The 53,035-nt window shown below is 37.7% G+C and overlaps 4 protein-coding genes across 5 annotated transcripts in view; 3 read left to right on the forward strand and 1 right to left on the reverse strand.

Moving 5' to 3' along the window:
- LOC139961108 (cytochrome P450 2U1-like) overlaps positions 1 to 787 on the forward strand; it is an 11,166-nt gene extending 10,379 nt beyond the window's left edge. The window contains exon 5 of the mRNA XM_071960004.1: positions 12 to 787. Within this exon, the coding sequence (XP_071816105.1) occupies positions 12 to 193 (182 nt within the window). The 3' untranslated portion in view covers positions 194 to 787. The remainder of the gene's footprint in view (positions 1 to 11) is intronic.
- A 2,818-nt stretch (positions 788 to 3,605) lies between these two features.
- Positions 3,606 to 32,906, forward strand: LOC139961103 (copine-8-like). 2 transcript variants are annotated; one of them, XM_071959996.1, is made up of 18 exons: positions 3,606 to 3,771; positions 10,313 to 10,430; positions 13,021 to 13,061; positions 13,886 to 13,932; positions 14,951 to 15,054; positions 16,375 to 16,414; positions 17,097 to 17,173; positions 18,228 to 18,282; positions 18,605 to 18,708; positions 18,912 to 19,058; positions 20,044 to 20,113; positions 23,252 to 23,414; positions 24,444 to 24,625; positions 25,709 to 25,836; positions 26,196 to 26,298; positions 27,135 to 27,192; positions 27,679 to 27,752; positions 29,176 to 32,906. In XM_071959996.1, exons 2-18 carry the CDS (start codon positions 10,345 to 10,347, stop codon positions 29,377 to 29,379), a joined length of 1,683 nt encoding a protein of 560 aa, XP_071816097.1. In that variant the 5' UTR covers positions 3,606 to 3,771; positions 10,313 to 10,344; the 3' UTR covers positions 29,380 to 32,906. The 2 variants fall into 2 exon arrangements, with proteins under 2 accessions (XP_071816097.1, XP_071816098.1); XM_071959997.1 differs by having other exon boundaries at positions 20,047 to 20,113.
- LOC139961107 (dol-P-Glc:Glc(2)Man(9)GlcNAc(2)-PP-Dol alpha-1,2-glucosyltransferase-like) lies at positions 31,285 to 38,756 on the reverse strand. Its single transcript, XM_071960003.1, has 3 exons — positions 38,336 to 38,756; positions 36,608 to 36,805; positions 31,285 to 35,843 (listed from the first exon to the last, which is right to left on the reverse strand). Exons 1-3 carry the CDS (start codon positions 38,609 to 38,611, stop codon positions 34,812 to 34,814), a joined length of 1,506 nt encoding a protein of 501 aa, XP_071816104.1. The 5' UTR covers positions 38,612 to 38,756; the 3' UTR covers positions 31,285 to 34,811.
- Positions 38,757 to 41,724: 2,968 nt separating this feature from the next.
- On the forward strand, positions 41,725 to 49,174 carry LOC139961760 (uncharacterized). Its single transcript, XM_071961240.1, has 2 exons — positions 41,725 to 41,992; positions 45,108 to 49,174. The coding sequence occupies exons 1-2, from the start codon at positions 41,878 to 41,880 to the stop codon at positions 46,808 to 46,810; spliced, it is 1,818 nt and encodes a 605-aa protein (XP_071817341.1). The 5' UTR covers positions 41,725 to 41,877; the 3' UTR covers positions 46,811 to 49,174.
- Positions 49,175 to 53,035: the final 3,861 nt, after the last annotated feature.

Genomic DNA, 53,035 nt, shown 5'->3' on the forward strand with positions numbered 1-53,035 from the left:
TTTTTTCTCAGGTCGCCGGGTTTGCCTGGGTGAGACTTTAGCAAAGACGGAAATATTCCTCTTCCTGACCGGTTTAGTCCAAAGGTTCCGTTTCCGGGTTCCAGATGGTGACCCACTACCTTCCTTAGATGGTAATCATGGCGTTTTACTGAGTATCCGTCCCTATGAGATATGCGCCGAAATGAGGGCGTAGATGTATGAAGTCGCGATAAACATTGATGGTCTAATTGGAAAACGTATAGATGAAAACGTATTGATATAGTCAGTACGGTAGCGTCTAACGGATAGTATGAAGGTATTAAGTCTTTATGGGTTGTGTTATTATACAGGGATTCAGCGTCATGCAATCGCAAACAGTAGGGCTATTTGTAAAGGTAACGTTATTGCATGACAATAGTATTGTACCGTATCGCTTGAATTTCATAGTTTATTTAAATCTTCAGCTTTGTCTCTGAGACCTCGCTCGATGTTGATCAAATGTACTTTGAAATGTTCCCTCTTGTTAAAGTGTCATGCCTTCTAAAGACAAAGAGAAAACAATATGTGGGCAAGTTGATGGAATTGGTTTGTTGCACATTTTGAGGGGCAAATTATATACAACTTTATAAAAGTTAACAACTACAAAAAATCGCAGACCGAGGGCGTGAAAAATTCTTTGCTTGATCATCTAATGGAATGACGTTATGGGGTAACCAATTCTAACTTTACACATTTATAATCACTATACCACTATTTCCACCATATAAATGTAATATTGCCTAATGAAATAAATATTAATGTAATATTACCTTACTTCTTAGGCTTTTATATGTACTCCACTTCGAGTTGAGCTAATAACATTAAATTGATCATAGTGTTTGAGATATTACTCTCATGGCATAATACATTTCCTTGGTGTTTATTGTCATATCAAGTTCAAACTAAGAAACCAAAAGTGATGAAATTCCAGACTCCCTCTTAACATTTGATGACCTATATAGAATCAATTATTAATTTGTTAATGAAGTTAAAAATGTATTTGATGAATGAATGTTTCTTGAAAGTAACTGGAAGCTCAGGCCACCAAATTGTATTTTTAAGATTTACTAACACGTTCAGTATGTGTGAATGTATGTATGTATGTATGTGTATATATATATATATATATATAAAAATATCGATATAGCCTTTATATTACACCATAGCGGAGTGTATAGCCTAGTGGTTAACGCCGGCGTCTCCCAGTCATGAGATCCCCGGTTCGATTCCCCGCCGACAGCAATGTGTGTCGTCTGGCAAGGATGTTGTTCAATAACAACTTCCCGACATGGACGTTAAATGGATGTGTGCCGAGAGATTGGCTTCGGTCAGCTTGCGAGTCTATAAGCCTCCATGGCTTCTTTCGCGAGTTCCTGCTTGCGGGAAGATCACATATACATACATACATACATACATACATACATATTAATATAGCCTATATAGTATATGTAACAGGGTGCTCAGGATCCTATACTCCTGTAAAGTAGGAGAGAGCGATAACGTTGAGATTTGTCTTAAGACCTTATACAGCAACAGATTTATTATTTTAACTCATTCTTATCTCGGTGTCCATTTCGCATATAATCACAGTGGAAAGAAATAATAGAAAACAATGGTAAAACTTCTTAAAAAAATTACACTTTTCACTTAAATTAATCCGTTAATAAAAATGAGCCCAATACAAACTAATAATACAACTGTTCAGACAGTCCCTGAATGAAATTCCTAAGTAGACAATAATAGGTGGTTCCCCTAGTTAATACCGACTGCGCATGCGCAAAACAATGTATAGCAACCGGGCTCAACCGTACGTCCATGTTCATCCACAACTTTTGAATTGACTTTAAGAGTGGTTGCATTACTTGTGGTTAAACACGTAATTTTGTATCCAGGTAAAACACACATGTCTTAACTTAACCTCGAAACACCCGAGCACTGGATTATCATAAGAATAACTCATGAAAAGGCTGAATGAATGATGCAATATAACAAATAATACGTTTAGTGGCTACAAGTGCAGGCGATCGTCGCCTCCTGTACTATACTAACATGCACACTTATAACATTAGGTATGCTAATGTCGTCGATTTATTTTCATCGTGATATTTACTACAGTTGAGAGTCATTGACTCTGATTTACCATTATTAGGATAGTAACATGTTTTACATTTAATGATTAGTTTATTGTTTGTTAAATGAACATAAATATTCATCAACTTACCTGTAAAGTAGGACTCGAGGAGAGAGCGATAACGTCCAGATTTGTCTTTAGGCGTTATACAGCAACAAATCTACTGTTTATCCCTCCACTCCACTGTTTGTCCCTCCACTGTTTATCTCCTACCTCTCCTCTTCCCCTGTTGGTTTCTTTCATCTCTCCATCCATTGTCTACTAATCCCTTACATTTATCTCTCTTTGTGTTCACCATGCTCATTAACCTGTCTGTATTCTGTGCGTGTTTTTGTCCCTTTTGTTACTGTTACCTTAGCCTTTGAAGAAGATCCTGCTAGGCTAGGATAACGAAACGTCAGGCCAACTTACTTTTACAAGTATTTTAATCTAGCACACCGAGACCATCGATATCCGGTCACATGTGTGATGGGGTGTGCCTTTCGCGGCTAGAAAACAGTCTGGGTCTCTCATGTAGACGTCACCAAACAGATCGCACACCGCTCTGTACAAATCAAATGGTGCAGCAATCCAATGACAAACTGAGCGGGACCATTTAAAAAAATTAAGCAACATTTCAGCACATTTACGCTATACCTGCAAATGAGGACTTTTAAATGATATGAGGTAATATAGGTCCTTTATCTTAAATTAAGTGTCTGAACAACTTAATCTGCGGCAATAGTAGGATGAGGTGGCGACGGATCACTTATAGCTGTGACATCATTTCATTTGTCACCACGTAGCATTCTACTAATGTGTTGAAAGGAGCAGTGCTAGAAGCAATTATATGGGCAAACATAAGAAAGACTAGAACTTTATTTATTTTGCCAGTGCGCTGCTATGACCAGTTCTTTCCATTCCAGTGACCTGCCATTTAGTACTGGGCGAGTTGGATGTTAGTACCTAAAGTTATGGTCTTGCCCTGTCATTTAGCCTGAAGTAACCTCCCCCCCCCCCCCCCCGTATTCCTTCTTGGCTCTAGTATATTTAAACTTCCAAACCCCTGGACATTAGCTTTAATTGTATCAAGGCTGAAAAACGAGTAGGTCGTTCAGTACATGACATTCCAGGCTTGTAAGTGTGCATACCTTGCAGTACTCGAGTCCCAAACTCTAGGCTGATCAAGATGCCACATGGGCAAGTTGACACAATATTATACAGAGAGTCTTATGAAAAGCTTTTAACTATATTTTTCGTTTTTGTGATGTACATGGAAGAGGATTCCAACATAAATCTGGCTCTTGTAACGATTGCTAACTGACTAATGCAATGAGTAACCCGAACTTGCGATGCTACCGTACGCAATGATTGCCGGGCAAATGATTCGGAGTCGCCACCGGATGGGGCGTTGACACGAAATGCTTACGATTTAGCAAAGACTTGTATCAAACAGCCGTACATACGGATACCACGCACTAAGTAAAAATAGAGATGATAATAGCAAGAATAGTACACAATTTGACAATAGAGCCTAAGCAAAACGCAAGGCTTAGTGCTAGTAATTAAAGGCGTACGGCTGAACTGCAGCTGGCTGGTATACTAACACGAAGACAAGAGTGCCCAATACCTCAAGAAACCAGGTTGAACTTCATTCCGTTATCTTTTAGCATGTATTCAACGTAATGATTATTTAGTCAAACTTCACTTTCTGTATTAGCATCGACGAGTGTCGGTTGTAACTTTTGCATGTTCATTATTTTGTAGCCTACTTAGCCTGGACTAACTTAAGCCATGGGCTTAGGCCTCGTAAAACGTTAGACTTACGTTAAAGTCTATCTTAGCCTTGAAAGTTAGGTCAAACGTTAAGGCTATATTCTCCTAACTTAATTTAGTTAGAATGCCCTACAGTTATGTTAAAGCCCCATGGCATTCCATTATAAATACGAACTAACCAATCCGTATCTAGTATAACTTAGACATTTTCTTTGCTTTTGGTACTATTGTACAGTACTGATTTCGCTTAACTCCCGTTGAAAAAAAATCAACGATCGATAAAAAACGTTGAAAATCGATAAAAAAAGTTGAAAATCGGTTAAAAACGAATAATTTCGTTGACAAGATTTAGACTACTGCGGGCACGGGTTGTCAACGAAGTTTCAACGAAAATTCCACGAAAGTTATCGCGATCAAAAACCGCAAAGGCTATTCTAGACATATCAAGGTTGTGACTTGCGTTGAATCCTTAGTTTAACTACAGCCGTTTTCAGACTCTACCAGAAGTTGTAGAGGAATATTACAAATGTTACAAAAGTTTGATTGTAGATAGAGTAAGTTCTTTACTAGGTGTTTGAAAAATGATTTGGCTAGGATAATAAAAACTAGTCTTGATCGATCGTAATAAGCACATTCTACGACTCTTAAGTTATAGGCTAGTATTAAACTAAGATAAGTTTAGGTTAGCTCACCAAGGAACGCAGCGTCAGAAAAACTAGAAATAAAAAAAATATCCACAATGAAACAGTCGTAGCTGGATATCAAAGAGATCTTTATTTCCAATAAATTCCTGTGTTACTTGACGTACTACAGTACCGTTTACTACAGAACATCACTCACTAAACAAACTTTTCTGAGAGCGCATTCCGTACAAAAAATCTCCCCCAACTTCAATGCACGCAAAAATAAAAAAAACATCCTGTTATTTTCCCCCTAACCCGTTACTGTAAGTTGCCCGCGAATGCAGATGGACTGCCCTGGTATTTAGGTCGCAGCCTGGGTCTGGGCCACCTGCAGTTTGCTGCTAACATGTGTATTCCCTACCCTGGATATCCCCACCACCAAACTTTTTTTGAGAGGCTTAGTCCAATCATAAACCTGGCTTTGTCAAATTCACGCCTACCATCTGTTAATTAGCATAGTATTTATCTGAACCTTTGGCTGGCTGCCTCTAGAAGCAAACATTATTTTACCCCTACTGTTCGTAATGGAATGGATGTTACCTGAAAACCAAATATTCATTCATATTATAAGTAGAACAATCCAGCAGGGATAGAAAGTTTATCTTGAATGAACCAATCAGAAGTCGTGCTATTAATAAAACTTGAAACACCTGGCCAGCAAGAGAGTTGCAAACAATTGTATCCATGACTACTAAGAAAATAAAGCAGTGACTTGGGGCCCACGTTGGGTAGAAATCTGTGGAAAATGAATATATTTTCATTGCTTATTTGAGTATTGTATATTGGGAAGAGCTGATCAAACATTAGTAGGGAGGGCTTTCAACTGGCCTGACGGCTTTCAACTGGCCTGACGGCATGTACATTTCATTTAATAAGAAGGGGGAGTTTTTATGAGTCTCCCGGTATGCGTCACATGAGAAGTAAATGTTTTTGTTTTTCGGTTTTATCATCGTTTTTCAAGTGGAACAGCTCATAAAATCATATCAAATGAAAATAATACATATTTGAATATCCTTCCTTAGTTTTACTAATCAGGAATGTTTAATAAAGCATGCAATGCATCGTTCGAAAAAGGTAATTTTAAAGTAGAATTGAAAATGAACGACATAAAACATTTTCTGTGAAGCGTGTGGAGCACAACTTTGAATATTCGTTGTGAAAGAAAACATAGCGAACGATGCTTATTGCGTACAGTAAATAAATTTCGCGGAACTGGTATAGAGAAATTACGTACTGCAGCTTACGTCAGAGAAGCTCATAAATGACACAGGTGGATAGAGCGCATCAAAATTCGGTTTAGGAAATCCCTATACAGCCGACAAAAGTCGATATCTCCTTCCGTTTTCGAGTTATATGCGATTTTGTGTTTTTGAGATATGGTTTTTAGTATATTTTCATTCAATAAGGTCGTTTTTGTGTGTGTTTAAGTAAGGGTGTGACCCAACAGATATTTCGCTAACCGTTTCACCGTATCGCCTGCCGGTCGGTTTAACGTTTAAACGCCGTTTCCCGATCGCGGTTTTTTTTCGACGCACGGTTACTCGACTTTTAATGAAAATAGGACATAATGAGTACAATAATTAAGGTTTTTTCCCCAGCAGGTAGCAATTCAGGCAACAAGACACTCGATCAATGTATGTTAATTACTAATTAGGCCCAATAATATTGCGAACCTTTCGTGTAATAATTGCTGAAAAGAATAACACACATGATCAGTATTCGTGGTGTTCAGAAGTTCAGATCACTGAATTTATATCACTCGGCCTTCGGCAACATCGTAACTTTTGAAGAAAAAAACAATATATTTGTCTATCTATCACAAGATTTTTAACAAAAACTCGCCTAAATTAGTAAACTTACCCACCTTTCCTGCTTACTTATTAAAAGTCATGTTAAGAAAACAAATTACGCACGCACGTGTTGTGCGATGGGTTGTAAAAATCAAGTTGAAACTGGTTTGATCAGCCTCCGATTTCATTTTCTTTCTCTTGTGTCACATACATGATACAGTACCTTACATTAGATACAAAAGTTAATTCAACAACAGCCAAAATTTGTGTCGCAATAGGTTAAGTTTTAATCGCGCTGCGCAGTACCATTCATAATTTGCATATAACATCAAAATTTACACTCGGCGTCCAGATGGCGGGAGATGTTACATCATGTTCAATCTGTTGTGTTGTTCCCATGGTGCGATGAACTTGGGCAAAGTTCAATGACCTACTTATATTCTGTGACCAATGTCAGTGGGAATTATGTGTGTAAAATCTCGGGTTTTTCCATGTGTTATATATATAGAAGTTTTACGTAAGCGGAGCGAATTTTAAGGCGGCTCGTTGATTGTGAGGAAGCACTTATCTAAGCATCAATATTTGTGAAAAATATCGTAAGTTTTTCATTTTCATTCATGTTCTTTTATGTTTGCCGCAATCCCGCCCGCAATGCATGCACAGCATAATACCATGTGTGAAAAAAATGGCTGTACACGTGCAGACCTGAGAGAGCAAACTGGCCTTGTGTTGTTAATGTTATGACGGTACTTTCTAGAACGACCATTTGCGTCTTTTGGGGTCAACATATTTTCACACGGGATTTCAACATGCCATTGATCGATGTACACGGGTGACATATGTCACAAATATTAACTGGGAAAACGAATTGACGACACTATCATGAGCTTATGACTATTGGCCTACTACTTGAGTTATATTGAACACATTATTCATGCCTAAAACATCGTTTTTCTGTTTTTTTATAGATAGTTTGCAGTACATTACTAAGTTCTTCACATATTTTTAAATAATTTTCATGTTTAAAATGTAAACAAAATAGAAAAAATAAAAAGAGAAAACGCCTTTTTGAAAAATGGAAGCGTCCTCGCAGAATGGGCGGGGCATCTTTATTTTGCTTCAAGTAACATGTTTTCGCTCGGAAACAAAGTTTCATACTTCAACTCTCATAAAAAAACAAATTTACATCTCTTAGAAATAACTATTTTTCGTATTCTGCAAGTAAACCAAGTTTATATGTCCATTCACTGTTATTTAAATGGTTAAACAGAACTTCAACTTATTTGGAAGGGTGCCTCGTGGTACATAGCTTTGACTGCAACCCCTCTAGAAGCCTGGCGAAGTTAAGACTTATGTCACTGTGTTTGGGGTTCACAGTCAGAAAACGTCCCCCGTCAGTTTAATTACACGTTTCTTTGAGTGTTACTACTCATATAAGCATGAGAATGCTTTCGAAAATATTCCCTCTTTCAAACGACTGAACTAAAGTCTAACTGATATTAATAAACGAAGTTACGCGTTTTCCGACGTTTCGTGTAACCACAAATTGACCTTCTATTTCGTTTAAAAAAGAATTTCAACGTACCGTTGAAAATTCCACGAAGGAAATGACTGAGATAACCAATCGATAAAATTCGATAAAAAACGATAAAAATCGATAAAAATCGCCGAATTTCGATGAAAAACGAAGAATTTCGGTTATTTTTCTTTCAACGAATTTTAACGGGAGTTAAGCGAAATCAGTACTGTAAGGCTTATTTTAGGTAGTTCGGGAACAGTAAGCCGGGCCTTACACTGATAACGTCTAACCGAGCGTGAAACAGGAAATAATCAGGAAAAGCGGGTACTTGATAATATATATCTTCTTTTATTGATTCTGAATAAAACTGTAACTTTAGATAATTAAAATGTAAAGAGCCCGAAGACTACAGACGTAAATATAAATTACGGAGCCTACTGTTCTACGTCGATAGACTTTGGATGATAAACTTCAACTCCTCGATATGTCTTTATGAAACACTTAAACCCCTGATTCCAAAATAACAAAGTAAGACGCGTTGCACAGGGCACATGCTCTGCCCTTGAACCCGATTGGTCTAAACTTATAACTCACCCCTCACCAAACTCTTGATTGGTTGAGTGCCAACCTGATATGCAGATGAGCATATGCAAATGGGCACTCAACCAATTTGAACCAGTTTGGTGTCTTTCAACCCCGAATCATTTAAACAAAAGATACGCTTCTAATAGCGCGTGATTTATATCCCGCCACACCACAGCGCAAACCACCAATGCGCCAGCCATGGGTGACGTCATAATAACAATAACTAGAATACACTTCACAATAACAATAACTAGAATACGCTTCACACAATTTCACACAGGGTGGTAATTAAAGGCTGTGCTTCTTCTTGGCAGGACGTTACTAGTGGGGTTCCACAAGGGTCTGTTTTGGGTCCCTTGTTGTTTGTTGCCTACAGTATATATAAATGACATTAACAGAGATATTTTGTGTACAGCTAAGAAGTTTGCTGATGACACCAAACTGTTTCTGAAGTCTCTTCCAAAAGCAATTCTGAGAGATTTCAAATGGATTTGGATAAGGTTTTTTCCTTGTCTCAGGGATGGCAAATGCTTTTTAATATTGATAAATGCAAGGTGATGCATATTGCTAGTAGTAACCAAAAGTACCAACAAATTACAATCTTAATGGTGTGGAGTCACAGGAGGTCTTTGTTGAAAGAGACCTAGGTATCTACATTGACTCATCTCTGCAACCTTCTAAACATTGTCTTGAAGCTGCTTAAAGAGGTTACAGGGTTTTAGGTATGATAAAGAGGAACTTCAGGTTGCTAAAAGAGGACATAGTAGTTAGGCTTTATAAGCAGTTGGTTAGGCCTCATCTGGAGTATGCTGTGCAGGCTTGGAACCCATATTTTGCTACGGATAAGGAAGTACTCGAAAAGGTCCAGAGGAGGGCTACTAGGATGATTAGTTCCTTAAAGAGTGTTCCTTATTATAGGCGGTTACAACTGTTGAATCTCACCACACTGGAGCTTAGGAGGTTACCTGGTGACTTGATTCAGGTTTTCAAGATTGTGTATGGTTTTGACAATTTATCCTTCACTGACGTTTTCATGTACTGTAACTTGCTAGTTGTTGTACCAGAGGTCATTGTCTTAAACGCCAAAAGTCCAATACCATCTTCAGTTGTAAGTTGCACAGAGTGTAGCGAAAATTGTTCACTGTGTATAGGGCTCCATCCACATGGAGACGTCAAGACATTTGCACGCATATGCGTCTGGTTAATGGTTTGGTGTACATACAGGACTATCTGTTTGAATTGTTCACTCGCTCGATATTGCAATTGGCAATTCTTAAATATTTTTCAACTTTTTTGTTTGATCAATTAAGGAGGCATGTTTTTATAAACAGACCTTATGGAAAGTCTGATAACCTCGGTTGGTTTCCATAATGTACCCCAGTTGTACCAGGGAGCACCCTATGTGGCAGCTCCCTGGTTGTAACAAGTTATGTTCTGAAACTTTAAATGAATACCTCTAAGGCTTATGAAGCAATCTAAAGTCAACATGTATTAAATATCATAGCTCTTTGAGTATATACAGTATGGTTGATTTGTACTGTATATGGGGAGAAAGGTATTCTCACAGTTTTGTTTGTAGTTTGTTAATAATTCCAAACATTGTCAGGAAGGAGCTGATTGGTGGCAGGACATAACTTATATGTATGAATTACTCATTCATTTTGGGGAGGGTCTTTGATTGCAGTATGGGTTTAGTGCTGTACCTTGTGATATAAACTGTATAATGAGATGCTCAACTTCATGCACATCCAGTTTAACCATTTAACCTATGAATGTATTGACATATATTTTTTGTCTCTCCTTTTCCATTTCATGTGAATGCTAATTGTAGACTACTGTACGTGAAGATCCAAGTTGCTAATAATGGCTAGTTTCTTACCTCCTGGTGTCTTTCAACCAGGCACTGCTGCTGTCCCAGCAACTAAGGTAGAAATCACTGTATCATGCAGGTATGTACAGTACTATGAAACCACAATGTTAATACTTGTTTACAATATTACTGTTTACACTGTAGATGTTTATATTTAAAGGATTGGTTCAGGTGTTTGACATGTTTATTTTGTATGAAAGAGCACAAAAAGACAAAAAGAACAGTGAAGAAACTACCATGATAGCATGCTCTGTTAAGGAGATATGACACTTTGAAGATATCAAAATTTCTTTGAAAACGACTGGTGTAGAAAGACTTACTGTGAGGGTGTGACGTCACATCCTCACTTCCTTAACATTTGTGAATATATTTCTTTAAAAATTATTTACATTTTTTAACACACTTGAAAATAATATAATCAAAAATTCTTCAGATGTTTAATCTCAAATACTTCCTTTGACAAATATGAGATCTCCTGACATATCTTTTGGTTGAAAATCATGAAATCTCACAAAATATTTAGAGAAAAAAACAAAGACTTTTCAGGAATGTGAGGATGTGACATCACAGCTAGTCAGATTTCAGCAGTTTCTACACAATCTGATAAAACTTTACACTTGAATATCTCTTTAACCGAAAAAGATATTTGAACAGTTGTTTCATCATTGTGTTTCTTTTATTGTCCTCTTCCATACAACATAAACATGTATGACAACTGAACCAATCCTTTAAGTGAACGATAAATGATGCATGGTGTTGATGCGAGACTACTGTATGCACAGTACGTCTGTGTGTGTTACTGCTGCTGAGGTGTAAGATCATCTCGCTTTCATTTTAAGGAGACACAAACCCTACCATCATCAACAGTCTATATTGCAGAGGGAAAATGTCATGAACAACTGTCCCTAACAGCTCCAAAAAATAATCTTATTCTGTTGGGAGATATCACAGATTTAATGTTCTTTCCCATTCCAGTGCACAAAAGGCTTGATCAAGTCTAAAGATGACATCATTGAGCCTCATGTGCTTCATTTTTTCTCAAAATCACAAATCACAAAATGTTTATTTTCTGTAATGGAGATGGGTTTTGCAAATGCTGAATAGATCAAAAACATTGAAGCTCTTAACAAAGTGATTGCAGGGGTTTTCAGTGTCAACACTATTAACATTGACTTTGAAAATATTAAAAGAGAAAGTAAAAGGTTCCAGATCCTAGTGACACTAAGACATCATAAAGTTACAAAGTCACAGCTGCCAGACACAACTTTCAAAGTAGGATATGATAATATCTCTGAAACAGAACAAGTTTATTTTTAAATTTTTTTGAGGGCAGTTATTCTTCACAAAGAACTCTGTCTTACTAGCCAAAGATGATGGTTGCAAGTTTGTGTCCAATTAAAAATTATAACAAGCAGAAAATGGCTTAATGTTTTTGGAAGTTCCTTGACCTTTGACCTATGTTGTCATCAATCATGCAGGCTTGAGTTTACATGGTCAGGCACCGACCCACCAAGTTTGAACTTGATCGGAATTACCGTCTAAAGAAGAGTCGGCCACACAATTTATTTTGCTCACTCACTCACACACACACACTCACGCAGGCATTCACTCACAAATTTAATCACTCACTCACACACTTCCTCACATTTCGGATGTAGGATGAAGTACAGTATCTCATCTCGCTATACATTACATGTAGGGAGATGAGATGATCATGTAACCTTGAACAATGATATACAACATTTTGCATTGATTGTGTGCGATCGAGTAACTTTGTTATCAATACAAGTTGTAGGGAAGTACTTCAGTGTTTATCGGGTCTTCATTGTTACAGTAAAAATGAAAGAAACAGAAACACTTTGTGATGGGCTCTTTTTGTTTGAAAACTGCAATGCACTCTTTTCTTATTAACTAGAAAAGTAAAGTTTCTCAGTAACACATTACACTGTGAAGGAGGAAGTTGGACGTGTCAAAGTGCTTTCATTTCACTTGATCTGTTTATAATTTAAAGGCATTGAAGACTTGCCCAAAACCGTGTGCCGCGCTCTGAAAAAGTTAACTTTCCGTTGCTTGCAAATGACGTTTTCTTCTTGTCGCTACAAAATGCAGACAGTAGTGAAACGTGATACCTTGTTATCTAGACCGGAAATGTCCACACTGCTATGTTCACTGTGTTGTGGGTATTGACCGTAGCTGTATGTATTGACTGTACACTAGTGTCTAATTACCGAGGGTAGCAAGCTGTGTGTGTATTTTCTGGGATCGATGGTGGTGTCTAACACTTCTGTTACATCTCATTCGAAACTAGGTCAGATTACCGGCATGAGACGTTTCTTTGTCCGCGAGTCATCACCCCCTTTAAGCCTCATAAAAGTACTTTAATATCAACAAAAAAAGTACACATCTTTTGTCTTTTCCTGCCACAGTACTTGTTCAAAAGCACTGTTACTATCCATCACTTGAGATATTTATTGAAGATATTTTTGTACTATGTATTGCCATGCTGATAATTATGTGCTAGGTGAGAACAGTGCACATGAAACTCATAGTTACAGTACTGTAAGTGAAAATAACAGTCTATTGCAGTCATCTTTCCCTTCCCTTCTTAAACTAGTGTGCTCAATCATGTTCAGAATTTCAATATTAAGCTGTATTTTTGTTTCTCTTAGGAATCTGGCAGATAAAGATGTCCTTTCGAAATCCGACCCTAGTAAGTGCAGAAATCACAATTGATGGATATTGTATTATATACTGTAATTAATCACCACTGAATCGTTGAGGCAACATATCTGTACAATTCCCCATATTTTAAAGTAGAACAATAATGACATTCAAGCATTGAAGAAAAGATTAGATTTTATTCCAAAGTGTTGTCAGTGGTTTCCTTTTTACATGTCTGAAAAATAAAGTCAATCTGATGTCGGTAAAACCATGTTACTCTGCTTACAACATAATGTCTTCCATTCATGAGTCCAGTAAGGTATGTAGTTTGAATCTGTTTTGTTAGTTCGACAACATATGACTGCAAATCCGATATCAAGACTCGGAATAAGTAAAAAAAAAAAGAAGAAAGGGGCTTAAAGGCCCACCTACCCTGTTAGTGGAAGATTTTGGGCTGATTTTGTTTGTGGGCTGGTTGAAAATCTTTCCGCCAATCGAGAAAATCTGATCTATGGTAACACCACTTTGATAGTGTTAAGTGAACCTAAGCATAAAAGTGACTTTACTTTAATAAGCATTGAGTCAGATGTTATGTAGCTGCCAATGATCTGTGGGATTTAAATGCTGCTTTGCGGTGACATGAACAGTACAAGAAGACATACTGTGCTGTACTGTACTCTATGGTGTTCATACCAACATTGCAATACAGCACAAAAGTATTTCATTGGACCTGGTGACATCTCAGGTTGTCAAGTTTAAAATACTGTTACATAGTGAACTGAGATACAGCACAACCACATGCTTTAATATTACATGTCTACAACTATGTGTCTGTATTTAAATGTGTACCTGTCTCTGTTTTTCCTTTCATAGTGTGTGTATTGTACACCACCCAGCTTGGCTCAAACCAATTTGCCGAGGTTTGTATAATTCGATCAGATAATTCATTGATTCCAGGTCTAGTTACAGTAATTATATACTAGAATAGTCCAGTTGTTTTGTCATATTTATGGCAGATAACCTGAAGAGTACAGAACGTGCATATATCTGATATACAAGTAAAGGGAAAGTTATGGTTGCAGCTTACCACAAGCCCACAGACTTCTTAACAGTACGATAACCAACTGCCTTTTAGCAACGATAATTCTTTTCATTTTAGTTATGTTTACTTTGCTTGGCTTCTCTTAGACTCTGTTGTACTGTGTGACACTACATTCATTTCGGTAAAATGGAGTCCTGCAATAGCTAGGAAGGTTTATCTGGAAACATGACCCAGTGACTGAGGTCCTAGATAAAAGTTGGGATGTCTGGTTCGGACTATCGGTAGTTTAAATCAACCAGCACTCTTAATAATTTCATTACTTGTGTCCATATTCCCTAACACTTTCACTTAATACAAAGTATGTCTTGCCAAATTTGACAGTATTTTCATGTGAAGTTTGTTTACTGTATGCATTTGCTAATGTAAGGAGTGTAACCTTAGGCTTAAGGTTTGATGATTTAAATTACATAACATAGCAGTTTTCATTGCATATGAATGCAACCAAATAAGAAATTGTCAATTGTAACGACCAGCAGGTGCTCTACCACGACAGTCGGTTGGTCGGTGACCAAGGTTTGGGTTGTCCAGGATTTGCGATGGGTCGGTGACACTGTGTGCTAACCTCAGGAGGTCACTGTCACTTCTTCAAACCCAGGGATCAATGAACAAGGAAACAGAGCCAATCATCACATAACAACGATTATTTTATGAGGGGAAAGAAAGGTGGTCGATGGGTCAAGGCAGAATGCCAAAATTGTGACCGGGGCCATGGCCTCGCAGCGTTGCGGGTCCCCTGCTGTAAGTCTAGAGTGTGAGAATTCCTTGTCTGCAAAAAGGTTTTGCAGCTAACTTAGACATCTGCACTCTCACTCTTTTATTTATTTTTTCGTTGACAGTATGAACGTACAGAGCAAATTCAGAACACTTTGAACCCCGACTTTGTTCACAAGTTCAACCTCACGTACTACTTTGAGGAAAGACAACTGTTAAAGTTTGAAATGTAAGTTCAAGTCTCGCATAATTGGCTAACAATGACTTTTGTAACCTGTACCGTTATGGCGTCATCTGTGCAGGTGTGTATGTACAATACAAACAGGGGTATCCTGGTTTCATGGACTATGCTTTTACTGTAGACACGATTAGGAAGTATGTCTCCATCATTTTGGAATAAGTGTTAAAATACGGCAGGATTCGAAGCAGAGTGTTTGAGTCGCAGTCGATAAATGTTGGATGCTATTCATATTCTGTGATACTAAAATGTGTGCTTATACCCAATTACCCTGTTCATTAGGACATTAGGCCACTACAATGGCCTACTTATTGCCCAATTAAAATGAACACTTTCTCATACACTACTTTCTGGGGCTCATACATACTACCTGGGGCTCATAAGAAAACTTTTTGGGAAAAAAGAAGATGTTAGCTAGGAAACGTGAGAGTAGTACAGTAGTTGATATACCCATGGGTAGGCACGTCACACAAAAAAACGACTTGATTCCCTGTGAACCTCAGTCCCCTTAAATCAAGGCTGTAGCGGAAGTTATGAACTGGGGAATGACCCTAACAGAGCCCTAGAACTCCCAATCTCCTCTCTCAAGGCATTGTGCTGCAAAGTTTTTTTTTGATATAACTATGGATTTCTTCTAGATTGAAATGTAATATTCTTCTAAATCATAAAGTGTGACTTGCTTATAAATAATAGACTGTTACAACAATCCCTTTGTCAAAACATGATTGCAAACAATCAATAAATAGACCTGTACTAATTTAGATAAGAGTTGGAAATATCTTGCTTAGTTTTTTTTTTTTGGGAGGAGGGGGGGGGGGTGGAGGGAGGGCTAATACTAATCTGCAAAAAATGTCTTAACCCCAACATTTCATGATCTAATGGAATCCTTAATCGCATTTGACTTTGTGAAATACAGTTCAAATGGCAGTTTGGTGAGAGGTGATTTGTACTGTTTATGAGTACTTGGTAGGTTTGGTACAATCCCCAGTAGTAATAAATGACCATGGAACAGTATCTGCTATAATATACTTTTATTGTAAGAGGGTAGGTTTGGTGAAAATCCCCAGTACTAATAAATGACCATGCAATCACTAACTGCTATAAAATACATTATATGTCTATTTGTAAGAGGGTAGGTTTGGTTAAAACCTCTAGTGGTAATTAATGACCATGCAAACACTATATGTTATACGTTTATTTGTAAGAGGGTACGTAGGTTTGGTAAAAATCCCCAGAGTGTCCTGTTACTTTTTCTTTCAATATATTTCAGTTTTGTTCTCTAATTCAGTCATTTCTTTCTTTCTCTGACAGATACGACGTGGACTCCCCCAGATCTAAATTAGATGCTCATGTAAGTTGAATTAGCCCTGACTTTAACATAGGTGAATTATGGCTGTATTAAATGTATGTTAAATGGAAAGTAAAACAGAGATACTAAATATGTCCCATCCATGACAAGATGTGCAAACAGTGGCTAAACTCATCTAAATATAATAGCAACAGATTTAATTATTTGGTAAATTTATAACCTTGGATGAAGGGAATTTGAGTTAACATGATATTTGGTTAACTCTCATACAGATTGTACATTACATGACAAGAACATTGAAGCTATTCAAGTAAAACTGTAGCTCTACAAGTACAATGCATTCCATGCAGTGTTTATGTACCACTGGTTTCATTTACAGTGCCTTCCATCCACTTTTTATGTATCGCTGGCCTCATTTACCATGTATTCCATCCAGTGTTTATGTACTGCTGGTTTCATTTACAGTGCATTCCATCCACTGTTTATGTATCGCTGGCCTCATTTACAGTCCATTCCATCCAGAGTTTATGTATGGCAGGTTTCATTTACAGTACATTCCATCCAGTGTGTATAAATCTCTGACCTCATTTACAGTCCATTCCATCCAGAGTTTATGTATGGCTGGCCTCATTTACAGTGCATTCCATCCACTGTTTATGTATTGTTGGCCTTATTTACAGTACATTCCATCCGGTGTTTATGTATTGCTGCCTTCTTTACACAGGACTTTCTGGGAAGCTTAGAGTGCACCTTGGGTGAAATCCTCGGCTCTATGAACAACAGATTAGAGAAACCTCTTGTGTGAGTTAAATTTGAAGTATCCATCTTTCCTTGAAGTAGGAAATCATAAGTCCTTTTAAGCAGCTGGTTACACATTTCATTCAAAAATTTGACAAAATTAAGCACTTCTCAAGAGTCAAACTATAAATTTTCAAGCACTTCTAGTTCATGGTTTTGTAGAAGTGCTTTGAAGTATTTTGTTTTTCTCAACTTGGAAGCTTAAATGAACTGGTAGATGCATACCTACACATTTCATTCAAAAACTTGACAAAATTAAGCACTTCTCAAGAGTCAAACTATAAATTTTCAAGCACTTCTAGTTCATGGTTTTGTAGAACTGCTTTGAAGTATTTTGTTTTTCTCAACTTGAAGCTAAAATGAACTGGTAGATTCTAACATTCTAACAATAATAATTTCTGTCCGTATTCTGTTATGCGATGTAGACTATATAAAGAGCACACCTTCTACAAAAGTGTCACCGTCTAGACTTGGTGTTGATGTCTCACTTTGTTTCAAAGTAATATTTGTTGAATGTCTTAAATGTCTGTTTCTGTATCCAGTTGAGTGAATTGGAAGAATGTTACTGCAGTAAAATGGACATAATTTGTCTATAGGTCATCTTACATTTCAAATTTATGTTGAGAGAGGAAATATTTAAAGTTTCCTCTCCCCTTTCTCCTCTATTGGCCCTCCCCAAGTCCCTTCTTCCATTCCCCTTATCCACTTTCCACACCTTCCCTTCTCAAGTGTGTTATTAGCACTTCTATCAAGAAGGTTCAAGAAGACCGAAATATGTTCCTAACAAGCTTGAAGATTATGTCTGACGTGGAATGTCTTTTCATTTTAAGTTCTTATTTACTACTCAACACTGTGTTTTGCTGTAACAAGTTTGTATTCCCTAAAGTTAAAATTTTAACATGAATCCTTATATTTTCAAGTTTGTATTTCGTAAAGTAAGATTTTAACATGGTTCTTTATTTTTAAGTTTGTATTCCGTAAAGTAGGTTTTAACATGAATCCTTATATTTCAAGTTTGTATTCCTAAAAGTTAGATTTTAAACTTTTTTCTTTTCAGGAAAGGGAAAGGAGGACAGATAATTTTAACAGCAGAAGAAGTCAGTGATTGCAAGGTATTTATTTCATATGTCTAAAGACTTTGGTCCACAGCAATGCATTTTGGTTTCGGCAGCTTTGTTAACTCATTTGGACGTCCTAGTTGTGTTATTGTAAGCAGTGGGAGCAATGCATTTTAGTTTCGACAGCTTTGTCCACACATTTGGACGATCTAGTCGTGTTATTGTAAGTAGTGGGAGCAATTCAATTCAATGTTTTTGTAACTTGTGTAGGCTTGGTTGTGTAGGCTTGGTTGTGTAGGCTCGTTGACTTTGAGTTAAAATTGTGAAATCATGTATTCTGTATCATATTAAACACCTTTTATTGTTTTCTCTGCAGGATCAAGCTACACTCACTTTTAAAGGCACAAAGTTGGATAAGAAAGATTTCCTTGGCAAATCCGACCCATTCCTGGTATTCTATAGATGTAATGAAGATAACTCGTAAGTTTACTTTCCCTCAAATCGGTATTTAAAGTAAAAGTAGAAAACTGAAAGTCTGTATCAGCTTTCAGTGTTGGTCATTTTACTCCCCTATATCAGTTTGTTCTTTTTCAGAGAAAAATGTGAAATTCATTTGACATGCATAACGTAATTCCTGTTGGGTATTGAAACCTTTTTTCTATTTTTTCTTTCTTTTCCCAAAGGTATACAATTGTGCACAGAACGGAAGTCAAGAAGAATACCTTGAATCCAACATGGAGTCCGATCATCCTGTTAGTGAGGGCTCTGTGCAACGGAGACTACGACAGAACAATTAAAGTTGAATGCTACGACTGGGATAACGATGGCAGGTAATGACATGCTTGAATGAAGTTGATAGCAATGAACAATGTGTAATTCGTAATGTGTAATGTCATCTATACCAATGTGTGACTAGAAATAGCAATCTTCAAAAGTCTGATCCAGACTGTCAGAACTCACTGTCAGCTCCTTGTAAAATAATAATTGTAAAAAATAATTGTAAAATTAATAAAAAATTGTAAAAAATAATTGTAAAAAATAATAAAAGTAAAAATAATAACAAAAATAAAATAATTGTAATAATAATAAATGAAAACAAACTAGAAACCAAAAAAGGTAATACAAGTAGTAATAAATGTTACCAGTTTACTAGCTGCCAATAAAATCTGCCCTTATGTTTTATATATCTTTTCATAAGTGTGTTTGCAAACGTAACACCATTATTGTCACGGTTCACCCTCAGCTATCTCAACCTCATCATTCATATTCTTCAACAATGTCTTGTACTTCCCCTTCTCTGCCAACCCCTACCACCATGCCCCACACCAAGCCCCACCACCATGCCCCACCACAGGGGAGATTGGGAAGGTCCATGGGAGAATGTAATTTATGGGACTTTTACACTGTGACGAATTTAAATGTCAACCAGTAATGACTTATACATCCATGTATATTCTACATATAGAAAGTATTCCTGGACATTCATAATTTGCATAAGCTGCATAAATTACTAGATATTTTGTATGTTGTGTAGGTTTACCATCAAAGTAGTACTTTGTTATACTTTCTGGTGGTATCGTTAGAGTTCATTTTTCAGTGTGCTGAACATTTCTTGTTGTAATAAATGAATGTAAACGGAGAGAGAGCTACGTACAACTGATTAGGTCAGAGACCTTGAGATAATGATATTCAAAAAGAAAGATGTGAATATTCATATATTCATATTAATCAGCAACGGGTGATGAAAAACCCAGGGTCTTGGCTCGGCTCAGTACAAACAATGTTTTGCTTTGATTTTCTATTCTTGTATTTCAGCAGTCATGATCTGATAGGAGAATTCACTACAAACATGAGGCAGTTTGCTGAAGGAAGGAATACATTTGAGGTGGATTCATTACTATTTGCAATACTTTGGTGCTTTTCATGGCGGTTGTCCTATCACTGTATAAGAACACAAATATATGTACTTCACATAACGGATAACGATTGGTTACGAAACTTTTGTCAAACAATCTTTCATGTAGACTTAGACTTTGCTTCTCACTTTTCTTTGTGGTAATAATAATAATATTAATAACAATAGTAAATCTGCTTTCAAATAGCGGAAAGACATCAAAGACATCACAATGCGCGTTACAATGATAGTATTGGAAGGAGAAAAAAAGGAAAGAAAAACCAAACTTAGATCAGACAAATGTGTCTGTTCATATAGCAGCTTGCATCCTGTTGCAGTGAAGTGCACTACAACAGTTTACATAATATCAACCACAAATATCACATTTAGGATTCCCTTAAAGCATTCTGGTGGCTTTAACTTTAAGTCTGTTCCGTTACACATGTTGTGGCGTATTGGTCGACATGGACCTACATGCAATTGTTGTGCTAATTTGCAAGGGATTTGTAAATTTAGATAGTGGAATTGCAGAATTGTGCTTCACATGTGTGTATGCAATAAAGATCCCAGCTTGTACCTAGCTACGAGGTAATACTATTCCTCCTTCAAATTGTTCGTTTTCAAAGATTGACAGCTGAGATGAATTCAGTTCTTTTCAAGGCACCCCAACATATCTTTCAACTTGTTTGAAGGACAACAGTTTTTCTTGCATTTAGTTTTCATTATATATGGCTATTGTTGGCAGATCCTTAAAGGAAATCCACAAGGGGGGGGGGGGAGGGGGGAGCATGGGGATGGAGGAACATTCCCAAGCTTTTACACTTTCTTCTGAAATGTCTTACATTGAATAACACACTCTGAAAGCCAGAGCCTGTACTGCAAAAATGCAGTTAAAATGAGAAAAATAATAGCACCATTTTACATCTAAGCCTCCATGACTCTGGCTATGGGGCCTGGAGAATAGTAGCACGCTTGCCAAAAAAAGTCGGCCCTGGCTTTTGCTTGTCATCCTCTATTTTGTGTTCATTAATATACCTAATCATACAACCAAGCATAACATTTATGCACAGCCATATAGAACCTTGTAACTAACAAACATATATCATCGGTATACAAACAGGTGTGGTTACTAACTGGTATTAGTACAATCGACTGATTGAGTAAGGTGTCAAAACACATTCTTCACAAGCACATTGCATATTCATGTATTATGGTCTTCTTTTGGAGATACTGTCCTGGAAGGTCTGTCTTGGTTCTGTTGTATGGGATAAAAGAAATTTGTAATATTGATTTGAGATTCCCCGACTGTTATTCTATTCTGAGTTTTTACCCATTTGTATGTACTCTGGGTATCTTTTGCCTAAACCCTTACATAGTGACTTGTTTGTACACTTAATTTGTAGGCATAGTACAACTGTAAATACCTTTGATGAAGCAAGAGAGAGTATTGGAGACCTTACCACCAGATTCACTCAAAATATGAGTTGTGTGTTCTGCTCAAACTCAATTCAGTTTTCTTTTGGTAACAAAGAAGAATAGTGCAGTTAGCTGTTAATTAGCCTGAACAGTTCATGACAATAACAACTTCAGCCCAGATTCTTTGATGTAAATGAGGTTCAGTTAGGTGTATTTTACATGAATGTGTGGCAGCCTTGGCATTGATATTTCTCTCAGAATTTATGAAGATTCTTAATACACATCATTTGTGACAATACAACTACTAATTAGTATCGTTAGGACTAACAATATAGCCTCTCTGTTTCACCTCTTGGGATGGTAATGAAAGATCACATGTCAAAACTGATCAACTGCTTAAAAGAAAACAGTCTTTGGTGTTCCTATAGCTGTGTTATTATATGATAAGTGTTTTTCTATATTTGCAGTTTAATAGTTCACTGAAGGTTGTAGGTACACCTGCTCTGAAACCGTTGTAGGATTTCGTATCAGCTTATAAAGTATATTTAAACTGTTTGTCTATATGATAGAGTAATTTGAATGCTTCAAAGTGAAGCATCTGTTGTGACATTGATGGAGCAATCTGTTTATATTTCCAATTTTTGAGCACTTAATTCTTTGGATTTTTTTTTGCAAGGTAGGAAGTTTCATTGCTGCAAACACAACTCAGTTAATTTATGACATGACCTTACAGAAGCTGTGCAACTACATACATGACTCATAATAGTAATAGCATTCTTTCATTACAGTAGTTGAGATGTTACGATATTGCGGTCATAAAGTCGGGCAAATTTTCAAGTTGTAGCAGGATTCGTTGTTAGAGTTCCAAAGTTTGCCTAAGATCTTGTAAGAATTCTTTTACAACTTGGTACCAAAGTGTTTAAGTCCAATTTTAACTTGACTTCACTACCTTTATGGGAGTAATAACAGTTTGGTACTGCCAAGTTTGAGTAGGTTAAACTATCCTCCTTCAATAGTCTTGTTACCGTGGTATAAGCCCTTCCATCATTTTTAATTACGTTGTGCGTAGTGTGGTCCTACTGTAGGTGAGCAGGAGAAAGGAGTTGCTATATGTTCAAAGTTGCAACATGGACTATGGTGTATGAATAGTTTGTAGGTTATATCCAGTAAGAGTATAAAGTCGAACATGGTAGGTCAAATAGCTTAGGCAATGGACTTGCAAACTAAATATTGCAGGTTTGGACATCTTCACTTCTCTTTTATCCAGGTGCATATTAAAGTGGGGACCTGTGAGGTAACTTGTGAATATAGTTGCTTGTGCTGGTTTGTGGCTACACCCTATGGGGGAGTTCCTCGCAGCGACTTTGAATTTTGCACATTTTGGGTGTGTGGGTATGACAAGTTACCAATGACCAGGGGTTAAATGTTGTAAAGCCATGTCAGAAGGCCTTGTGTTGATACAAGGCTGTAAACCTTCAATGTTTGTTTCTAATTTTGAATACTGGCTCGATAAAATAACGCACCAAAAGAGATAAAATCCTGGCAGGTCTTTCTCGAGGCTACAGCATCTTATACAAAACTAGACTTTTGTTTTCTGTTGCTATGACTCCATCGTCATGACTACAACACGCATAAAATTTGTTGTGGGATTGAAATTGATTATAGTGTTTAAATGATGATATTTAATGTTGATTATCTTTGTCGTTAATACAGGTAATCAACCCCAAGAAGAAGGCCAAAAAGAAGAGTTATAAGCACTCTGGTACCATTGAACTGCAGAACTGCGTCATCGAGAAACAACACAGCTTCCTAGATTTCATCAAGGGTGGGACACAGATCAATTTTACCGTGGCGATAGATTTTACTGGCTCTAATGGTAAGGCAGTTTTTCTGTCGTTGTGTAATTTGATTTATTTCATTCGTTTTTCAAAGCAGGATGCAGCAACAACAACATTGTATTCAATTATGCATCATATCAAAAGGCATAGTAGTGAAGAAGATGTTTAAACAATTCAGATAATATGTTTGGCTACTTTAGAACCATGGTATTCACTGTGGGGGTTGCGACCTTTCTTAAGGTCACACACTAAAACAAAAATTGCTGTTGTTTATGGGCAAAAGAGTGGCAAAATCTTGAACTTTGTAAATAACTTAAAACGTTGCAACATATAAGAAAGTTTTGCAACTAAATACCCATAATCATATAAAAAAAAATGTCTTAAAGTGGATGGGGATTCCTCCACCCCGTGGACCCCTTCTCCTGCCACAGCATCCACTGGAGGGTTGCCAAGGTTATGAAGGTGAAAACTTTGGTCACCAAGCAAGAAAGTTTGGATAGCAGAGCTTTAGAACAATCTTCCTCTACATAAATTTTATGGTAATTATATGGATTAGCACAGTGATATATCAAGCAGTGGACAATTTTCTTGGATTGGTATTTAGCAATGAAATGAAGCCACCTGCTTGGGTACACTGTACAAGCTTTCAAGTAGGATTTTGTTTCTCATTCAGGCACTAAGACTTCTTTCATATTGTTCCTTCTATTAAATGCAGGTTCATTCCTTTGCATTTCTTCATATATTAGCCCCTCTCCCTTATTCCAATTGATGTAGACATAACTTATCATAAGGATATCCACCTATTATTGTTTAGGGTTATCTATTTTTTTTTTTTTTTTGGGGGGGGGTAGTTCTTTTATAGGTGTTAAGATTATGTATTTTCTTTGATGGGAGTACTCTATTCAATTAAGCCCAAAAGGGTTTCTTAGTTTACTTCCTTTCACATTTTTTACTTATTTGCAGTTATATTGTCTTGTTCACCTTGTTATACTATGTGATAAAACAAATAATAATAATAATAACAATAATAATTGTCATGTATTCTATTTTCTTTGTTTGTTTGTTAGGCAACCCCCGACACAGCAACTCACTCCATTACATCAACCCTTACCAGCCTAACCACTATGAACAGGCAATCATGTCAGTCGGAGAAGTGATTCAAGACTACGACAGTGACAAGCTCTTCCCTGTCCTCGGGTTTGGTGCCAAGATCCCTCCAGATGGCACAGTTTCTCATGAATTTCCTGTGGTAGGTTTCAATGCAAACAGCAAATTTGCGGTCATTTTATGTTATTTTATTGTATGACTACTAGTTCAAACTGAATTATTAGGACCTGAGAATGTCACCAAAAGCATGCGTAGTAAATGCATAAAAGTATGAGGGCCTGCCACGACCTGACATCAATATCCAAATGGATTGGAATGGATTCAGAATATCTCGAACCTATTCCATACTGCTGCCCTCTAGTCGTGAGGAGCAGAGTCTTATGTGTATTTAGTTGATTCTGGTTTTGAATTGGGATGATTTATCATCTTGTTGTTGTTGTTGTTGAAAAAATAGTGTTTGCCACAGCAGAAACTGCAGTGATGCTAAATGAAGGCATCCTTTCATATTTGGAGAGTCCCATGTTGGAGCTTCAGTATTGTCCATGGGATAGTGAATTGAGTGTTGGAGGGGGTTAGGAATAAAGATGAACACACCGACAGTAGTTTGTATTCTGCGAAGTGCAGAAAGGAGGGAAGGCTTGCGATACCGACCTGCCAATTATCTCACTGATTAATCGAGGCAATGAATATCTTCGTCCTTGTTTTCACCAATCTGAGCTGTTCCACGCTCACCTATGATGAACTGTTGACACTTCAAAATAATATTTACTGACTAAGAATAATAATTCTATATCCAACACTGCACTACTGTATTCAGTAGGAGTTAGCAAGTTTGCAGATTGGCACAAATTATCTGTAAAAAGTTGTAACTGATTTCACATGAAATTACATTTTGACATAATGTACTTGGGTTAACCATCAGTGTCTCCAATCCATGATATATTATTGTATGTAATGTAATGAGAAAGTTACTTAAAATCCTCTACTTCTCAGGTTGGCTATGAGGTCAAACATATCACTCAACAAAAGTGACTTCCTCTGCATTTGGAATTGTGATTGAGGCTGGTGCTTCTGTGGTTCACATGACTTGACTCACATGACTCACATGAAAATTTGACAATCACTTGAAGGGTTGGGATTAATGGAAATCTCTCCTCTTTTACCAATTTCTTAATTAATTAATATTTAATTTCTTTCGTTTGCATTTTGATATTCCTCCGCGCAGAATTTCAACGCAGTGAACCCATTTTGTGTGGGCATTCCAGGAATAATGCAAGCATACAAAGCTTGTATCCAGCAAGTGCAGTTATATGGACCCACAAACTTCTCACCGATTATCAATCATGTTGCCAGGTAGGAAAATCACAGAAACATTGCATTTATTATAAGTACTACATGCATGGAGTTGATAGCAGTATAAGTACTATATCGTAATATTTATCCTGTCGTTGGTTTTGCGATGAAAATGCTGTGAGTGTAGAATTTTACATTTAATTTAACGTTTTGAGATTTATACTGTACTTTTACGCAGAGCGCATGGTTGTATTGAAGTATAATTTCTCTAGCCATCAAATGCCCTTTGACCAGAAGCTATTCAATGGCCGTCCACATAGTCAGTGGTAAATTTTTGCTTTTTTGTTTTGATGAATTTCTCAGCTGAGGAGAAACATCTTCTATTTCCTCATGCTCCTCGGTCTTCTCTTTGGAAACAGATTCGCCCAAGCTTATCCAGATGGTTCAAATTACTTCATCCTCCTCATCATTACTGATGGAGTAATCTCTGACATGGAGATGACTAAACATTCTATTATTGCTGTAAGTCTGGTTTTCGTGCACAGGTTTCTTGCATTATGTATGGTCAGTGTTGTATCTTAGATATACAGAAGTAACTGACGTGACATTTATATGATTATGTTTTACACATATTCATGCATATTCATGTATTCATTCTACTGCGAATCACTGACTAGTCATTGATTATTCTAGTACAAAAAAAATGACTTTTGATGATGCATCTCAACAAGTTTACCCTGAGACACCATTTTGGAGTGTTAGGTCAGTGGTTAACGCCGGTGCCTTTCAATCATAAGGTCCCCAGTTCGAGTAACTCCAAGATTAATATATGTCGTCCAGTTACAGAGTTGTTGACAATTGACAATTCATAATCATGGACGTTAAATATGAATCTAAGAGACTGACTTCGGTCAGCTTGCGGCTTTGATAAGCCATGAGGCTTCTTTGCGATTTCCTGCTTGCAGGAGGATCTAAAATACATACATACATACATACATTTGTGACATCCAAACTAATTTAGAATCACCAATCAGTTTTATTCATACTGTCAAATATTCGCATGACACAAGTCAGTTTAATTTTTAAAACTGATTGTGAATACATCGGAGAGTGCTATACATGCATATTGTTAAATACTTGGTCATTTGGCACTTGTCTGTGCAGTACATAGTATCATTAAAAGATGGTTGTATGACATGATCGAGTCAGTGCAAAGCAAATTATTGTACTGCGTGACACTGGTCTGTGTAGTCCATATTTTTCAGTTCAAACCATAGTAAAAAGTTAATTGTAAACTTTGATCATCTTAAATCCATGTTATAAAACTGATATTTCCTTTGTATTTCTCTTGTCATCAGGCCAGTGTATTACCAATGTCCATTATCATTATTGGAGTAGGTCCCGCTGATTTTGACGGTAAGTGTCTTGGCTTTTTATTGCTGTTCAGTGATAAGGTTAGCGAATTTAACTGCTGTTGTTTGCCAAATTTCTTGAAACAGGATAGCAGGATGTGCTTCTTAAGTTGCTCCAACCAAGCAACTTTAAAATAGCAGAATTTGTGATCAACTTTATTGAAAATCACTGATGCGAAGCTTGATTAAGCTCGACCCAAATACTTAAATACTTGTTGTATAATACTGTGTTGTTATTCTTGAAAGGAAATCTGGAAATGTGTTAAGTCTTACTCAAAAGGTCTGATCAATATTAGAACACAAAAACCTTGAAACTTTGTCAAATTTGTTGAAGTCATTTTAGAAAACCATGTCAACTTTGAAAGTAAACACTGACATAAGAAACCTAGGTTTTACACATAGTGTGGTATTATTGCAATTGAGGCCTCCCCTCATTTTAGTTATTATAATGACAGCAATTGGTCAAAGTAGTTTCTTTTTTCATTCATAGCCATGGAAGAACTTGATTCTGATAAGCATTTACTCACTTATCGAGGAAAGACGGCAGAGAGAGACATCGTTCAGGTATGCTCTTAATATGGTGTTATCCTTCGGCAGGCTTCACTGTAAGAATGTAGCAATATAACAAACAATGACCGATATTTAAACTGTAGGAGAGCTGTTTAGGTTTTAGGATCAAAGCTCTACTGCTACTGTATCTTTGGTTTATTCAGTATCTCCATGGTGATACACTGTAGGAGAGCTGTTTAGGTTTTAGGATGAAAGCTCTACTGCTACTGTATCTTTGGTTTATTCAGTATCTCCATGGTGATACACTGTAGGAGAGCTGTGTAGGTTTTAGGATCAAAGCTCTACTGCTACTGTATCTTTGGTTTATTCAGTATCTCCATGGTGATACACTGTAGGAGAGCTGTGTAGGTTTAAGGATCAAAGCTCTACTGCTACTGTATCTTTGGTTTATTCAGTATCTCCATGGTGATACACTGTAGGAGAGCTGTGTAGATTTTAGGATCAAAGGTCTACCACTACTGTATCTTTGGTTTATTCAGTATCTCCATGGTGATACACTGTAGGAGAGCTGTGTAGGTTTTAGGATCAAAGCTCTACTGCTACTGTATCTTTGGTTTATTCAGTATCTCCATGGTGATACACTGTAGGAGAGCTGTGTAGGTTTTAGGATCAAAGCTCTACCACTACTGTATCTTTGGTTTATTCAGTATCTCCATGGTGATAGAGGTTGATAGCAATTAGTCATCACTGGGATATGTAATGAAATCAAAGTCAAATTTATTCCATATGAGCTCTTCTGAAGTACTATAGAGTTTTACGATGATTTTTTTTTCTTTTCTAAATGTGTGTTATAAGATAGAACCGATAGTAATTGTTAGTTGGTTTGAGTATTACAGACACTATATAATGGAGTACATACTGTATTTCCCAACATCTACCAAATTCTGACCTGACATTAAATGTATATACCATCAAAAGCTGGGTAGTTTCAGTCCAGCTTTTATAACATGAAGAAAACGTAGCAATAAACTTTACAGAGAGCCATCAGCTGCACAGAGATACCATTAGGGTGAACTTGTGCGATATGGTAGTCCTTACAGCAAGCAGCATCTTACTTACCATATAAGAACAAAGCTTCTCCACCTTAAACGTTGATATTGACAGTTTCATGACTTCCATGGTTGTAGAAATGATAGCTACATGGAGATGTATAACCCATGTAGGACAACAGGACTAATTACTGAGAATGGTGTTAACGTGTCAACCATTGGATATCTTCGAAACACGGAATACATCTAAACTTGTAGAAGTAGATTTAAATGCTAATGTTACCATGATATAAATATCTCATACGTGTATACCTGGAAGGTTGTTTCATGTTTTATCTTGATTAATCGTAGGTTTTATATCGTATTTTATGCTGGAAGATGTTGCATGCTCACATTATCTGAATATTCATTTCTTCCCCCCTCTGAAGTTTGTTCCGTTTCGTGAATACATCGGAGGAATCGCCAGCGGCAACAGCCAGCTCAGCCAGGCTCGACTTGCCAAAGATGTCCTTGCAGAGGTCCCAGACCAGCTTATATCGTTTATGAAAAGAAGAAACATCATCCCAAAGGATAACCCACCTGCCTCTCACCAACCACTCTCACAAGCACTTCCAAGTGCACCTCCAGTGTGAGAGGATATATATATATATATATATTTATACCATTTCAGGTATCCATAAATGACTAGTAGCACTTTGAGCTATTAGAATATTCATATGTTCTGGTTGGATTGTCAGTGATGTGTAGGTTATGGTACAAGGGGAAAATGGAGTAAAGTGGCCGCAGTGGTTATGAAAGAATATTATTAGTCATATCCATTGGATTGATAGTAACGGTCTGTGGGGATATTATAGTTGTGGTGTAACTTGATAGATTGATGGCGATGTGCTGTTTAACTCAGAGAAGTATGATATAAGTCCATGAAGTGAACAGGCTTTCAGCCTTGATAGGCTTTGACTAACATGATAGCTTTGTTTGTTGTATTCTTTATTGAGTAGGAATGTTTTATTAATCTGACTAAATCTTGTAATACTATAACCTTTTTTTACTTTTACTTTTACACCCAAGAAGAACTGTATGGCTGCATACTGTTGACTGTTAATACAAATGAGCAAGTTAAAGAGTTGTTTACTACAATACAGTAAAGAAAAAATTATTGTGTCTCACAAAGTGACTGTTATGAACTCGGTTTTGCAAATCCTTCACAAATTTATTGGTGTCTTAGGTGATTTAGTAACAGATTCATGTTTTCAGGGTTCCTAATCTTTTCTCTAGCATGGAAAGTGTGAGCACAGGAGTCATTGCAAAAACAAAGACAATGTCTGTCATAGGACTGTTACTGTGAAGACCATGGTTTTCTTGTAGAAAGTGAGTGCATGAGTTTGGTGCCTGCTGATTGAGGTCAAATTTTTAATGAATCCCCCCCAACATACCCTCATTGGCAGCTTAGCTTATAGATGCTTCTGAGAGTTATTTGCTTGGACTGATGCTGTTTCTTAATTTGTAATATACAGACCCCATCTACTGTTTTCAAAATGCTAATTTCATGCATTGCAGTATAAGTTAGTTGTTCAATAGATGTTCTTCATATTAAACTAACCACTTCCATAGATATTTACAACTCACTTTGTAGACACAAAACAGTGCCTAACATTGTAGAGATGTCAAAGCTTTTTACACCTATTTCTGTTTCCATACTAGTGTGCAAGCAGTGTTGGTTTTATCTGTGAAATATTTTACCAAAATATAGAAATGAAACTTCAGATAAGTTCAGCTTTAATTTTCTCTGCAATCATTTAGCTTGTAGCTAGCAGAATAACATTGCAGGCGCCCTATAAGCATTTGCTAGTACAGTAGTTGACAAAATTTCAGCATTTTGACAATTAATTACTCCTTTTCAGGGGTGAAAAGGTGATATCAGCAAAAAACCAAAAAAGGTTACACTGTTGTGTATATACTAGAGACCAATTTGGTTTTCAGAGGTTGATGTTCTCAAATTTCTTTGTTTACTTTGTACTAAATGAAATAAAACTTTCAATTGAACAGCTTCCCAACTGAGAAATTTTCACTTTCATCAAGATTTCTGATGCAAACTTTGTGTTTTCATCTGCACATTCCTGTAATATCTTTCAAAGAAAAAACTACAAAACATTAGGAATAAATAAAAATATAATAAAACACAAAAATTCATTTTATATTGTGTAAAGTTTAATTTGTTTTTGGTATCATCCAGGGATGTATAACAGTGTTTGTTGTATGTGGTAACAGTGCGTATTGAGTATGTTACATATATATATATATATATAGTAGTGTTAGTCAAAATATACACATTATTATCAATTTTCTATTGTGGCTTAAGATGCCTTTAAATTAGTCTATGCATTGTCCTAGATGTTTGCAGAGGGATACAAGTTGTTTTCACTTGAGACAATTTATTTATAAATATATATCGACAGAATTGTAAAGAGTCATTTTCTGTTAGAGTTATTTCATTACACGTAAGAATTACTAATAAGTCACCGTCTGAAACTCTCACATATTTAATTAGCCCTGGAATGTTGATAAATTGATTCATGACCTCATTGCAAGAGTGTACTTAAATCTGTATTTTTGTAGTCTGACTCTGACCTCGATAGGTAATAGCCACACATAATTCTATAGTACACCCTCAACCTATCTGAGCGGTCTGTGTAGGTAACAACTGTTTCGCTGCTGCTTCTGTTGGACAGTTCTTGACTGTTTATTCTAGCGTAGAGTGTCCATGCGTAGAGTGACAGACCTAACGACTCCCCCGGTTTTACCAGGAGTTTCCCGATTATTTCTCATGCTCTCCCTAATTTGATGTGATTATATCTCCCTGTAAAATTGGAGATTCACCTCTGTTTTCATTTTTCTCTGGCAACTGCTATGGATCAAAGTAACAGATGTTTTCAGGTACTTAAGCTGCAAAAGTGGCACCATCTTTTCATTACCCTTTTTTATTTGGGGGGGGGGTCGGGTGTGTGGCAGCAAAGGCTGCACCAGAATGTTTAAAGTTCAATGTAACAAAGTTTCAAGTATGTCTACCATTGAAACTTCTAAATAATAGAGCTTTGATACTACATGGAAGTATTTCCCCCATCTATAAGGTCTACAATTTTACACAATATGATATTCTTTGTATTATATGCCACCTTGTAATTGTTTCACAGAATGGGTTTAGTAGGTATTATGATGGTTTCATCCAAGTTTACCTTAGTGTCTCACAGCTGCCTTACGTTGTCTCTTTGGGTAATCTGTTCAACTGTACCCGCAATTTAACTCTTCGAGTGACATTCTCTGGATATTTTCTTTCTAGTTTTGCAATGTACAGTAATTACGAAAACACTTTATTTGAAACAAGTTTTATACTTTTGTGTTGTTGAGGGCAGGGGAGCGGAGGGGGGGGTGCTGTTTTGTTGCAAAGATAGCTAAAGAATGTGCAATTAGAATTAATTCTGACACTGGACAGTACCTGCTACAGCCTGTACTGTAAATTTTTGTAACGGTTTTACGACATGGTAAAACATTGCGTCAAACTTACTGTGTTTATATCTGAGTCAAGGACACCAGAATTGGCGTTAATTCAGTAATTGCAGTAACATAATACAGTTGTACATTGCTCGCAACTTTTCCTGATGCAAATTCTGGTCATCTTATATGCGATCCTCAAAATGGGAAGGGATGTGGGGGGCATCCCCTCATCTTTTGAAAAAAAAATGGAATTTTTTGAGACCCCTTACTTGCAAGATTGTAACAATGTATAATTGTATAGTAAACTTTGTCAACTAACATGAGCCTTGAGTGTGAACTTTTTTAGTTGCCATTTTACTTTAACGACCCACAACTCAGCCATATGTGGGATTTTGGCCAGTATGTGCGTGTGTCTACAGGCTTGTAACATCAAATGTTGGTCTAACGTGTCATTTGCGGGGTCACTTGGGAGCTCTGATGGTGTATCCCTTTATCTTGAAGTGCATGAAAGAGTTATAAACTGATATAACTGTAAAGGCATATGTCAACAACTATTTAATATCTGCATGTTTCTTGTATCAATGTAATCCTTCTCTTGGAAACTACAAGCAGTACTTTGTGAGCAAATTAAACAACAAGTGCGCATTGTAGCATTTCTTTATTCTAATTCTTGTCTCAATGTTTGTTTGTTTTTACATTTTACCACCTTTAATATGAATACTTGACTAGGTTGTCAGATCTGATCTGAAATATGCTAGTGAGCCAAATAATGGTCACATATGTTCCAAGTTGAAAAAAAACAATATATCCAGAAATGTTAGGATGTAGGCCCAAAATTAATCTTCATAAGTTGTAGATCCCTTTAGAAACCACTGCTATTAGTGCAGGTGATAATTTCGTACCAGACATGAATCTTCATAAATGAAAGAGGCTGATCAGTCAAATTGGCTGGTTTATCTAATCTACCACATGTCCATTTAGACTAGCTCCTCAGCATTGCCTAACACTATAGGAAAATTCACCACTTGTTTCTGCAAATGAAACATGTTGACAATTCAATGCAAATTTGCTTACAGACAAACAGTGTTGGATTTCACTCATGGGTGCTGTTGTGTATATAATAATACATTTTGGTTGTTATTGCAGAAAAACTTAACATTTTGAAAAAATGGTCTCTGTATCCCAATTTGCCCTTGCAAAGTTCTGTGGTAACTCATTTGTGATCCTTCTCTTCTTGGTTTTGACTTTCTTTTAATGTAGATGTATCATTGTAGTTGTGGCATATCTTTTTAGTGCTAGTGTATAATTGTTGGCATTCTTTTGATGACTTTCATTAAAGTCATTAGTTGCCCTTGTACTTTCAAGGAATCCCAAAACTAATATACTTAATAGGAAACTGGCCAGCAAAAAAAAAAGAAAAAAAAAGAAAAAAAAAAACGGGCATGCAGTAAAAGGGATTTAATGAAAACCACATCTCAACTTTCATGTGATACAATTTATTTCAACAGGTTTAATATCTTGCACAAAAATTCTCTTTCTTGCAGACTTGGGTCTTCTAATACTTATGTAATTATCTTGAAATCTTTCACGGGCAAGCATCAAAATTTCCTGACCATTGAGGTAGAAGATGTACAGTATGAGAAAACGTTTGTTGGAATTGGAAACTATCAAAAATGGGGAATAGCGATTATAGATAAAGCAACTTACAAATGCATAAATACATTAACCTCAAAATCATTAGTAATGCCTCCAAATATTTTGAAGGCTCAAATGTTTAGAAGGCAATAAATTTGCTGGAGGTTTGCCAAATGTGTTTCCAGAGATTCTGAGCCCTATGTATTCCTACAGATACTGAAGACTGCATAATGTTACATAACCAATATGAGGGAAATATGATTATGTTTGGAAATGAAAAGCTGCTTAAGAATCCTATTAACAGTGAACCCTGTCTGACTTTTCTAGCATATTTGGGTTTACACTCCTGATGGACTTTAAAACCAGATGGCAAGATATCCCATTGAAGACACAATCCCCTTGGAAATTTTAAGCAAAGAGTAGGCTATTACCCTATCACAGTGGTATAAGCTTCTTCTGAATTTGTACTGAGAGGGCTAATGGTTAATCATTGCTGAAAATGCTATTTCCCTCTCTCCACTTACTATCTCTTTTAGCATGGTGCCTTGAATCAAATACAAAATTAAAATGTTTTGTTTGCAATGTTTTGATATCAAAAGTTACAAAATAAGTTTAGGAGGCTGTGTCCCATGTGTGTTGTCACAATGCAAATACTCTCTTAGAACTTCACATTTTCATGGGGAGTGTTAACAAGCTCTTGTAACTGAACAATGGGCTACTGTTACATAATGTGTGCAAATTTCAACATATACATGCAAGAAAGTAAAGAACCATCTCTACTACAGGTGTGATAACACCCACCCGTCACCACATACCTCACTTGTAAGATTCAATGCTCATGGTCTAGTACAGCACATCACATACTGTACCAACTTTAAACCCTGAATTTTCTATCTTTAATTTCCTAAATATTAATCTCCAAGCCAGACTGATTTTCTTACCAAATGAACCTCTGAAGTCCAGGATGGCCTTCCCACTTGAACGGTCTCATCATAAACAGATACAACATCGCTCCATTGATTGCACTGAACAACACAAACTCCACTAACAACTGCCACCTACTCAGAGGAGGAATATTCAAACGAAAAACTATGAATGGCAAGATGAAATATCGAAATTCGAGAAGCTTCTGAGGAACGCATGCTACTATCAAGCAGACTACATACGTCAGCTTCCAAAGTAAGCTTTTAACGGAGAGAGAATCTGACATGCTCCAGCCTGCGTATGCATACCCTGGGACGAGTATATACTTCACCAGCCAGTGCTGTTGGTAAATCTTCCGCCATACATAGAATGGTATGTGCCTATTATCTGCCAATAGGTACTTATGTACGTAAGTGAACTGGTGGACAGCTCCAACCATCATCAGCATGACAATTACCCAACTCCCAAAATTGCTCTTAACCGTTTTGAGAAACCGGTTCACCTTCTCGACGGACACCAGTACGGGCGCTGCGAATCCCGCGGTGAGAGCGAAGAAATAGAACAATTGAGGGACGTTGAAGACAGCTTGATGATGTTCCTTATCACCTAAAACTATGCCTTTGTTTATGAACACAAACGCTAGGAAGCATGCGACCACCAAGGCATAAAGCCAAAGATGTGTGACAATCTTTCTTAAATTCTTCACGGAGAGCGCATAGTTCAATGCTGCCTGAACTGCAGACAAATACGATTTACTCATTTGTTTGGTTTGGTTCTGACTTTTGACTGCATCTCTCTCGAAGAGTCTCGCAAAGGTTATACCCGCAAGGAAGACCACCCACACGATGTTTGTCTGACGGAACAGGAGGGAGAGTATACCAAAGATGGCTGCCAGGAAGTGGTTGCTGTACTGGGACGACAGATACGCCAGTAGCACAAAACTGGTTGAACCCATGTCTGTGTAGTAGAGATTACTAAAGAAGTACAGTACTGGAAATATGGAGATGTTGAATGCAGTGGCAGATGGCAACATGCCATCCGAGACCTACAAAACAAAAAAGGAAAAGGATTTTAGAGACGATTGGAAATTTCCTCTTCTGCTACTTTATAGAGTATTTTTAATCATTAGGAAACCAGCAATTGGCATCTCTCTATGACACTACAACCTAAAACTTGTAAGTAAAGGGACAAGTCGAGAAAAAAAAAAGTACAATTTATTTTATGCATTGCTGATTGCTTTGGAAACATACATTGACCAGTCTAACGAAACTATCTTACCATATATTACTATAATGGTGTGCAGGAGGGGGTGGGGGGAGGGGGAGGGGAGGAGACTGCTAATGTAAACGGGTGGATTGATGGGCCAAATGCAACTGAATGGAATTCTGTCTGAGGGTGCATCAGGCCCCTCTTCTGAAATTTTCTTGACATGAAAATTTAACACACTACATTGTGATAAACTAGATGCACCGAGAGCTTTTAACTTTGTTACATACAGATAATTGTTGGCAGCGGCTTCTGTTCAATATTCAACACAGACTAAAAGAGCTGCAAAAGATCTACATTAATAAAATAAGCCCAACACAATGTTTGTTTCCAATTTCTACCGAGACAGATATTATAAATGACTGACTGGAACTGTTCAGTGGCATATATATCTGTTATATATGTGTTCTGGTTTCTCTTCTGCAGTCTTTAATACTGTATACACTATATATGTAGAAATGATATAATGTTCTACCCTAGGTCCCTACTACTAACAGGTTGAATTTTGTTTCTTTTAAAGACTTTGACTCTGACAAACCTCACCCTGTTATCTCTATGTATCCTTCTGTATAGAGCATCCAGCACAAAGAAATTCATCACCGCAAAGAAGATGTTTGTCATGCGCAGGACGTGTGTGGTACATATATCCTCTCGTTCCACCTGTAGCAGCTGACTGACTGGCTGAATGAGGGCGACAGACATAACGTATAGTCCCGGAGGTGTGGTGATCATTGGGTCCCACTGAAAAATGTGAAAGGGAAAAAAGGACGATAAATAAACAATGAGCTTTATTTATTGATTATTTCTTGAATAAATGTTTGAACAGAAATCACCATGAAATTCAAATGGTACAGACATTTACACCTTACCCCATTCAAAACTTTTCAGCCCTTTGAACATGAATTAAACATTTCTTGTAGAGACAAATCGAAGGGAAAGAAAATGAATACATGTGTAAGCCATGCTATTGCTGTTATTATTTTTTTCTTCATATACTGTACATTGACACAGTTTGATGTTGCACTGAGGGCATAAGAACATCGATTTAATATTTTTAATAAGGTTGCAGAGTTTGAAAATCCCATACTTCCAGTACTGAAATGTAAGCTACTGTACTGAAAATGTAGAAATGATATATATGGAACAACTTTTATATAAGGTTAAGACACAGTTTGGTACATATGATTTTGATATCAACAGTTTAGTCGATGATCAAATATCATAAGCCTGTTTCTTAACAGGAATAGCTACAAACCATGGCCACAAACTTTCAGACAATATTTGACAGTTTCCCATTTGGATGGCATGATGACTTTGTGACAGTTCTTATGTAAATTCCAAGTTGCCCTAGTGATATGGACTGAGCAAGTTTTTTATTGTCAGGCAATAATTCTGCTTGCTTCAAATAAAAATCCAGATATTTAAGCATAAGATCAGCGAATTTGTCATTGTAAAATATTTACATTTGAATTGTACATATGAAGCAGGCCAGCAGTTTGAACGTGAAGTAATTTGTAGCCGAAATGCAGATCACTAAGAATCACTAAAACTAGAATTATACCTTGCTAGATCCCTAATCAGACACTCTAATCAATGATGATTAATCCAACTAAAAACCTAGCTTGTTGGATGATTATCTATGTAGGCCACATTGAGTTTGCCTTCAAGGCTAGAACAAATCATATTCATAACACACACGCTCAGCTCTGTTTCAGATCAGGAAGAAACACTGCAACTTCTGGAACACCAGCAGCAAAAACTTCTCAAATCATGGGGTCTTCCAGATTTTGGGAGAATAATAGATCCAGCTCATAAAAAAACCAGTGCAGCGGTTAATGATCCTTATGTTTTGGTCATCAAACCTGGCCACCCTTTTCCTAAACACAAGGCTTAGTTTCTTGGGTTTCTAACCATATGCCTACATCAGGCTGTTACTTACAGTAGTGTTACTGGCTACAACTTAATTGTTTACACCATGGAGTTATTAATTATGGATGAATGTCCATAGCCACTGAAGGTTTTGATGAGTGTTACATTAAAAGTGGAGCCTTGACATGGGGATGTAGACCTAGGACTAGTAGCCAATGGTTAACAAGTAAGAACCCTATTAGTCTAATGTTACGCTAGTAAAGTAACTTTTAAGTTGTAAAATGTATTTCCAGCCAAGCCCTGGGCCTAACGTTAGGGCTATACTACACAAGCTATGATCACAGTACAGTATGTAAATTGTGAGAGAGACCACATTTTGCACATTACAATTAAGATAATAACCTCTGTAAAATTTCCTGCGCAGTATTTCTGAGCCTGTGGAACATGGAAAATCTCATCCATGTAAGGAGTATGTTGAAATTTTTCCACTTGCAAGAATATGACAGCTGTCACCAGAACGAAAAGTGCTGAAACAGCGAACCTGCCAGCTGAGATCGTTACATCCATTTTACTTTCCAGTAGACAATTGATTTTCTCATCAATCTTTGTACCGTAAGCACTTTCCCCTGGATACCAACTAGGGATTGAAAGCTGCGCAGATGAGCAATTGTAAGTCATTAGTTGACTTTTCAGAGCTAGAAGACTCACAATACTGTCTGCCTTACTGTAGTTAGCCCAGGCATAGGCTAAGTATGTGGCCGTTCGTGGAATTCAAAGCCTGACGAAAGTAACATATTGTGGCTATTGTGTAATTCTGCGAAAGTTAAACGAGTGCATGTATTACGTGGTTCGAAGTTAGCTTACCATATGGCTAAGGATCAAACAGCGATGGCTATTCAGAAATATGGAACGCAGAAAAGACGTTAAAATAATATATATCTCCGACTGAACGTTCCCCTCACCCACCCCCGCCCGGACTAAACATTTTCTCCTCACCTGAATGTTTTCCCCGAATGACGATGGAAGTGGAGGCCTTTTGTGCAAGCCACTGAATGAAGTTGATAAACATACGAGATGTTTTGTTTAAAAAATGGGATGCCTAGAAGACGGCGATCGTGTCGTCTTACAGCACTCATCTCCTACCACCCTCACCCCACCCACGCTTTCATCGGTGAACCAAGTTTGAATTTATGAACCATCGAAATTTGCATGAAATTCGAAATTTTGACAAAGGTTTCATGTCAAAGGCTATAATCGAGGTCAGGCAAATTGCCCAATATTTAGATTTTACATGTTTATCGGTCGAAGAAGCAGGATTATCGCTTGAGAAACCTGTAACATCACCTATAAAAATTGAACGATCAATGGAAACTCTTGGATCATCGGTAGATAAACTTGAATTATCGGCGAAATCCCCCGGACTATGGTTGATATTCCAAGATTTTCGACAAAGACTCCGGAAAGCGACAGTTTCCTTCTGTCGGTCGTCATTTGACTTACCCAAGACGTACGCCAATAACAATAACTTACTGTCTATATTGTGTGTGACAAACTTTGTCTCGGTCCCATTGCCCATTACACGTAAAGAGCAGTGGAACATACTAATGTTCAATCATTTCCCTAAGAGGTTATATACTATTAGCCTTCTTTGCGTTTTTCAGCCGAAGGTAAACTACTCTAAAACGTAGACTTCTGAGAAACCAAAATGAGTGGTCTGAACATTACATCATGGTGCAAATGCTTGGATAGGATCGACTTAACGTTAAGTCACCAAATGGGCCTTCGATGATATTCCCATGGGCCAACGACAAGGGTAGTTAGTAATAGTCGGCTGGTTTGCAAAACTAAGTGAAATAATGACAATGATTATGCTTACTGCATTCATGAATCTCCCATTTTTCGGTGCATATTAGTATTGTTGCTGCAAATTGGACAATCTCGGACGTTCCGAATTTTCGAAGGTATAGTATTGCATGTAATCTCCAGCTAGTAGCCTATACTTCGATAATCATGTTTTATCGATTGATATAATCTGGACTTTGCGACTGATTATCGTGGATTATCGGTAGATAGACCTGGTTTATCTGCCGATAATCCAAGTTTTCGGCTGAAAAAAACATGGATTATCGGTAGATTAACCAGGATTTTCGACTGCAAAAACGGGATTTTTCCCCTCGAAATTTCAGGATTTTCGTCTATATTCCACGTTTAGTACCGATAACCCAGGTTTTTGAGAGAAAATCCAGGTTTATTGGCGATAACCCAAGTTTTGAACCAATAATCCAGGTTTTCAAGTGATAATTAATCTGTGGTCAGTAAACCATGATTTTCGAAGGATAATCAAGTTGTAACGTTGAAAAACCTGGATACTCGATTAACATGGATTATCACGCGATAAACCAGCTGGATTATCGGTCGATAATCTAGGTAATTGTTCGACTGAAATACCTGTTATATTGTTAGACATTTGGCTTGCCATGAGCTTCTTAGACACATGCGCATAATATCCTCAAGTGATAAGCTATTGCAAATATTTTGTCACCCTTCATCAGCTCCTTCTTGTTAGTGAACAGAACTGGTTACGTATTGTTGTATTGTGTATGAGTCGCAACTGTTAAAGGGGCTACACAATGAAGCCAGCCAAGCAGTTAATGTCAGACGCCCTCTATTTTTCCAACTTCTGATTCCGTCTGATTAAGTGTTGTACCATTGTGTGTGTGAAAAGATATGCGGATAAAAAGGTCATTGAAAATTTCGAATTCATCACACACATAGCCCTTCATACACATAGCCCAAGTATATCGGGAATATTATTGTCCAATCAAATATCGCGACCAGCAACACTGCCGCGCCGATAAATATCTATGGAAAATTAGTACTGTGTCTCTGTTGAAAGTACTGTATAAACTTTTAAATTTTGTCTTCGGCTAGCTGACACGTAACTATCGCAAAACCGGTCCCAGAGCACAGTCCCCCAACCAATTTTTTTTTTGTGAATTATTCTTCTTTCAGTAGGTGCCCGAAAAATTCTCGGGCACCTACTGAAAGACGAAGAATTGGCAATGTGTTTTTCAATGGTTAGGCCTACTTAGAATTTTAAGATCAAGATTATTTGATATCACGTCAGGTCGTTACAGCCCCCCCCCCCCAAAAAAAAAATTCAAATTAGGCTCCTACGCCTATGGTTATGAAGCTCAGCTAACAATCGTACGTTATACGCACTTCCTATAAATAATTATTACACTGCTAATTCACTGCGATAACGATATTTGTTTTTAGACCACTGCACATCTGGCTGTCTTACAAAATATGAAACTTTATATTGTCCATCAGTTAAGTTCGTCAAATGTATTCAAGTCCAGACATTGGACAATAAACAAGAATCATCCTACTGTAAATATTTTAATAGAGCACTATGTTTGTCTTTCTGATATGATATGTAAAGAACAAGTAAAAGACTTCAAAAAGGAAGCAAAATCTGCTGATAATACGATATCATATGATAATGATGAACTAGATCGCATCTAAGGACCTTCAATTATTCTAAAATGTCTCAAAGGGAAGGTGGACACCCCCTCCCCTTACGTGCCCCCTCCACTAACACCCCTCCCCCATATCAATCGCAAAAAAAGTAATCCCCCCCCCCTTTCAAATTCCTGGCTACGTCGCTGGTCTGCAGAACCAAAGAACGTAGCAACGCTGGTGCAAGGATCGTCCAAGTTGCTTCGGAGAGTTACTCAAGCATATTTTTAAGCTTCTCCCATTCTGCATAGGACTTCTGCTCATTTCACGGTGTGTGCACAAAGTGTACAGTTGGGGCTCCGCCGGGAGCAGACTAGATTTGGCTACGTTCGTTAATATAATACGCTGCACACAGTTTGCTGAATTGTTTCAGAGAATTCCTGTGGATTACCGTACTATTGGGTTACGGTGTCAATACAAAAATGAGAGTGCGTTACCTATTGCACAGTGTTTCCATTGGAATGGCATCCTTATTCCTGTTTTGGATAACTTTCGAATCAAGCACCCGAAGAAGTTATGATAAACAGTTATTTAAGAGTAAGTAACGTAGTTTTATATCAACTCGATAGGCTACTGATTTATTTTTTTACTTGAAGACAAATGTCTGCTTTTAGAGGATGTGCAATTCGTGTATTGCCTACCGATATGAGAAAATCAAGCCCACTGTTTCTCAAATAGGAATCAAGTTTACACGCCGATTTTCAGCGTATTGCCGATATTACAAGATGAAAGTAAGAGGGCTTGGCGTTAAATGTTTCTATAGCACTGATAACAAGTAGCTATAGGCTAATTCAAGTCAACGATAGTTAGCCTAGCTATAGTTAAGTGGCCAAATGTCCATATTGAATTTTCTAATAATTATCAAATCCCTACTATGTGAGGAAGCTAAACAATAACTATGTCGAAGTAGACAAAAGACACGCATTATAATAGGAACAGTTGAAAAGGGTCAGTGTTTATGATTGCTAACAAATGGGTAATCATTGTAGCTACAAGTATAGGTCCAGGTATGTTACGCCATAACTATTGTTTTCAATTGTTTCATGCCGAAATGGGGATTGTGGTGATAGTACAAATTCTTTGTATGTCCTCGAACACTACGCCAAAATATGGTTTAAAATCAATTTACTATGGGATGTCTTTTTTGGTGGCCATAAGCCATAGGATTACATGAATTTGTACTACGAGCGTCAGAACTGTGGGAAGGGAGAGATATGCCTATTGGATGGGCCTCACGGGATTTCCTAAAAAACATTTGAATGTAGCAGCCTGAAGCTCCTCTTGCGTATCGAACACTAATTGTTATATCTATCTACTACAAGTATACTTAACTCCTTTGGTACACTATGTGATAGGATTGTGTTAAATTTGTGCATCATTTATCAGGAGCAGTTCTTCCCACTCGTTATATATTCCCACCACGCGCACCAAATTTGGTAACCGGGCTTTCGCTGTGTGTGGGCCCAAACTTTGGAATGACTTGCCTTCGTACGTTCGGGATCAGGTGTCTTTCCCTACATTCAAGAAATCCCTTAAGACACATCTTTTTAGCGAAGCATTTGGTTAAGTCTCTTGACTGTCTCTGTGGATGTCTCTTGTCTTGCCTAGTTGTTATTTGTATCTTGACTTCGTATTGCTTACTTCTTTTTGTATTTACTTGTGTTTAGCTATTTGTTTTGTAAAGCGCCATAGAATATCTTTTTAGTCATGGCGCTATAGAAATTTTGTATTAATTAATGATTGAACTAAATCGCGAACTGAAAGTCGAACACTACACCAAGTCACAAACATTGCCTCAACGAACGTACGTGGTTTTTTTTATCTTTCTTTACTTTGTACATGAATTGTTATAAAGTCCAAAGACTATGAATTGCGGAAAGAACACAAGAAAGTATATACTAGAGGTATAGTCTTTATAAATGAATCTAATCAGTGTCTCTTGGTGAAAACAAACAAACTTAACATAGATACATTACGTACCGGTACTTTACGTTAACTTAGTGCGCTTACTTCATTCGTCGCCATTATCAAACTAAGAGATTTTCTATTGGTGTATCATGTTTTGTCGTTGTTTTTGTATATTGTTCCCATTCGTTTCTCACAGAAATGATATAAATTATAACAGTAGAATGAGAACAACACAAATACGTTAGCCATAGTAATGGATATTACGTGCTGCTATCAACAATATAACATACAATAACGCAGATCATAGACGCAAGTAAATCAGATACATCATTGGTAAAGTGGCAATACATTCCACAAAGTGACATTAAAACATAATGAACCTTCACGATACGCCATAACCAGCACTAGCAAAATCAATAGTTCCAATAAATCCACTGATACATATCTTGAATAATGTCAAGTTCATTATGCCACTTGAACTATTTCTGTCAATTCTAAAGAGACCTATTGGCATAGAATCAGATACGTATCTAACCTTGGTTGCCCTTATCAGTTCCCAATGCCATAGTTCACCTCAATGACCACATCACTGCTTAGCATTGGCATGTAAATAAATTGCATTTTCTCATATTCACATACTAAACTTACTGTGAAGTAACATTTGAATGCCAGATTGCCAAAGTATACATCCATATTCGTAGTAATACAGTACATTTCACATCTCAAATCTTTGATAAACAATGTGCATTCCAACACACATCAAATATAATTACCATGTAAACCAGCTATACAATCGTAAACACCAAGAAATAAATCAATCACTGCAACTACAATAATTCATGAATATCACATGAATATTAATAATTCTTTTGTAAAATCGACGATGAGACATCTATTAGCAGAGGTCACATTGTGTTATTTTCTATATGTTAAACATAAACAAGATATAGGTTAATTGAGCCTCTTCTCATTAGTGCACGCTCTAATGTAGTAGTTGAATTGAATTATTAATATTTTCTGATCGTCATGGCATATCTAAGTTTGAACGAACTCATACCAAAAACATGAGAATTACAGCTAAAAATAGTTCCATTGAATAAAATGTCCATCGCTCACGAGAAACGCAGGAATGTAAACAACATATAGCATATATAGTTACAAGATGACCGGAACTAAGCCAAATGATCGGTTACAAGTTCACATTATAATCTGTCAACTATTCATTAGGCAAAGTTCTTCCTAGTAAAATACAGTATCGATCAGTTCTTTAACTCACCCAATTTCTTAAAGAAGTTTCAGTATGCAGTAGTTGTTAATTCGTGATATCAAATAATCTTGATCTTAAAATTCTAAGTAGGCCTAACCTTAATTCGTGCATAAGAAAGCTTCCCGGTTAAAGGCATAGGGACACAATTGCAATTTAAAAGGTCAACAGCACATTTTCACCCCCAACTTCATCGTCGGTCGGGTCTAGAATTCGGCCACTCCGGCGTGCCCAGGACCCCTCAGACGGAAATTGTTCTTGTGGCGGTACACTTTTTTTCACCCTCATTCAAACCTTCAAAGTTATTTATTAGACCTCTTTTGAAGTTTCAATATGCCTTAATATTTATAGTCTTAAGTATGCTTCAGAATGGACATCTTACATTGACATATAAGGTTCCCAATGCATGACTTTCTGTGGGAAGGTTCCCATGCCCCTACATGGTAGTTAAAATGCAACTTTTTTTGTCATTTTTCTCAGATCCCAATTTCAAGAAAAGTTTACAAGCCGAGTACCACTTTCCATCGTTAGTTCATGAGCAGTATAATTCTTCTCTCTACAACGTGCAGTACACATCTTCTGGCGTAATATTACGAGTACGACACATGACTAAGTCTACCAACACCTTGAGCGACTGGACCGCCTCCGGACAAGGGTTACATTACGCAAGCGTTGGTCAGCGTGCGTATTTTTCGGTCAACGTTACTAGCAAATCACTCCGGGCTTTCAATCTACGTAACTACATTAGTGTGCTGGCTGTTGGACTGAATTATATTTTTGTAGCAAATCCGTTCAACGAATCACGCACTGAGAATGGCTTGAAAGTTGATTATTCATACGTACCGACCATACCTGGTATGTATGATTTGTACGTGGAGGAAATGTTTGCAACGGGACAGAGACAAATTTCAAGTAGTCCCTTTCGACTAAGAGTGGAGGGAGGGGCAATTAAACCTGGAAGGAAAAGAGCTGAATCGGATTCTAAACCATCATGCCAAATGATACCGCAAAGGAATTACTCTTGGCTTGATGGAGATTGGATTACTCGAGCGTTCGCAGGAAATGTGCGTGGAACTTTACGAAGCGGTTGGGTGTTTCAGCCAAAACTTTGCAGCTTTGATATTTTTACAAGAGAAGATTTAGCTGTCGTCGCCGGTTCTGGTTCTCGAACAACTATCGCAGTCTTTGGTACTTCCACGGAGAGGGGCATCTTTCTCTCCATGCTTGATCTGGCTCTAGGTAGTGAGGGTAAAGTTCATTTGAAAGAATCCGACGTGGGGAAATGTTGGGGATTCGCCCAGGTCAGTTTGGGGAATCTTACCTTCATTTATCAGGATTTACGACTATTCAGTGTTGCACACTCCAAGAAAAAGGAACTGACATGCCATGATGAGAAGCTGGCAGGCGTCGACACATTCAAGTTGTATGCTGATTCTGTCAAATTTATCAGGCATTTCTTTCTAAGAGAACCCAGTCTTTTACCAAATGTCATTCTCATCGTCGTGCGTAATGAGAAGCAGCTAAGATTATTGGTAAAAGAAATACCGGGTGAATGGAATGGGACGATATACGTGGTGAACAATTTTAGATCTAAATTTGGCGAGTTCTACACAATCCAAGGACAGGAGGACAATAAACAAGAAATGAATGGATTGACATTGGTAGACCCCCGTGTTCAGATATTTGACGGGTTTATGTTGGGGGCAGGCATGAGACACGCTACAGAATCTTCACCAGTGATTATGAGATCGAATCATTTTCATCGATGGTGCAATGAACTCAATGGCGAGATGGCAGTCTGTGGTAATCCCACCGAAATGGCCGCTCAGATGCTTCTTGGTAAAGCTGTAGCACCGAACGGAAAGCAGAAGTGGAAAAGTTCATTGGGCAAACAGGAATTCGAATCTTATAGTAATCGTCGATCGAATTCTCAAGAAATAAAAGTCTGTTATGACTGTCCGGCATCGTTGCTTCCCTTCCACGTGAAAGTAGTACCCGAACTGAATTGTTACAAAACCGAGAAAGGGTTTAAACCGAGAAACGAAAGCGACGTACATGTATGGGATGGGAGTCTGTGTCCTGAGGAATGCATGAATACTAAACCAATTGACCAACTTTACACAGAGTCTGGGCCCGTCTACGTAAGGACGTGTACCATGCCAAACTATGAACATATACAGTAATTCCAATCGTGTAGCGGCCTGAGAGTATTATAACTTTCATTCGCGGATCCAAGTTGTTATGGGGCGCACATACTTGCGCATAGACACGATCATAAACATAATTTATAACCTTTGTCTCATAATGCACCACTTCACGACTTTTTTTTTCATCCGTGGGGAAGACCCACCAGTACTCCCAGTAAGGGATCGGTTTCAAAGACCCCATGGCATGTTCCCCTATACTTTTAACTACTTGAAATCCGTCCGACTGTTGCTATGTGTATTAAGCACTGTAGTAAATACCACAAAGAGTTGTACTGGTCTTCTTGTCAGGGTGAGGTATGACACACACAGCTATGTGTGACTGAACCTCTGCAAGGAGAATGTGCTGAAACCCTTTCGTACCGAGATCTCTGCGTACGTTCAGTAGTATAATTAATGTGATTGCTCTGTTTACAGTATCATTGAATCTAATCATATTTGTTCCCTCAAAACCAGACTGAAATATTTCCACTTTTACCACGGTCACAAATCAAATAATGGGCAGTTTCTTGCTTAAGTTGTTAGAAATAGGTTTAGAATCGATGTTTACTAGACATTACTTTTAAATTACTTATCATCGCTTATAGGCCCATATGCTTTGGCAACAAAGCCAAGTTTCGATGAACTTTGCACACAAATGTAGGCGTCGTTAAGTGTGTACATAATTTAAGCAGCTGAATATGCTGTGTCGAGTGATTTAACACGCATATCAACGAACTCAGGCGGGGCTGGTTGATCTCTGGAAGATCTTAACTTACATGCTTGGTTTGAGTAGATACAGGGAAAGAAGGCGTGGGGGGATAAGGGAATTAAGGATTTGAGGAGTAATTGTATCACATGAAAGACCTTGAGGGAGGGGAGAAGGAGGCAGGATTTGAGGATCTTGACCATACGTACGGGTGCATCTTCTAGTTGAACTTAGTCAGCTAGGAGTGAAACATAAAACGAGTAGAAGGTTACTCTGAAAGTAGTTTTCGATTCAACTTGAGAGTAATTGAAAGGAAACTGTGAAAGTGAAAACAAAAACACTTGCCAACTACAAACTGATGTTTTGCTCACTTTTCAGAACATTAAATCAGAGACAGGACTTCATTGGCTGCAGTATGTGTTTAATTTAACCAACCTTATAGACAATATTGGGCAGCGAAAAATCAATAGAAAATTGGACGCATGCGCAGATCTTAAATTCACATCAGGGGCGGAATATATGTGAGGCCTTTCATCAATGTGAAAGGGAAATGATCGACTCGGATAGGGGTTTGTTTACTTGAATATAATCAAGGTAAATATATGTTATCATGAGTAAGGCGTTTAAGTGACCTAATCACTACGGTAACGAATTAGAGTTTATCGAACGATTATCAGAATATGTTGCTATTTGTAGGCAGTCAAAATCGATCCAAAGAAACCTGTCTCTCTGTTTTTTTTGTTTTTTTTGCGGAAGAGGGTGATGAACTCGAAGTTTTAAACATTATAAGCAACCCGTTCGAATTTGGTTGGGATTTCATTGATTTCCGATTACTTTAGTGTATTTTATGTACTGAATATAATGAATCACCACACTTTAAATCCTGTTTGGAAGAAGCTAACTAGTTTACAACCTTGATTAAGGAAGTTTAGTTGATTTGACTGTTCCTTTTCAGTATGTCTACCAATGAAACTGATAGACACACTGGGTACTACACTTTTTCACTTATAGCGCTTGAGGCCTATTAACAACTACATTGTTATTAGTGGGAATATGAAACAATGAAAAGGAGTAACTTCCATGAATTTTAACCTATATGGGTGAAGTCTAAAGAATACGGAATTTCCTATTGTGACGCCTACGATGGGTTGGGTGAGAAAACTGACTCACTTACTGATGACCTAGCTGCTTACATGTTTACATTACGCACGAGACTTCACAATAAGAATGGTGATATGGTTGACTGTTTAATTGGGACAGTGCAGAAAACCACCCTGAGGCGAAATGGCAGACACAATAAGTCTACCAAGTATCAACCAGCTGCTAAACGATTAACCACGTAACAAATCATTGTTACAAGTGATTGTTGTATATGTTACCACAAGGTTATCCCGTTATTACACTGACTATGAAAATCACCAGTATATTTGACCCTCATTATATGTACTGTAGTGTAGAAAGCAATGTGAAAAACGCTTTGATTATGTGACGTCTTTGGAGTGCCATGGCAGTGTGCATAAAATGAGGTCAAGAAGTGTTCACCCAGTGAAAAGTTGTACATGTCGATTTACAAACGTTGATCGAACTGTACTGTATATACGACATCGGTGCTGTTCAAGTTATTAAGATCAAATGTCCTTTGAGGTATACAAGGCCCAATACCGGGTACAAGGGCGGCGGAAGCACTTTTATTCTGGGGGGGGGGGGGCACCAACGTCGAAGGGCACTTTGCAAAAATTCGATTGGACTGATGCAGCCTGATATTTAGTACCCTTTATAACTCTTATAGTATTATCTTATTTGCGTATACACATCACTCCATCAATTTCCCCTCCCCCCCCCCCCCCTCAAGGAAACAATGCATACTAGCACTGCAATATCCAATGTGCAAATTGGGAAACAAGGAACAAGTTTTCTTTCGAGACAAAATGAGGTGAAATCATTATAAAGTCCAAGCCCCTGCACACGTACGCGATCGATAGATACATGCATGAAAGCAAATGAAATATGTCAAAATACGAAAGGATGGGGTAGGTTATGGGATATTAAAACTATACTCATTATTCATAGTAGGGTATAAATGGCTTCTGCTTATTACAAAGTCACAATGTAATATAGCAATGCATTTTTGGAAATGCATTAGGATTTTGTTGGCAAATTGACTATGCATAATGGCACTCATCAGAATGTTAGAAGCCTTGTGGTAGTAAACATAGGCGTAGGAGGCGGGGGGCTGCAGCCCCCCCCCCAACCCAATTCTTTTTGTGAAAATTCGGGCAATATGCTGAGAATTTTTCGGGCACCTACTGAAAGAAAAATAATTTGCTATGTGTTTTTCAATGGTTAAACTGATATTATTATGATCTATTATTGTAACGACTTTCCCAATAATTCTAACCAATATGGAAGGGTAATAACACGGCAAATGATGGTATGTTATTGGCATGCGATGTAATAACCGTCGCATGCCCATATGATATGCACGTTGAAAGCGCGCGAAAAATGTCGGTAATATTTTTCGGGCAAGTCGTTACAGCCCCCCAAATCAAATTGGGCTCCTACGCCTATGGTAGTAAACATTTAAAACTTCCCGAAATATTTCATTCGACGTGGGTTTCGCTTTGTAAACTCTTTTTTTATTTAGAAATTTTTATGTAGAAAAAGGGCACATTTTTAACCTGAGGAAATGTGGGGGGGGGGGGGGCACGTGCCCCCTGGTTCCGCCGCCCTTGACCGGGTAACATATAACTCGAAACGTAAAGCTATGATTAACTTCGTAGTTGATATGTAGGCCCTGTATACTGTACGTCCACAAGTAAATATATTTACTGGCAGGCTTGCAATAGTCGAATCTTGAAAATCGTTTTGCAATATATCTTCTATTAAATGTTTTCATTAAGGGTGGCAGTAAGGAATTAGGAAACCTCTTTTGGCTCTCATGTTTCTCGAATTTTATTCGATGTGAAGGAAGAAATTTGAAAGAAATCTTTTGTCATATTTGTACATGTGCCTTATATCTATCACATGACCCTTCCCGTGCCATGATACAAATGAAAACCAACAGAATAAAGCTTCTTAATGGTAGTTACAAACAAAGTTAGTTACAAAAATGGTAGCTAAAATAAAATAAAACTGTTAGCAAACTGCTTATCCACTAGAGAGCCTGTGTAGGAGAATGTGTAAAAGTAAGTTGGCCTGACGTTTCGATCCTAGCAGGATCTTCTTCAAAGGCTAAATGACAAGTAACAGTAACAGAAGGGAAAAACTTCTCCAGTTTATGCCCTTTCCCCTTAATCCTCTCTTTGTCCCTCTACTGTTTATCTCCTACCTCAGTCTCCTCTTCCCCTGTTGGTTTCTTTCTTTCTTCTCTCCACCCCTTGTTTACTAATCCCCTTACATCTATCTCTTTGTGTCCACCATGCTCATTAACCTGTCTGTATTCTGTGCATGTTTTTGTCCCTTCTGTTACTGTTACTTGTCATTTAGCCTTTGAAGAAGATCCTGCTAGGATCGAAACGTCACGCCAACTTACTTTTACACAAAAATGGTAGTTCACATTTTTGTATGCCCATTCACTAAGGACATTAACATACTCTAACACCTACCCTTCCTTTTGATTCACACACAGTGTTTCCAAAGTTTTCAGAAAGTGACAATTGCCTAATTTTATAAAGTGAAATAAGTTCAAAGAAGCGGTAAATACCAGGGTCCAAACAAAAACTGCTCACCCAGCACATTGCGTTTGACAGGTTCCATGTATCAAGATGTGAGAACCGGATCTTATGACGCTAGTAGGGTTTTGTTGAGAAAATACACATAGGCCTACTATATCTACGACAAATAAAATCTTGACCTGTTCCCAGTTAGTGTTAGTTTTTCTTCCTTATCGTCGGACCTCTTGTTAAATGAATGTCTATGTCAAAGAGGTAAAAAACACTAGATTAATTAAACCGTCTCCACTCAGATGTGATAAGATAAAACCCATAGCCCTCAGGTCACTCATTGTATTTGCAATATGTCACTTCCCTCGCTTTACTTGGGAGCCCCATCTCATTCTCGCCCCTCCCCCTCCCAAGTTCATCTTTGTGCAATTTGCTTATACCTTACCTACCACCATTAACCATTGGTAAGTTGTAGAGTAACAGGTGCGTATCCAGGGGGGGGGGCGTTGGGGGCGCGCGCCCCCCGGGTAAGAAAAAGAGGAGAGAAAAAAAGAGAAGAAAAAAGGAAAAAAGAGGGGAAAAAAGGAGGAGAGGAAGGGAGGAGAGGAAGGAAGGGAAAAGAAAAAGAAGAAAGAGAGAAAAAGGAGAAAAGGAGGGAGTAAAAGAAAAACGCGAAGACATCGGGGAGAGAAAGAGGAACAGTGACATCATTACAGCGCTGAAGGGTAGCCAGTGACGGATCAATGATTTCGTAAAAGTGTGACTCACCCTACCCCTTACACCGACAACTCTATTTTTTGACGTTTCCATTTTCCTCTCTCACTAATATTTGTACTATATATGGTCTATCATAACGCGTGTGTAGAATTGTGCTATGAAACCAACTGTGGCTGGTCTCGACCGTGTCGTCGGGGAACATGACGCATTTTGGGATGGGGGCGACCGCCCGCCCCCCCCCATTCAGCATTTTTTTAAATGATATCGCTAAGTAATTTCAAAATAGAAAGTGCTTAGAGGCAACTTACAAGGCCTGGGAAGTGTCATTTCCAGCGATCTGGGAGACATTTTCTGCCAAAATTTGCTTGTACGCTTCGCGCTAACAAATGGTCCTGGGTAATGCCATTTCCAGCGATCTGGGAGGCATTTTCGGCCAAAAATTTCTTGTACGCTTCGCGCCAACCTATAGTGGCGCTACGCTTAGATAATTTGCCTACAGGCTTCGCCCCTCCCTTGGCAAATTCCTCGCTACGCGCCTGTTCGAATTTGTAACGCAAACAGCAGATATCACATCATATCAGTGAGCATGAAAATGGCGTTCCAGGATGAAAAGCCTCAAAACTGTCCGACTTGCCTGAAAAAATAACCAAAAATTTTCGTGCGCGAAGCGCGCGTTCAACGTCTTCATGTCATATCATATAAGCAAGCATCGGTTATTACATCGCATGCCATCATGTACCGTACGGTCCGTTCAAATTCCGCAGTATTTCGCGGGATGCTAATGTAAACAACGACATGTCTCATGTAGATGTATAAATAGCATGGAGGTCCAATTATGTCAAAACTCTCTTTTACATTAGTAATGGCGAATTACGGGCTGCACCCCCGCCGCGCAGTGGCGGAGTGTCCATACGGTCGGGGGGTGGATGCCCCCCCCCCCCTGACGGACTCAAATGGACTGCTGGCGCCTTTTTCAGCTCTTTACCACTTTTTACTTATTCTAGAATATTGACTTTTTTTATTGCGCTCTCATCTACTTATTGACATTTCTCACATTTTGTTGGTGTAATTTGGCGATGACATCTTATTCTTCGTTTATCTGCAAATTAGCCAGGCCCGGAAAGGGTCATTTCCGGC

Source organism: Apostichopus japonicus, chromosome 20 (assembly GCF_037975245.1).
Source record: "Apostichopus japonicus isolate 1M-3 chromosome 20, ASM3797524v1, whole genome shotgun sequence".
Taxonomy (NCBI): Eukaryota; Metazoa; Echinodermata; class Holothuroidea; order Aspidochirotida; family Stichopodidae; genus Apostichopus; species Apostichopus japonicus.

Bases quoted from the DNA above. Each gene is read 5' to 3' on its own strand.
- LOC139961103 (XM_071959996.1), top strand. From the start codon at position 10,345: ATGGCTAGTTTCTTACCTCCTGGTGTCTTTCAACCAGGCACTGCTGCT. The intron at 16,415-17,096 runs GTAAGTTGAATT...TTCTTTACACAG, and splicing joins GATCTAAATTAGATGCTCAT to GACTTTCTGGGAAGCTTAGA. The intron at 18,283-18,604 runs GTATTTATTTCA...TTTTCTCTGCAG, and splicing joins AAGAAGTCAGTGATTGCAAG to GATCAAGCTACACTCACTTT.
- LOC139961760 (XM_071961240.1), top strand. From the start codon at position 41,878: ATGAGAGTGCGTTACCTATTGCACAGTGTTTCCATTGGAATGGCATCC. The intron at 41,993-45,107 runs GTAAGTAACGTA...CATTTTTCTCAG, and splicing joins TGATAAACAGTTATTTAAGA to ATCCCAATTTCAAGAAAAGT.
- LOC139961107 (XM_071960003.1), bottom strand. From the start codon at position 38,611: ATGACTTACAATTGCTCATCTGCGCAGCTTTCAATCCCTAGTTGGTAT. The intron at 36,806-38,335 runs GTTATTATCTTA...CACATTTTTCAG, and splicing joins GCGCAGGAAATTTTACAGAG to TGGGACCCAATGATCACCAC. The intron at 35,844-36,607 runs GTGAGGTTTGTC...TTTGTTTTGTAG, and splicing joins GGATACATAGAGATAACAGG to GTCTCGGATGGCATGTTGCC.